General features: G+C 46.0%; 4 protein-coding genes across 6 annotated transcripts; 3 read left to right on the top strand and 1 right to left on the bottom strand.

Annotated features, from left to right (window-relative positions):
* Positions 1-28,044: 28,044 nt before the first annotated feature.
* LOC123413648 (twinkle homolog protein, chloroplastic/mitochondrial-like) lies at positions 28,045-35,427 on the top strand. Of its 2 annotated transcripts, XM_045106586.1 has the most exons (22): positions 28,045-28,440; positions 28,872-28,999; positions 29,397-29,452; positions 29,563-29,620; positions 29,701-29,844; positions 29,996-30,079; positions 30,158-30,238; positions 30,318-30,383; positions 30,497-30,610; positions 30,762-30,809; positions 30,902-30,987; positions 31,098-31,158; positions 31,613-31,658; positions 31,734-31,795; positions 32,348-32,479; positions 32,561-32,622; positions 32,872-32,955; positions 33,990-34,121; positions 34,304-34,400; positions 34,495-34,629; positions 34,729-34,796; positions 35,005-35,427. In XM_045106586.1, the coding sequence occupies exons 1-22, from the start codon at positions 28,185-28,187 to the stop codon at positions 35,099-35,101; spliced, it is 2,097 nt and encodes a 698-aa protein (XP_044962521.1). In that variant the 5' UTR covers positions 28,045-28,184; the 3' UTR covers positions 35,102-35,427. The 2 variants fall into 2 exon arrangements, with proteins under 2 accessions (XP_044962521.1, XP_044962520.1); XM_045106585.1 differs by having other exon boundaries at positions 31,613-31,795.
* Positions 35,428-36,823: 1,396 nt separating this feature from the next.
* On the top strand, positions 36,824-38,847 carry LOC123413645 (patellin-4). Its single transcript, XM_045106580.1, has 2 exons — positions 36,824-38,008; positions 38,126-38,847. The coding sequence occupies exons 1-2, from the start codon at positions 36,923-36,925 to the stop codon at positions 38,663-38,665; spliced, it is 1,626 nt and encodes a 541-aa protein (XP_044962515.1). The 5' UTR covers positions 36,824-36,922; the 3' UTR covers positions 38,666-38,847.
* A 215-nt stretch (positions 38,848-39,062) lies between these two features.
* Positions 39,063-41,374, top strand: LOC123413647 (dolichyl-diphosphooligosaccharide--protein glycosyltransferase subunit DAD1). Of its 2 annotated transcripts, none has more exons than XM_045106582.1 (6): positions 39,063-39,235; positions 39,941-40,055; positions 40,136-40,183; positions 40,742-40,829; positions 40,911-40,954; positions 41,053-41,374. In XM_045106582.1, exons 2-6 carry the CDS (start codon positions 39,975-39,977, stop codon positions 41,134-41,136), a joined length of 345 nt encoding a protein of 114 aa, XP_044962517.1. In that variant the 5' UTR covers positions 39,063-39,235; positions 39,941-39,974; the 3' UTR covers positions 41,137-41,374. The 2 variants fall into 2 exon arrangements, with proteins under 2 accessions (XP_044962517.1, XP_044962519.1); XM_045106584.1 differs by having other exon boundaries at positions 39,070-39,371.
* A 649-nt stretch (positions 41,375-42,023) lies between these two features.
* On the bottom strand, positions 42,024-45,174 carry LOC123413646 (tubulin beta-3 chain-like). Its single transcript, XM_045106581.1, has 3 exons — positions 44,582-45,174; positions 44,041-44,310; positions 42,024-43,053 (listed from the first exon to the last, which is right to left on the bottom strand). The coding sequence occupies exons 1-3, from the start codon at positions 44,973-44,975 to the stop codon at positions 42,377-42,379; spliced, it is 1,341 nt and encodes a 446-aa protein (XP_044962516.1). The 5' UTR covers positions 44,976-45,174; the 3' UTR covers positions 42,024-42,376.
* Positions 45,175-70,927: the final 25,753 nt, after the last annotated feature.

Genomic DNA, 70,927 nt, shown 5'->3' with positions numbered 1-70,927 from the left:
GTGGTTAAACACGGCAAGAGGTGAAGCGTAATTAAACTATCTATCTAGGCATTTTAAATGAGGTCGGAAATGACATATAGCACCTCCGAGACGACCTCACATGTTAATTTACAATTCTGTCCAGATCTGAACTAACACATTTAATTAGTTCTTAAACAGCAAAACAAATAGGTTCACGTGATTCTACGCGTCGTTATAAGCAATTTACACATAGAGATCATCTCCAACGGAGCTACGGATCAAAAGATACGGACACCGCAAGATATGATGGCATGAATGCAATATGTGTGCAACGACGGTCACGAGCACTTCAAAACATACAACCAGCAAGAGAAAATGAAACTACACGAGATTCTAAGCAAGTTTCATGTAGGACACGATCAAATCGGAGCTACGGTTCAACAACTACGAGCAAAACAAGAAATCACTACAATCTGCCAAAATCAGCCACATAGCATTCTCCACACCCCACAACTACGGGATACTCAACTCCGATATGCTCAAGCATGGCATGGAACGATAGAGGGCAAGAAGCACTACAACAAACAACTAACAACAACTAGCATGGCAGCAAGGAACACTAGGAAAAGAAGACACAAAATGACATCTCACACACTATTTCAGACTTAGTGAAAATTACACTTCATGAAAGTGCAGTTTTCAATCTGAAGCCATATTGACAGCAGCAAAACCTATAGCTACAGGAATCCAAATGGCATGAAAATTCACAGCATGCTAGATAATCACCAGGTCTACAACTTACTCCATTGCACCAACCTCAAAAAAGCTACAGATCACAAGATAGAAGCAAGACAAGACAGCAAGAAAATATAACAGATTTCAGACTTAGAAATATTTCGGAACCTCCAAATCAGCACTACTTCTAGCAACTTGAGAGCAAGCAAACCACACCTAAGCATGCATTTCTATTGCAACCAAAAATACCAGGGGCTAGACTAAACATCAAAGATCAACTCCCTAGTTGACAACTTAATCAAACGAAGCACGGAATAAATCCTACGAAATAAACAAAAAGGGCATCACAACAAAATATCGCGCGAACTAACTTGCTCAAAAGCTAAAACTAATTGCACAGAAAAATCCTTTCTACCCCGAAAACATATAAAATATGTGGGGTTGCACAACAAAAATAATACCACACATAAATGCGAGATAAAGAACTAAACACGGAAAATAAACTAGCGGCAAATCCCTACGCGCAAAAATACCAATGGCTACTCTAAAATACATGGAAAAGTGGTTCCTAAAATATGGACATTTCTACTACGGCATACGAGCAACCCGGTCTTGCACGGAAAATAAATGCGGGCGTCTATCCTATTGGAACAACACGTTAAACTAGGCATTTGGCACGACAAACCACGTCAAACAAATATGCAAGTTTATAATCGGATTCTACGCGCAAAACTACACCAAATACATATGTAATTCATCGTGATCCGACAAATGGTTTAAAGGTTACTGACGTTTTATTATTGTCTATTACTGGAATTTATTAATTCCAAAAATCCCTAAAAAGAAAAAATATCTACCAGGCCTAATACGAGGACGCAAGATAGCTAATGCATGTCTAGGCGGGAAATAGTCTTCGGGGAGGGGGTCTCACCAGAGGGCCTTCGAGCCGGTTGGGAGGTCGCAGCAGCGGGGAGGTGGCCGACTTGGGCCGAGGCGGAGGTGGGCCTCGGGGCGGATCGGCCGGCCTGGGCGCTGGGCGAGCGAGGCCCAGGTGCGCGATCAACGCCGGGGAGGGGTTCCCCTCGTCTCCCTCCCGTTGCCTCCTGGGAGCGAGGCCGCGAGGCCATGGCGGCGCTGCAGCGAGGTGCGGCCGGGCGGGGAGGGAACCCGTGGTGGCCGGAACGGCATGGGGCGGCGAGAAACGGGAGATGCATACCCATGGTTCTGAGATATGGTGACGCGGGAGCTTCGGCAGCCATGGCGGATCCTATCGAGAGAAAAGAGAGGGAGATCAGAGAAGAACTAGGCATGGGGAACGGAGAAATGGGGGCGCAGGTTCCGGTGGCTTCCGGCGAGCCACTCCGGCCGGGTGGTGCTGCGGCGACTGGTGGCGAGGTACATGGGCACGAGAGTTGCTGGGCTCCGGAGCAGGGAGGAGCCAGCGGCGGCGGGCCGATCCGGGCAGAACGGGGCGGCGACGGCTCGAGCCCGGGCGGGCCTGGGATGGGCTCGGTGGGCCCGCGGTGACTGGCAGAGGAGAGAGAGAGTGGGGGGCTAGGGTTTGGTGTGGATTTCGAGGAGAGATGGAGAGAGGCTGTCTAAATTAAGAGGGGGTCTATATATAGACAAATGGGGGGCTAGGTTAGCCGGAATTTCGTTCCGGATCCAACCGTGCGGTCGGATTCGGACGATTCCAAATGCAAGAACGGTTACGAGGCCGTGTAGAGTGGATATCCGGAGACGAGAGGGAGAACGGGCGGCGCGGCAACGAATTTTAAAACACCCACAGACGTCCGACGGTAGACCGAATACGGTGCCTCTACGGTCGACCGTTCGGGTACCAGACGGACTCCGATCGCGACGAAATTCGACAGGCGGCCTAGCTATAACTAATCACGAACGCATGCCAAGTTTCACCTTGATCAGAGAAAGTTTTCAACACACTTTTAAAACAGGGTTTTGACGATGCCGCGGGCGCGTGTGTGTGTGGTCGGGCTGAGAACGAACAACGACGAGAACCGGGAACTAACAACGGCTGCAAGTTTTGAAAACTGGCGGCAACGGGGTGCCGATGCAATGCTGATGATGTGCATGATGCGATGATGATGTGACAAAATAAAATAGGCACACGACAAAAACGGAAAGAAGGGGGAATCTTCTGGAACGTCGGCATCAGGCTGTCACACAATCATCAAACGAAGACCCGTAAACGGATAAGTCATCCATGAAAACCTTTACAATCTTTTCACAAAAGTCAGAGAATATAGCCACCATACATCTTTGAAAGGTGGCACGTGCATTGCATAAGCCAAAAGGCATACGTCTATAAGCAAAGGTACCGAAGGGGCAGGTGAAAGTGGTTTTCTCCTGATCAGATTGTGCAATAGGTATTTGCGAGAAACGTGAATAACCGTCTAGAAAGCATAAGTGTGTGTGTTTTGATAGCCTTTCTAGCATTTGGTCGATAAACGACAAAGGACAATGATCTTTCCTGGTTGCCTTGTTCAGTTTCCGAAAGTCTATCACCATCCTATAGCCAGTAATAATCCTTTGTGGGATTAGTTCATCCTTATCATTAGGAACGACGGTGATACCTCCCTTCTTAGGTATGCAATGTACTGGACTTACCCAATCACTATGAGCAACAGGATAAATGATTCATGCTTCCAGAAGCTTTAATATTTCTTTTCTAACGCCCTCTTTCATCTTAGGATTTAATCTCCTTTGATGATCAACAACTGGTTTAAAGTCAGGATCGGTTTTAATCTTGTGCTGACATAGAGTGGGACTAATACCCTTAAGATCATCAAGAGTATATCCAATAGCAGCACGGTGCTTCCTCAGAGTTTTTAGTAACTTCTTCTCTTCGTGCTCCGAGAGGAGAGCACTAATAATAACAGGATATATCTCCTTCTCATCAAGATAGGCATACTTAAGAGTATCAGGCAACTGTTTAAGCTCGAACACAGGATCACCCTTCGGTGGGGGAGGATCCCCAAGCAGTTCAACAGGCAAATTATTCTTGAGAATAGGATATTGTTCTAAGACAATTTTATCTATCTCATCTCTCTCCTCCATATGCATGTCATTTTCATGCTCAAGATGATATTGCTCTAAAGGATCCGTAGGAGGTACAGCAATAGAGGCAAGAGCAATGATTTCATCCCTACCAGACGACTCTTTTTCATGGGGTTGTCTTCCAAACTTGGAGAAGTTAAATTCATGAGACACACCCTCGAAACTAACAGTGACAGTCTGCTTAATGCAATCAATGTGAGCATTGACGGTTTTGAGAAAGGGTCTACCAAATATGATGGGACAAAAGCTATCTTGTGTAGTACCAAGGACGAGGAAATCAGTAGGATACTTCGTCTTACCACACAGGACTTCTACGTCTCTCACAATTCCGAGAGGGCAGATAGTGTCTCTATTAGCTAGCGTAATAGTGACATCAATGGGTTCTAGCTCAGCAGGTGCAATCTCATCTTTGATTTCATCATATAGGGAACGGGGTATTGCACTAACACTAGCTCCCATATCACATAAATCATGGTAACAGTGATCTCCTATCTTAACAGAACCAATGGGCAGGCCAACTACAGGTCTGTATTTGTCTTTCGCGTGAGGTTTAGCCATTCTAGCAGAGTCCTCACAGAATTTGATAACATGCCCGTGTATGTCTTCGGCTAAGAGATCTTTGATAATAGCAACACTAGGTTCAACTCTAATCTCCTCAGGGGGTGCAAGTGGTCTAATGTAACCCCTACGTATCACAGTTGGAGCTTTAGAATAATCCTTGATCCTAGCAGGGTATGGTGGTTTCTCAGTGTAGGCACAAGGAACAACAGGATCACTAAAAGCAATGACTTTCTCCTCAACTAGATTGGTTTTGACTATGTTTCTTTCTACAGGAGGATGATACTTAAACCACATCTCTTTGGGAAGATCAACATGAGCAGCAAAAGATTCACATAGAGAAGCTACTATCTCAGAGTCAAGTCCATACTTAGCGCTAAAATCTCTAGAAGTGTTTGTCTCAACAAAAGATTTAACGCAATCAAACTGGAAATTCATACCTGACTCCTTACCTTCCTCCAGCTCCCAATCTTCAGAGTTACATTTGATTCTTTCCAATAAATTCCACTTGTGGTCAATATCCTTCTTCATAAAAGAATCGGGACAAGAAGTGTCAAGCATGGTACGATCTTCATGAGAAAGCCGAGCATAAAAGTTTTGAGTGATAATTTCTCTCGAGAGCTCATTATTGGGGCATGAATATAGCGTTGATTTAAGCCTCCCCCAAGCTTGAGCTATGCTTTCCCTGTCACGAGGCCAAAAGTTATAAATAAAGTTCCGATCACGATGTACTAAATGCATAGGATAAAACTTTTGATGAAATTCCAATTTCAACCGATTGTAGTCCCATGATCCAGTATCATCACATAGCCTATACCATGTCAACGCCTTATCCTTCAAAGATAAAGGAAAGACTTTCTTCTTTACCTCATCCTCGGGCAAACCTGCAAGCTTAAATAAACCACAAACTTCATCTACATAGATCAGATGCAAGTCTAGATGTGAAGATCCATCTCCTGTGAAAGGATTAGCCAGCAGTTTCTCAAGCATACCCGAAGGAATTTCATAAAAGATATTTTCAGTAGGTACCTCAGGTTGAGGAACAACTCCTCATGCTTCCGTTTGCGGTGAAGATACCCCGAACAAACTCCTCAAAGGAACAGTTTCCATAGTGACAAGTGACAATAAATTTCAGCACAGTATATAGATGTTTCCTTACCAATTTCCACTTACCAAAGGCGCTTCACTCCCCGACAACGGCGCTAGAAAAGAGTCTTGATGACCCACAAGTATAGGGGATCAATCGTAGTCCTCTCGATAAGTAAGAGTGTCGAACCCAACGAGGAGCTGAAGGCTGTGATAAACGGTTTTCAGCAAGGTAATAACTGCAAGCACTGAAAGTAGCGGTAACAAGTGATGGTGTAGTGAGGTGAAACGTAGCAAGCAAAAAGTAACAAGTAACAAGTATAAGCAATGGTGCAGCAAGTGGCCCAATCCCTTTTGCAGCAAGGGACAAGCCTGAACAAAGTCTTATAGAAGGAAAAACGCTCCCGAGGACACACGGGAATTTCTGTCATGCTAGTTTCATCATGTTCATATGATTTGCGTTCGTTACTTTGATAGTTTGATATGTGGGTGGACCGGCGCTTGGGTACTGCCCTTACTTGGACAAGCATCCCACTTATGATTAACCCCTCTCGCAAGCATCCGCAACTACGAAAGAAGAATTAAGACAACATCTAACCATAGCATTAAACTAGTGGATCCAAATCAGCCCCTTACGAAGCAACGCATAGACTGGGGTTTAAGCTTCTGTCACTCCAGCAACCCATCATCTACTTACTACTCCCCAATGCCTTCCTCTAGGCCCAAATATGGTGAAGTGTTATGTAGTCGACGTTCACATAACACCACCATAGGAAAAACAACATACATCATATCAAAATACCGAACGAATATCAAATTCGCATGACTTATCCCATGTCCTCAGGAACAAAAGTAACTACTCACAAAGCATAATCATAATCATGATCAGAGGTGTAATGAATAGCATCAAGGATCTGAACATAAACTCTTCCACCAAGTAATCCAACTAGCATCAACTACAAAGAGTAATCAACACTACTAGCATCCTTACAAGTACCAATCGGAGTCGTGAGACGGAGATTGGTTACAAGAGATGAACTAGGGATTGGAGAGGAGATGGTGCTGATGAAGATGTTGATGAAGATGCCTCCCCTCCGACGAGAGGAGTGTTGGTGATGACAATGGCTACGATTTCCCCCTCCGGGAGGGAAGTTTCCCCTGCAGGATCGTCCTGCCGGAGCTCTAGATTGGATCTGCTCAAGTTCCGCCTTGTGGCGGCGGCGAAACCACGAAAAAGCTCCCGATTGATTTTTTCTGGAACAAAACCCTTCGTATAGCAAAAGAGGGGGGCTAGTGGGCCGTCAGGGAGCCCACAAGCTTGCTAGCCGCCACCAGGGGGGAGGTGGCGGTGGCAGGGCTTGTGGCGCCCTGGTAGCCCCGCTCTGGTACTTCTTTAGCCCAGTATTTTTTATATAATCCCAAAAAATTCCACGTAAATTTTCAGGTAATTTGGAGATGTGCAGAATAGTGGACTAAGAATTGCTCCTTTTCCTGTCCAGAATTCCAGCTGCCTGAATTCTCCCTCTTCAAATAAACCTTGCAAAATAAGAGAGAAAAGGCATAAATATGGTACCACAAAGTAATATAACAGCCCAAAAAGCAATAAATATCAACATGAAAGCATGATGCAAAATGGACGTATCACATACATTTCCTGTGCTTCGGTACTTCTCATTATTTGTGGGAAAATGTTTGATTGGCCGTGGGAAAGCTGGGTCACTTAGATCCCCAGATCTTGCGGTCTTGCGCGAAGCCCTTAATAACGATAAAATTTATAGCTTGGGTGCTATAGTAGCTCAACGGTTGAACACGAACCGTTCTAAGGGCATTGTCTATGGAGGTATCTATGCTACTCGTCTTGCTAGACATTTTGAGATACCTATTACACTAGAGGAGGAAGAAGAGATTCTTCTTCCCGAGAGATATATAGATTACGATAGCATGGTTCGCCATGACTTTCTTGATAGAGATATAAATAGAAGGATGATTTATAACGTGGTACTTAGTCAGGGTACTCGTGAGACTATTACTTTGCCTGCTCCTTCTTTGTTCAATCTTCATGCAGGCAGGTACATTATTATGCCCTCGGACATCTACGCATATTGGGGCCTAGCCCAACCACAGGTGCCCGTGCCCGAGCCACTAGTCGAGTACCAGACGCCAGTTTATCAATGGGAGCCAGAGGAGCTCACACAGCAGTGGCATCCTCAGTCCACTCCGGAGTACCCCAGAGCTGGTTATTTCCCTCCATGGGAGTAGACCAACTTAGGCCAAAAGCCTAAGCTTGGGGGAGTACGTGTTTCTCACCGACTTTACATTCTTGCTTATGCTTTCACTTTGTTCGTCGGTGTTCACACTTTGCCACTGTATCATCCATGCTAGTTTATTTTCTTCTTCTAGTTTTCTTTTCGTGTGTCTGTCTAGTTTGAGAAAACCCAAAAAGATTTTCTTGTTCTTCTTTTGCTTGTTGGGAGCTTTCCTGTGTAAATAGTTTTCTTTTTCTTTGCGTCAAGGTAGAAGATAATAGTTACAATGTTTAGTGGCTCTTGCATGCATACCTGTTTAGCTGTCATAGAGCCATATTACTTTGTCTTCTCCTTTGTTTTTGCGTGCATATTCCAGCTTTAGTCCAATGCATGAGCACACTTATTATTGTTCACATCGTTCGGTCGTGCAAGTGAAAGGCAATAATGACGATATATGATGAAGTGACTGAGCCTGGAAAAGCTGGTATGAGCTCGATCTATTTTGTTTTTGTAAATATGACTAGCTCATCGTGCCTGATTCAGCTTTGTTGTTGGAGAAACATGTTTGCAATGACAACTTAGAGATCATAGTTGCTTATGTCATGCTTACTTAGCTAGGAGCTTATAATGGTTTGTCTTGGATACCCACATGAATTTTGAGATGACTGTGTTGTAGTATGATAGGATGGTATCCTCCTTTGAATGATTCAAGTGGCTTGACTTGGCGCATGTTCACGCATGTAGTTGAAACAAAATCAACATAGCCTCTATGATGTTCATGTTCATGGTGATTTATGTCCTACTCATGCTTGCACTCAATGTTAGTTAATCTCAATGCATTTTGATGACTGTTGTCGCTCTCTAGTTGGTCGCTTCCCGATCTTTTGCTAGCCAATACTGCTTGTGCATCCACTCCCATAAACCCAAAGTTGTTCCATATGAGTCCACCATACCTACCTATGTGTGGTATCTACCTGTCGTTCCAAGTAAATTTGCATGTGCCACTCTCTAAATCTTCAAGAAATAATCTGTTTTGCATGCCCGAATCGCTCATGTGGTGACAGGGGGCTATCAATATCTTCCATGCTAGGCGTGTTATCCTCGATATGTGTTTATTCACTATCATTCACGAGAAAGGGGCCGGTAATTGGAATTCCCAATTCCATGCTCAAATCAAAAAGATAATTGCAAACATAACTCCCCTAGGATTGATGTTGGTATGGACGACACCCGAGGATTCAGCTAGTCGTGGAGTGTGATTGATTGGTGGTGGGGGAGTCAAAACTTTACTTTTCTGTTTGGGAACCGCCTATAACATGTGTAGCATGGAAGATGTTGAGAACTCTTAGTCATTGCGTTGACAATGAAAAGCATGCCACCCAAAATTATTATCTCTGTTTTCAAAGCTTGAGCTATGGCACCTCTACAAATCAATGCTTCCCTCTGCGAAGGCCTGTCTATTTATGTTCCTGTTGAGTCATCCTCCTCTTATAAAAGCACCAATTAGAGAGCACCTCTGTCGTTTTTATGCTTTGCTTTTAACTGTGTTGGGTATGACTGTGACTGGATCTTCTTTGCCATGAGTTACAATGTTTAGTCAGCCCTTGGTCTTTGAAGGTGCTCTGCATTTATGTTTTGTGGTCTTAGAAAGAGCTAGCGAGATACCATCTGTTCGTACTGCTTCATGTTGTTTTGATTGAAGTGTTGACATTTGAGGCTTATTATCATTTGCTCGCTAGTTGATTATGCCATTGATATGAGTTTACCGTGAGACCTAGATGTCATTTGCTTATGTGGTTTGCTTGTGATCTTGCTGAAATTCTGGTTATGAGTTAGACATAGTTGCAACAACAAGATCAAACAGAGTTCGTCAAAGTTTTTCATTTGTCTCTTTCAGTTTGTCAACTGAATTGCTTGAGGACAAGCAAGGCTTTAAGCTTGGGGGAGTTGATACGTCTCCGTCGTATCTACTTTTCCGAACTCTTTTGCCCTTGTTTTGGACTCTAACTTGCATGATTTGAATGGAACTAACCCGAACTAACATTGTTTTCAGCAGAACTGCCATGGTGTTGTTTTTGTGCAGAAATAAAAGTTCTCGGAATGACCTGAAAATTTACGGAGAATTTTTCTAGAATTAATGAAAAATACATGCGCAAAGATCCACTGGAGGAGGTGAGCCAGTGGGCCACAAGCCCACCAGGCGCGGCCACCCCCCTGGCCGCGCCTGGCACGCTTGTGGGGCCCACGAGGCTCCACCGCCTCCAATCTCAACTCCATATATTCCGTTTCGCCCGGAAAAAAATCAGGAGAAGGATTCATCGCATTTTATGATACGGAGGCGCCGCCACCTCCTGTTCTTCATCTGGAGGGCATATATGGAGTCCGTTCTGGGCTCCGGAGGGGGGAAATCGTCGCCATCGTCATCATCAGCCTTCCTCCATCGCCAATTCCATGATGCTCTTCACCGTTCGTGAGTAATCTCATCATAGGCTTGCTCGACGGTGATGAGTTGGATGAGATCTATCATGTAATCGAGTTAGTTTTGACAGGGATTGATCCCTAGTATCCACTATGTTCTGAGATTGATGTTGCTACTACTTTGCCATGCTTAATGCTTGTCACTAGGGCCCGAGTGCCATGATTTCAGATCTGAACATATTATGTTGTCGCCAATATATGTGTGTTTTAGATCCTATCTTGCAAGTTGTAGTCACCTACTATGTGTTATGACCCGGCAACCCTGGAGTGACAATAGTCGGAACCACTCCCGGAGATGACCATAGTATGAGGAGTTCATGTATTCACCAAGTGTTAATGCGTTGGTCCGGTTCTTTATTAAAAGGAGAACCTTAATATCCCGTAGTTTCCATTAGGACCCCGTTGCCACGGGAGGGATGGACAATAGATGTCATGCAAGTTCTTTTCCCTAAGCATGTATGACTACATACGGAATACATGCCTACATTAGATTGACGAACGGGAGCTAGTTACATATCTCTCCGTGTTATAGTTGTTACATGATGAATCACATCCGGCATAATCATCCATCACCGATCCAATGCCTACGAGTATTTTACTACTGGTCCTTGCTATGTTACTTTGCCGCTACTGCTGTCACTGATGTTGTTGTTACTCTGTTGCTACTGATGTTACTTTGTTGCATCTTGTTATTGTTGCTACTGCTGCTATCATACTATCTTGCTACTGATACTTTGCTGCAGACACTAAATCTTTCAGGTGTAGTTGAATTGACAACTCAACTGCTAATACTTGAGATTATTCTTTCGCTTCCCCTTGAGTCGAATCAATAAATTTGGGTTGAATACTCTACCCTCGAAAACTGTTACGATCCCCTATATTTGTCGGTTATCAAGGGGCCACCCACCCGGGAGGGGACCTAGTAGGCCTAAAGGTGGCGCACCAGCCCCTAGTGGGCTGGTGCGGCCAACCCAATAAAACCTATTTTGGCCAAGTGAAAAAAGAAAAGGAAAAAGGAAAAAAAAGGAAGGAGGAGACCAACTAGGAAGGGCGTCCTCCACCAAACCGAATTGGAGGAGGACTCTCCTCCCTAGCTCGAACGAACCTCTCCTCCTTGGAGGAGGAGGCAAGGCAGCCCTCTCACCTCTTCCTCCTATATATAGTGGAGGTTTTGAGGGCAACACACACCTGAAAAGCCACGTGTTGCCCTCTCCTCCATAGATTTTCTCCTTCGTCTAGATTAGTTCGGCATAGCTTGGCGAAGTCCTGCTGGATTATTTCACCACCACCACATCATCGTGTTGCCGGAGAACTCATCTACCTCTCCGCCCCTCTTGCTGGATCAAGAAGGCGGAGATAGTCACCAAGCCGTACGTGTGCTGAACACGGAGGTGCCGTCAGTTCGGCACTAGATCGGGATGGATCATGATGGGATCGCAGGACGGATCGTGATGATATTGCGGACGGACTGCGATTTGGATCGCAGAGATGTTTGACTACATCAACCACATTATATATGCTTCCGTGTAGCGATCTACAAGGGTATGTAGATACAATATCCCCTCTCGTAGATGGTCATCACCATGGATAGATCTTGTGTGTGTATAGGAATTTTTTTGTTTCCCATGCAACTTTACCCAACATCAAGTAATTAATAACTCCTTTATATATTCATTTTATTTGCCGGGCAGGATTTAGAAAAAGTTCACCAACAAGACTAGGGGTGAATGGAGAAAGGAGCTGCGATTTCAACAAGCTACTATAAGGAGTACTAGCTAGGTTCGTGCATCTCTTTGATTCTAGTTTCAATACCATTATCGTTCTTGATTATTATTTTGATTGAACTCTATTATTGTATAGTGCCGAAGGCAGTTAGACGGGAATAACTTATGTGGATACTATGTTTGCGAGTTCATTCGTTAGGCAACCTGCGAGACGGGTAGAATTTTTTGAAGAACTTGACGTACGTAAACAACATTCACAATTTTATTTTATTACCATCAATATTGTTGAGTTTCATATTGATCCCCTTCTTTAAATTAGATCCAACGGAAGGGGGATGAACTCCTACCAGAGAATCGCATACGAGCAATTCAAGAGGAATTGGCGGGATTCTTCCTTGATGAGGTCATATCACCAACCAGAGAATACCATCAACAAGTGATAGCGGATGTTGGTAATTAGATATTAGATATTGTGAGAGAGAGATATTGTATGTATGCATGAATGTGTACTATATATAGTAGTGTCGAATATTAGTAGCTAGGGTCGAGGCAGAGAGGTCACTTCATATTCATGACGATATTGTGTAATGGTTCTTTCGTTGCTATTAGTAGCTACCGCCGAGGCAACGCTAAACCCCTCTGAAATCCTATACCCCCCCCCCCCCCCCCAAAACCCCTCTAAAAAAACGTGTGGAGCTATTTAGTCCCGATTGGTGTTACCAACCGGGACTACTGGTCCTCCTGCCCGAGCGCTGCGCAGCGGCCATGTGGACCCCCTTTAATCTCGGTTTGCAACACGACAGGGACTAAAAGGTGGGGCCTTTAGTCCCTAAGGCTTAGTCCCGGTTGCACAACCGGGACTAAATGCCCTATGGAACCGGGACTAAATGCCCGTTTTCCACTAGTGCATGTTGCTCAGCATTAGTCTTCTCGGCATCCACCTTGCTAGCAGCAGTGGTGACCATGGTACCCTAACGTGGGTGATGATGGAAGGAGTCGTCATGATACAAATGCAAACGCTCATTACAAACATGCGCACTCACCCCTAACACAGACGCGCGCAACTTATCCCTATGTTACAAGCTTGGTATTTGAAGGAGATACTAGGGAAGCGAAGAGGAGTATATAGCTTGTTTGTGGAATGCCGGACCCACAATCTTATTAGTATTAGTGGAGATTTCAACTTAGTTAGATACTCCACTGAGAAAAGTGTAAGTGCATCTAGTGCCCTTAGTAATTTTGGTGGTTTGAAGACTTATAGGTTAAGTATCTAATGTGTTTATAAGTGTACACAGGATCTATAAGTAGCTGAGGAGTTTGAGTTATACGATGAATATCGACCCCTAAAATTGTATATCTTCGGCTCAAGAAATTGGTCTTATGCTAAAGACTTTGATCGCGAAGAAATTGCGATGAAATTGATATTCCTCATGAAGATACTGAAGATGAGGAACTCGGTGTGTCCTGAAGAAAATCAGTCCGAAGACTTTGAAGCTTGAAGATTTATTCTTTCTGTTTCATTTTCTTCACTCTTCAGTCATAGGAACACTGTACTGTTAAAGGGGGTCGAGGTAACACTACGGAATGAATTTCCTCATGATGCTCAACCCAAGCCTAATCCTACAAAAGCCTCAAGTGACAAATATGAGAGACATGAGGACTCTCACAATTGAGAGTCCCGACCATTACCGCGATTTGTGCCACCTCACCGATCTTATCCACACCAACGATCATAATATTTAAGGGTATTTATGTCAAATCATGTCGGGATGCTCCCATGCTATAAATAGTCGTCCCCACAACCATTAGTTGGTTGGCTGTTCCGCGAGAAACCGACACTTGTCATTTAGAGCAAACCAAATTCCTCAGAGTCTTCGAGAGTAAATCATCAGTGAGGAAATACCCCAAACACCAAACCACAAACCAAAAAACCAAGTGATTGAGCATCACTGAAGAATTTGTTCCTGTGTGGAACTGAAGCCTTTTACCTTTGAGGACTGTGCATCCTCCAGACGGTTAGGCGTCATGGTCTAGAGCAATCCAGCAATCAATTGTGGATCGTTCGGGTGACAGAGTTTGTGAGGGTTTGGAAGTCTGCCCTGAAGACTTAGCACGAGTGTTGGGCGAGGACCGTGTGTCCTTAGCTCAAGGAGAATACGATAGGGACTGTGTTGGGGAATGTCGCATGGGAAACAAAAAAATTCCTACGCGCACGAAGACCTATCATGGTGATGTCCATCTACGAGAGGGGATGTGTGATCTACGTACCCTTGTAGACCGTACAACAGAAGTGTTAGTGAACGCGGTTGATGTAGTGGAACGTCCTCATGTCCCTCGATCCGCCCCGCGAACCGTCCCGCGATCAGTCCCATGATCTAGTGCCGAACGGACGACACCTCCGCGTTCAGCACACGTACAGCTCGACGATGATCTCGGCCTTCTTGATCCAGCAAGAGAGACGGAGAGGTAGAAGAGTTCTCTGGCAGCGTGACGGCGCTCCGGAGGTTGGTGATGATCTTGTCTTAGCAGGGCTCCGCCCGAGCTCCGCAGAAACGCGATCTAGAGGTAAAACTGTGGAGATATGTGGTCGGGCTGCCGTGGCAAAGTTGTCTCAAATCAGCCCTAAAACCCCACTATATATAGGAGAGGGAGGGGGAGCCTTGCCTTGGGGTCCAATAACCCCCAAGGGGTCGGCCGATCCAAGGGGGGAAGGATTCCCCTCCCAAACCGAGTCCTACTTGGTTTGGAAGGTGGAGTCCTTCTTCCCTTTCCCACCTCCTCCTTTTTTTTCCACTTTGATTTTCTTCCCAATGCGCATAGGCCTCTTTTGGGCTGTCCCACCAGCCCACTAAGGGCTGGTGCAGCACTCCCAACACCTATGGGCTTCCCCGGGGTGGGTGCCCCCCCCCCCCCCCCGGTGAACTCCCGGAACCTATTCGTCATTCCTGGTACATTCCCGGTAACTCCGAAAACCTTCCGGTAATCAAATGAGGTCATCCTATATATCAATCTTCGTTTCCGGACCATTCCGGAAACCCTCGTGACGTCTGTGATCTCATAAGGGACTCCGAACAACATTCGGTAACCAACCATATAACTCAAATACGCATAAAACAATGTCGAACCTTAAGTGTGCAGACCCTGCGGGTTCGAGAACTATGTAGACATGACCCGAGAGACTCCTCGGTCAATATCCAATAGCGGGACCTGGATGCCCATATTGGATCCTACATATTCTACGAAGATCTTATCGTTTGAACCTCAGTGCCAAGGATACATATAATCCCGTATGCCATTCCCTTTGTCCTTCGGTATGTTACTTGCCCGAGATTCGATCGTCAGTATCCACATACCTATTTCAATCTCGTTTACCGGCAAGTCTCTTTACTCGTTCCGTAATACAAGATCCCGCAACTTACACTAAGTCACATTGCTTGCAAGGCTTGTGTGTGATGTTGTATTACCGAGTGGTCCCCGAGATACCTCTCCGTCACACGTAGTGACAAATCCCAGTCTCGATCCATACTAACTCAACGAACACCTTCGGAGATACCTGTAGAGCATCTTTATAGTCACCCAGTTACGTTGTGACGTTTGATACACACAAAGTATTCCTCCGGTGTTAGTGAGTTATATGATCTCATGGTCATAGGAACAAATACTTGACACGCAGAAAACAGTAGCAACAAAATGACACGATCAACATGCTACGTCTATTAATTTGGGTCTTGTCCATCACATGATTCTCCTAATGACGTGATCCAGTTATCAAGCAACAACACTTTGTTCATAATCAGAAGACACTGACTATCTTTGATCAACTGGCTAGCCAACTAGAGGCTTGCTAGGGACAGTGTTTTGTCTATGTATCCACACATGTAAATGAGTATTCATTCAATACAATTATAGCATGGATAATAAACGATTATCTTGATACAGGAATTATAATAATAACCATATTTATTATTGCCTCTAGGGCATAATTCCAACAGACTGTGTGTCCCGGGACTATGTATCCTTTGATTTCAATACCAAGCCGCTCCAAACAAGACCTACGACTATCACATCAGTTGGAACTGGGTCATCAACAACTGTCTTCACTGTGATACGGGTTCTATTTCTTCAACTCTTTCAATTCCTCAATATTGTATGTTGAAGGTTTTCATTGTCTCTGTTTGAAGAATTTGCTGAAGACTTTCTCTGAATTTCCTCAACCTCAAATTCTCACGCTAGTTAATCCTCACCTGCTTACTTTGTGCCTGCGTACTGTGCAAACTGTTTTTCATAATCCTCATCGAGAAAACTGTTGTTGTAATACTTTGCACTCCTGGTCCTTTGTTGTTTCTGCTGCAAGTTATTCATTAGTGAGGAATTTCCTCAAAAGGAATTTCCTGTTGGAATTATGCCCTAGAGGCAATGATAAATATAGTTATTATTATAATTCCTGTATCAAGATAATTGTTTATTGTCCATGCTATAATTGTATTGAATGAAGACTCATTTACATGTGTGAGTACATAGACAAAACACCGTCCCTAGCATGCCTCTAGTTGGCTAGCCAGTTGATCGATAATGGTCAGTGTCTTCTGATTATGAACAAGGTGTTGTTGCTTGATAACTGGATCACGTCATTAGGAGAATCACGTGATGGACTAGACCCAAACTAATAGACGTAGCATGTTGGTCGTGTCATTTTGTTGCTACTGTTTTCTGCGTGTCAAGTATTTATTCCTATGACCATGAGATCATATAACTCACTGACACCGAAGGAATGCTTTGTGTGTATCAAACGTCGCAACGTAACTGGGTGACTATAAAGGTGCTCTACAGGTATCTCCAAAGGTGTTAGTTGAGTTAGTATGGATCAAGACTGGGATTTGTCACTCCGTGTGACGGAGAGGTATCTCGGGGCCCACTCGGTAATACAACATCACACACAAGCCTTGCAAGCAATGTAACTTAGTGTAAGTTGCGGGATCTTGTATTACGGAACGAGTAAAGAGACTTGCCGGTAAACGAGATTGAAATAGGTATACGGATACTGACGATCGAATCTCGGGCAAGTAACGTACCGAAGGACAAAGGGAATGACATACGGGATTATATGAATCCTTGGCACTGAGGTTCAAACGATAAGATCTTCGTAGAATATGTAGGATCCAATATGGGCATCCAGGTCCCGCTATTGGATATTGACCGAGGAGTCTCTCGGGTCATGTCTACATAGTTCTCGAACCCGCAGGGTCTGCACACTTAAGGTTCGACGTTGTTTTATGCGTATTTGAGTTATATGGTTGGTTACCGAATGTTGTTCAGAGTCCTGGATGAGATCACGGACGTCACGAGGGTTTCCGGAATGGTCCGGAAACGAAGATTGATATATAGGATGACCTCATTTGATTACCGGAAGGTTTTCGGAGTTACCGGGATTGTACCGGGAATGACAAATGGGTTCCGGGAGTTCACCGGGGGGGGCAACCCACCCCGGGGAAGCCCATAGGCCTTGGGGGTGACACACCAGCCCTTAGTGGGCTGGTGGGACAGCCCAAAAGGCTCTATGCGCCAAGGAGAAGAAAATCAAGAGAGAAAGAAAAGAAAAAAGGAGGAGGTGGGAAGGAAGGGGGACTCCCTCCCACCAAACCAAGTCCAACTCGGTTTGGGGGGGAGAGTCCTCCCCCTTGGACTCGGCCGACCCCCTTGGGGCTCCTTGAGCCCCAAGGCAAGGTCCCCTCCCTCCCACCTATATATACGGAGGTTTTAGGGCTGATTTGAGACGACTTTTCCACGGCAGCCCGACCACATACCTCCACGGTTTTTCCTCTAGATCGCGTTTCTGCGGAGCTCGGACGGAGCCCTGCTGAGACAAGGTCATCACCAACCTCCGGAGCACCGTCACGCTGCCGGAGAACTCTTCTACCTCTCCGTCTCTCTTGCTGGATCAAGAAGGCCGAGATCATCGTCGAGCTGTACGTGTGCTGAACGCGGAGGTGCCGTCCGTTCGGTACTAGATCGTGGGACTGATCGTGGGATTGTTCGCGGGGCGGATCGAGGGACGTGAGGACGTTCCACTACATCAACCGCGTTCACTAACGCTTCTGCTGTACGATCTACAAGGGTACGTAGATCACTCATCCCCTCTCGTAGATGGACATCACCATGATAGGTCTTCGTGCGCGTAGGAAAATTTTTGTTTCCCATGCGACGTTCCCCATCAGTGGCATCAAGAGCCAGGTTCATGCATAGATGTCTTCTCGAGTAGAACACAAAAGTTTTTGTGGGCGGTGATGTGCGTTTTTGCTGCCCTCCTTAGTCTTTTCTTGATTCCGCAGTATTGTTGGATTGAAGCGGCTTGGACCGACATTACTCGTACGCTTACGAGAGACTGGTTTCATCGCTACGAGTAACCCCGTTGCTCAAAGATGACTGGCAAGTGTCGGTTTCTCCAACTTTAGTTGAATCGGATTTGACCAAGGAGGTCCTTGGATGAGGTTAAACAGCAACTCATATATCTCCGTTGTGGTGTTTGCGTAAGTAAGATGCGATCCTACTAGATACCCCTAGTCACCACGTAAAACATGCAACAACAAAATTAGAGGACGTCTAACTTGTTTTTGCAGGGTATGCTTGTGATGTGATATGGCCAACGATGTGATGTGATATATTGGATGTATGAGATGATCATGTTGTAATATAAATATCGACTTGCACGTCGATGGTACGGCAACCGGCAAGAGCCATAGGGTTGTCTTTATACTAACGTTTGTGCTTGCAGATGCGTTTACTATTTTGCTAGGATGTAGCTTTAGTAGTAATAGCATGAGTAGCACGACAACCCCGATGGCAACACGTTGATGGATGATCATGGTGTGGCGCCGGTGACAAGAAGATCGTGTCGGTGCTTTGGTGGTGGAGATCAAGAAGCACGTGATGATGGCCATATCATGTCACTTATGAATTGCATGTGATGTTAATCCTTTTATGCACCTTATTTTGCTTAGAACGACGGTAGCATTATGAGGTGATCTCTCACTAAAATTTCAAGACGAAATTGTGTTCTCCCCGACTGTGCACCGTTGCTACAGTTCGTCGTTTCGAGACACTACGTGATGATCGGGTGTGATAGACTCAACGTTCACATACAACGGGTGCAAAACAGTTGCGCACGCGGAACACTCGGGTTAAGCTTGACGAGCCTAGCATGTGCAGACATGGCCTCGAAACACATGAGACTGAAAGGTCGATCATGAATCATATAGATGATATGATTAGCATAGGGATGCTTACCACTGAAACTATACTCAACTCACGTGATGATCGGACTTGGGATAGTGTAAGTGGATCATGAACCACTCAAATGACTAGAGAGATGTACTTTTTGAGTGGGAGTTTAGCATATAATTTGATTAAGTTAAACTCTAATTATCTTGAACATAGTCTAAGTCCATTTTGAATATATTTGTGTTGTAGATCATGGCTCACGCGACAGTCATCCTGAATTTTAATACGTTCCTAGAGAAAGCTAGGTTGAAAGATGATGGAAGCAACTTTGTAGACTGGGCTCGTAATCTTAAGCTAATCTTACAAGCTGGGAAGAAGGATTATGTCCTTAATGTTGCGCTAGGAGATGAACCACCCGCTACGGCTGATCAGGATGTTAAGAACGCTTGGTTAGCACGTAAGGAGGACTACTCAATAGTTCAATGTGCAGTCTTGTATGGCTTAGAACCGGGACTTCAACGTCGCTTTGAGCGTCATGGAGCATTTGAGATGTTCCAGGAGTTGAAGTTTATCTTTCATAAGAACGCCCGGATCGAGAGGTATGAGACCTCCGATAAATTCTATGCTTGCAAGATGGAGGAAAACTCGTCTGTTAGTGAACATGTGATCAAAATGTCTGGGTACTCAAACCGTCTAGCTGAGCTGGGGATTGAACTCCCCAAGAGGCTATCACTGACAGAATCCTTCAATCACTGCCGCCAAGCTATAAAGGCTTTGTGTTGAACTACAACACGCAAGGGATGAACAAGTCTCCCGGCGAGTTGTTTGCGATGCTGAAAGTCGCAGAGTCTGAACTCCGTAAAGAGCATCAAGTGTTGATGGTGAATAAGACCACTAGTTTCAAGAGAAACGGCAAAGACAAGAAGGGAAATTCGAAGAAGAGCGGCAAGCCTGTTGCCAATCCACCGAAGAAACCCAAAGCTGGACCTAAGCCTGAAACGGAGTGTTACTATTGCAAGGGTATGGGTCACTGGAAGCGCAGTTGCCCCAAGTATCTGGCAGATAAGAAGGCGGGCAAAGAGAAATCAGGTATATTTGATATACATGTTATTGATGTGTACTTAACCGGCTCTCGTAGTAGTGCCTGGATATTCGATACCAGTTCTGTTGCTCATATTTGCAACTCGAAACAGGAACTGCGGAATAGACGAAGGCTGGCGAAAGATGAAGTGACGATGCGCGTAGGAAATGGTTCCAAGGTTGATGCAATCGCCGTCGGCACAGTGTCACTTCAGCTACCGTCGGGATTAGTGATGAACTTAAATCACTGTTATTTAGTGCCTGCGTTGAGCATGAACATTATATCTGGATCTTGTTTATTGCGAGACGGTTACTCTTTTAAGTCAGAGAATAATGGTTGTTCTATTTCTATGAGTAACATCTTTTATGGTCATGCACCGAATGTGAGAGGATTGTTCATATTGAATCTTGATAGCGATACGCATGTACATAACATTGGGACCAAAAGAGTTAGAGTAAACAATGATAGCACCATATTTTTGTGGCACTGCCGCTTAGGTCATATTGGTGTAAAGCGCATGAAGAAACTCCATGCTGATGGACTTTTGGAGTCACTTGACTTTGATTCACTTGACACATGCGAACCATGCCTCATGGGCAAGATGACTAAGACTCCATTCTCCGGAACAATGGAGCGTGCAAGTGACTTATTGGAAATCATACATACCGATGTGTGTGGTCCGATGAGCGTGGAGGCACGCGGCGGATATCGTTATTTTCTCACCTTCACTGACGATTTGAGTAGATATGGTTACGTCTACTTGATGAAGCACAAGTCTGAAACATTTGAAAAGTTCAAGCAATTTCAGAGTGAAGTGGAAAATCATCGTAACAAGAAGATCAAGTTCCTACGGTCTGATCGTGGGGGTGAATATCTAAGTTTCGAGTTTGGTGATCACTTAAGACAATGTGGAATTGTTTCACAGTTGACACCGCCTGGAACACCACAGTGTAATGGTGTGTCCGAACGTCGTAATCGTACTTTATTAGAGATGGTGCGATCTATGATGTCTCTTACTGATTTGCCGTTATCGTTTTGGGGTTATGCATTAGAAACAACTGCATTCACTTTAAATAGGGCACCATCAAAATCCGTTGAGACGACACCATACGAACTGTGGTATGGCAAAAGGCCAAAGTTGTCATTTCTTAAAGTTTGGGGATGTGATGCTTATGTCAAAAAGCTTCAGCCTGAAAAGCTGGAACCCAAAGCGGAAAAGTGTGTCTTCATAGGTTACCCAAAAGAGACAGTTGGGTACACCTTCTATCTCAAATCCGAGGGCAAAGTATTTGTTGCTAAGAACGGAGCTTTTCTCGAGAAGGAGTTTCTCTCGAGAGAATTGAGTGGGAGGAAGATAGAACTTGACGAGGTTGTCGAACCTCTCATCCCTCTGGATGGTGGCGCAGAGCAAGGGGAAACCTCTGTCGTTGCGATGCCGGTTGAGGAGGAAGTTAATGATGATGATCATGAAACTCCAGTTCAAGTTTCTGTTGAACCACGCAGGTCGACGAGATCACGTGCTGCTCCAGAGTGGTACGGTAATCCCGTCTTATCAATCATGTTGTTAGACAACAATGAACCTGCAAATTATGAAGAAGCAATGGTGGGCCCAGATTCCAACAAATGGCTAGAAGCCATGAAGTCCGAGATAGGATCCATGTATGAGAACAAAGTGTGGACTTTGGAGATACTACCTGAGGGCCACAAGGCTATTCAGAACAAATGGATCTTTAAGAAGAAGACGGACGCTGACGGCAATGTGACCGTTTATAAAGCTCGACTTGTGGCAAAGGGTTTTTCACAAGTTCCAGGAGTTGACTACGATGAGACTTTCTCACCCGTAGCGATGCTTAAGTCTGTCAGAATCATGTTAGCAATAGCTGCATTTTTTGATTATGAAATCTGGCAGATGGATGTCAAAACAGCGTTCCTTAGCGGTTTCCTTAAGGAAGAGTTGTATATGATACAACCCGAAGGTTTTGTCGATCCTAAGAATGCTAACAAGGTGTGCAAGCTCCAGCGATCCATTTATGGACTGGTGCAAGCATCTCGGAGTTGGAACAAACGCTTTGATGAGGTGATCAAAGCGTTTGGGTTTATACAAGTAGTTGGAGAATCTTGTATTTACAAGAAAGTGAGTGGGAGCTCTGTGGCATTTCTAATATTATATGTGGATGACATATTACTGATTGGAAACAACGTAGAGTTTTTGGAGAGCATAAAAGGTTACTTGAATAAAAGTTTCTCTATGAAGGACCTAGGAGAAGCTGCTTACATTCTAGGCATTAAGATCTATAGGGATAGATCAAAACGCCTGATAGGACTTTCACAAAGCACATACCTTGATAAAGTTTTGAAGAGGTTCAAAATGGAACAGTCCAAGAAAGGGTTCTTGCCAATTTTACAAGGTACGAGATTGAGTAAGACTCAGTGCCCAGCAACTGATGAAGATAGAGAGCATATGCCCTCCGTCCCCTATGCTTCAGCCATAGGTTCTATCATGTATGCGATGCTGTGCACTAGACCGGATGTTAGCCTGGCCATAAGTATGGCAGGTAGGTTCCAGAGTAATCCAGGAGTGGATCACTGGACAGCGGTCAAGAATATCCTGAAGTACCTGAAAAGGACTAAGGAGATGTTTCTCGTATATGGAGGTGACGAAGAGCTCGCCGTAAAAGGTTACGTCGATGCAAGCTTTGACACAGATCCAGACGACTCTAAGTCGCAAACCGGATACGTATTTATTCTTAATGGTGGTGCAGTAAGCTGGTGCAGTTCCAAGCAAAGCGTCGTAGCAGATTCTACATGTGAAGCGGAGTACATGGCTGCCTCGGAGGCAGCTAAAGAGGGTGTCTGGATGAAGCAGTTCATGACGGATCTTGGAGTGGTGCCAAGCGCACTGGATCCAATAACCTTGTTCTGTGACAACACGGGTGCCATTGCCTTAGCAAAGGAACCACGGTTTCACAAGAAGACCAGACACATCAAACGACGCTTCAACCTCATCCGTGACTACGTCGAGGAAGAGGACGTAAATATATCCAAAGTGCACATGATCTGAATGTAGCAGACCCGCTGACTAAACCTCTTCCACGGCCAAAACATGATCGACACCAGAACTGTATGGGTGTTAGATTTATTACAATGTAATTCACATGGTGATGTGAGGGCTAGATTATTGACTCTAGTGCAAGTGGGAGACTGTTGGAATTATGCCCTAGAGGCAATGATAAATATAGTTATTATTATAATTCCTGTATCAAGATAATTGTTTATTGTCCATGCTATAATTGTATTGAATGAAGACTCATTTACATGTGTGGGTACATAGACAAAACACCGTCCCTAGCATGCCTCTAGTTGGCTAGCCAGTTGATCGATGATGGTCAGTGTCTTCTGATTATGAACAAGGTGTTGTTGCTTGATAACTGGATCACGTCATTAGGAGAATCACATGATGGACTAGACCCAAACTAATAGACGTAGCATGTTGATCGTGTCATTTTGTTGCTACTGTTTTCTGCGTGTCAAGTATTTATTCCTATGACCATGAGATCATATAACTCACTGACACCGGAGGAATGCTTTGTGTGTATCAAACGTCGCAACGTAACTGGGTGACTATAAAGGTGCTCTACAGGAATCTCCAAAGGTGTTAGTTGAGTTAGTATGGATCAAGACTGGGATTTGTCACTCCGTGTGACGGAGAGGTATCTCGGGGCCCACTCGGTAATACAACATCACACACAAGCCTTGCAAGCAATGTAACTTAGTGTAAGTTGCGGGATCTTGTATTATGGAACGAGTAAAGAGACTTGCCGGTAAACGAGATTGAAATAGGTATACGGATACTGACGATCGAATCTCGGGCAAGTAACGTACCGAAGGACAAAGGGAATGACATACGGGATTATATGAATCCTTGGCACTGAGGTTCAAACGATAAGATCTTCGTAGAATATGTAGGATCCAATATGGGCATCCAGGTCCCGCTATTGGATATTGACCGAGGAGTCTCTCGGGTCATGTCTACATAATTCTCGAACCAGCAGGGTCTGCACACTTAAGGTTCGACGTTGTTTTATGCGTATTTGAGTTATATGGTTGGTTACCGAATGTTGTTCGGAGTCCCGGATGAGATCACGGACGTCACGAGGGTTTCCGGAATGGTCCGGAAACGAAGATTGATATATAGGATGACCTCATTTGATTACCGGAAGGTTTTCGGAGTTACCGGGAATGTACCGGGAATGACGAATGGGTTCCGGGAGTTCACCGGGGGGGCAACCCACCCCGGGGAAGCCCATAGGCCTTGGGGGTGACACACCAGCCCTTAGTGGGCTGGTGGGACAGCCCAAAAGGCTCTATGCGCCAAGGAGAAGAAAATCAAGAGAGAAAGAAAAAAAAAGGAGGAGGTGGGAAGGAAGGGGGACTCCCTCCCACCAAACCAAGTCCAACTCGGTTTGGGGGGGAGAGTCCTCCCCCTTGGACTCGGCCGACCCCCTTGGGGCTCCTTGAGCCCCAAGGCAAGGTCCCCTCCCTCCCACCTATATATACGGAGGTTTTAGGGCTGATTTGAGACGACTTTTCCACGGCAGCCCGACCACATACCTCCACGGTTTTTCCTCTAGATCGCGTTTCTGCGGAGCTCGGACGGAGCCCTGCTCAGACAAGGTCATCACCAACCTCCGGAGCGCCGTCACGCTGCCGGAGAACTCTTCTACCTCTCCGTCTCTCTTGCTGGATCAAGAAGGCCGAGATCATCGTCGAGCTGTACGTGTGCTGAACGCGGAGGTGCCGTCCGTTCGGTACTAGATCGTGGGACTGATCGCGGGATTGTTCGCGGGGCGGATCGAGGGACGTGAGGACGTTCCACTACATCAACCGCGTTCACTAATGCTTCTGCTGTACGATCTACAAGGGTACGTAGATCACTCATCCCCTCTCGTATATGGACATCACCATGATAGGTCTTCGTGCGCGTAGGAAATTTTTTGTTTCCCATGCGATGTTCCCCATCATTTCCTCGGCGATGAAATTCTAAAAATCTCCTATTCACCCCCCTCTAGTCGATATAACGCACCTTCAAAAAGTAATGGTAATAACAACCAAAAGTTAAGGGAAAAGTCTAAGAGCAACTTTAGCAGACCCTGTATAACTCATGAACCCGTAAAGTAACCGTCATTTTACACTTCTGCGCTAAAAAAGTGTCCCAAAGAGACTTCGTAAACGACTTTTGCCTGTAAGATTTTTTAAGGGGCATGGTAAATATCCCCATTGAACCTGTGAATATAAGGATTTCGGAGCCAACCCGAGGGTGCCCAACAACCATCAGAACCTTCATGGCTTGTTCCCAGACGTCGTCCCGTCCACCCCCGGCCGCCGCGTGTCAGTCCTCGCTGCCGCCACCCCACCAGTCCTGGCGGCAGCCCTGTCGTCCTGGGCGGATTCGGCAATGGCGCGGGGAGCTAGCTAGCTAGCTCCTGGATGGATTTGGGAACGGGAGCTAGCTAGCTAACTAACTAGCTCCTCGATGGATTCAGTGACAGAGGAGCTAGCTAGCTACGGCGATGGTCGCTTCGTGTGAGCCGTCCTGAATGCCGGCGGCTTCGTATTTGGCCTCTTCGTGCGTTCTACGCCGTTTTTAGGAGCGAATTTAGTTGACCATGGACACGGGGCGAAAGGAAGAAGATATGAGGGAAAATATAAGCGAAAATTTGATTTATAGTTGAAGTTTAAGGGGTTAGTTCGATCGCAGTTCGAATCTATCCTTATAACGCGTTTTTCGTGAACTGGAAACCGCGTTTACGGTTTCACGTTTTTAAGGGTCTGCTAGAGATGCTCTAATGCTTGGATTGATCTTTGGAGCAGAGATTAAATGGGAAATATACTCTTAACCTAAAAACATAGTTTTTGTCATATATAAAATGGGTGTTGGTGATGGTTCGACCACCAACCACCGCTCTTCTTAATCTCCTTTATATAAATCTATACTATTTTGTTAGAGGGAACACATCATTTAAAATAAATGATCCAACTATTACTGAAAAACTTCCAAAAAGGAGGAGGACAATAAATATCAATGAGAGTCAAGAGTACACATCGCCTTGTGAATATGCAAACGACATGAGCCAAGCATGATGCCGGCATAAAAGCGGAAACCACCACTTTTAACTAAAATGTAGGGTATATGTAGGATGACAATTAATTACATATGTATATTTATCTAATGAATCCAAATACTCTCCTTCCAAATACTACTACCTCCGCTCCATAATAAGTGTTGCAATTTTGATTTGGACCAGTTCAAAACTGCAACTCTTGTTTTGAATCGGCAGGAGTACTGTACTATGTTCTATTTTTCAAAAGGTACTATAACTATACTATGTTTCCAAACAAAGAAGAAGAAAAAAATCACAAGGATGTGTTTGGTTGCCTGCATTAGGCCCAACCACACCCATGTAGGAAGAAACTGGATTGTTTGGTTACCTGCATTTATTGTTGGCCGTGCATCACACAAAACTTAAAGTGTCTTTGGGCCTGGCTCTCTGGGCACGCCCAGATCGACGGTTTCTTACGAGGCAGGATGAGTTGAGCCACAACGAGAGCACATGGGTGAGCCCGTGCACGACATGAGGCTGGAGGGATGTGAGCTCTGTACGTACGTGCTTCTTCTTCTACCTTCACTAAGCTCCTCACCAATCTCCTTTTTTCCTTTTCCTTTCTAATCTACACAACGGTGCTTTGATTCGAGATAAGATCTACACGAAAAAGATGCACATCGATGTTACAGTTCCATTTTTGCGATCGATTCGAAGTTTCGGCCGTTTGAATTTTTCTTTCACCGGTAGCTTCATAACGTAGTTTTACACGACATTCATGTTGCAAGTTTTCTGTTTCGATGATACTACTGCACTGACGCCGCAATTACGCACACACTGTATTTTTTCTCCTCTACCCTCTGTCTCAGACCCCTCCTATTCACCCCTTTCGACGCTGGCATCGTTCCTCTTGACCTCCATGCCCGCATCCTACTACATCGGAGTCGTTTCTGGTGTCGGTCATCTTGGCATTCTCTTTCTCGTCCTACTGCACCAACGCTGTCATGACACGAGCACTCCATTTTTCTTCCCTTGTCCACTATCTCCGTACAGACTTTCTCTACAACGACGAGGCTAGCAACTAGTTCGATGTGCCGTCGACGGGGTCGCTCGCGCAGAATTTCGTGCACATCGTGTCGGACGTGGCGCGACGACCACTGTCCATCGCAGTCGCCATGATCCGACACGCACTGCATTTCTACTCCCCGTCCTCTGTCTCAACGCTTCTCCGCGCGGAAATTCTCTATGGTGGCGACAGTAGCAACTAGTTCGCCGCGCGCGCCGGCAGGAACGCTCGTCCGAAACTCCGTGCTCATCATGTCGCAGGCGGCGCCGTGACCACGGTCCACCGCACTCGCCATGGTCCGACACACGTTGTACTTCTCCTCCTCCGTCCTCTTCCTCAACGCTCCTCCGCACAAACTTTCTGTGCGGCAGCGATGCTAGCAACTAGATCGTCGTGACGCCGGCGGGAACGCTCGCCCGAGACTCCTTGCTCGTCGTGTCGGACGCGAGGCCGCAATCACTGTCTATCACAGTCAAGAGGCACTATATAACTCTGTGTGTTAAGTATAAGTGTTAGCTCTATAGTTACATGAACCGAATCAATGCACACAACCAAACACTATGGCTGCCAAACACGCCCTGAACCACTTGGAAAGTTTCCCAAGTCCCTGGCAGCGGGACCCATGTGTAAGCACAAGTCCGGGGAACACGCGGCCGGGCGGCCGGCGCGTAAAACCCTAAACCCCTCCCTCGCCCTCCTCCCTTCCCCTCCTATTCCTATCCAATCCAAAAATCCTCTGCTCCTCCTCTCATCGCCTCTCTTTCCTTCCTCCCCAAGACCTCCACCGATTCCCCCAGCCCATGCCCAGCGCCCCGAAACCCTAGCGCCCCCTCCCCCCAACTCCGCCTCGCCATGCCACCGCGGCCCTCCCTCCAGTCGCTCCTCCTCATGGCCGCCTCCACCTCCGCGGGCGCAGGGGGCTCGGGTCCCCTCCTCGCCGCGCGCCGCCGCTTCCCCGCCGCCTTCGCCGCCGCGGGGGGCCACCGCGTCCGCCTCCTCCAATCCTTCCCCTCCCGGACCCGCCTCCCCCGGCGGGCCGAGCTCGCCTGCTGCTTCGGGACCGCCCCCGCCGAGGCCGTGCCCGCCGCCGCCCCGCGCGCCAGGAATGGTAATGCTCGATTCGTTGGCTCCTTCTTCTTTCGGCATCACGCGCCGCCTGCAACAGGGAGCTCTTGCGCCGAGCGAGCATTGCTGGTTCAGTGCTTACTGAAATTTCAGTACCGCGTTACATTTCTTATTCTTTTGGCCTGTATGTAAGCTAGATAGCTCTCAAGCCTGCGTTCTTATATATACATGGTATCAACGGAGATCGCGCTCGAAAGAAATCTTGGTCCGTGTCTAGAAAAAGCGTTTTACTCTGTTTTACGGAACTTGAGCTCTGTCGGACTCTCGGTTGTGAATAACCTCGGACACCTGCGTTTTTGCATAGCTGCTGTTTTCTGGCGTTGAAAGTGGTTTGCTAATGCTTAGTAACAGCTGGATGTAGGATCCTTATTGTTTTTAGTTTTGTACTGATGTGCTGTCATTCTGGGATAACAGTTAGTTCCACGGAGGAGAGAAGGGCTCGTGAAGAACGATTAGGGAAGGTGGTTGAGAAGATGAAAAAGGAAGGAATAGATATGACCCAGTGGAGGCTTGGCATTTTTCAACGGACGATTTGCCCACAGGTATGCCTTTTCTGATATTAAGAATTGCTCTTCCCATTTTCTCTTCTTTTCATGATGTATGTAGTTGGGTAAGCAAGTAAGCTAAAAGGGTTATTTTGTCTGGATTGAGAACATCAAGAATTCACAGCTACAGTTTGTTTTGATCAGTTTAATTAGCTCATTTCTGTTTCACATATCACACACATTGGAAGTATGTATTAACGGGCCTGCCTTTCACAAAAAGAGCGCTCTGGAAGTAGCTGTATATTGTGATCAGTTTGATGACCAGCTTACAAACACGTTCATCTGTATATAATAGTACAGATAAATATATGTTATTTTGCTGATCCATTGTACTTTATATTTTTGATCTATCAAGCACAAAATGATTAAGTATGCTTTCCCTTCTGTTAACTAGTGTGAAGGGGGCTCAACCGAGGAACGAAGCCTCAGTGTCTTCATCCGGGAAGATGGGTGAGTTTTTATGTACAGCACACTTCCAGATTGTTAGTTGGAGTTTTTCTTAAGGTATATGTACTGTAGGCTATCTGTCATCTGATCTCTGTTCTATGCTGTTTCTTCAGTACACATGGAAACTGGACTTGTTTTAGAGCGAATTGTGGATGGAAAGGCTATACCCAGGTGGGTTTACCAACAACTTAAACAAAACTGAAATTAATATAACATCTTGATACCACTATTGTTCTGTCTTACGTCTGCAGCCTGATGGAGTTTCGAAGGCGTACAAAGCAAAGGACTCTGGAAATGAAAATGAAAGTGACCAGGAAGTCAAAGCAAATCAGCCAGTTAAGATTATCAGAAAACTTTGTGAAGAGGACCTTCGTCTCGAGCCTCTTTGTGATGAGGTAATGGAAGTATTATCAAGTAGACTTTTTTGATTGGTATATTCTTCAAATGATACCGAAACCATCTTCATAGTTCTCTTTTGCATTCTTTGTTGTATGCTGGCAAAAACTTTTGTACATGGGTATTCTGTAAGATGGTTATCTCTTGCAGCTCGTGACATACTTTTCAGAAAGAATGATATCGGCAAAAACACTTCGAAGGAACAACGTATCGCAACGTAAAAGGAATAACAAGGTATGACTGTACTTTTGATGCATTTTCGCTATGGAAAAACATGCATTGGGATACACACATATGGTATTTCGTTTGCAGATTGTTATTGCTTTCACCTATAGACGTGATAAAGTCCTTGTTGGCTGCAAATACAGGGAAGTCTCTAAGAAATTTTCACAGGTTTGTTCTGCTGTTCCTTTTTAGGTTGCATGCTTAATATATATGAATGTTGTTCATACTCATTTTTTCTTCTTAACAGGAGGCAAACACAGAGAAAATTTTGTATGGTCTGGATGATATAAAGCAAGCACGCGATATTATCATTGTATGTTCTACATTAGCCATGCGACATTTTTCTTATTTATTTTTTGTTACCAATCCATTTCAGCTTGAGTTCACGAAGTATTTACTAGCTTGTTGTCCTTTCTGACATTGTAGGTTGAGGGTGAAATTGATAAACTTTCCATGGAGGAGGCTGGCTATCGTAATTGTGTGAGTGTGCCAGATGGTGCACCAGCGAAAGTATCAAACAAACTTCCGGACAAAGATCATGTTAGAACTATTTTCTGATACTTGCTAGTTTTGTCACTACAGTTTATGTTTGCCACTGTTATTTTGTAGTATAGCTCCTTTAATGTGAGCTGATCTGTACTGGAAACCTTAACTGTGATCTAACATCTTCTTACGTTCCCTGTAAAGCTAGGATAAAAAGTATTCATATCTGTGGAACTGCAAAGAGTATCTTGACCCGGTGCGCATTTTCCTCGTTTCAAGTTATTCGCAAACTCTATTGTTAAGTTAGAAGTTTTGGTGTACTGAATATGTTTCGCTATATGGTATTAGGCATCTAGGATAATACTGGCAACAGATGCTGATCCTCCAGGGCAGGCTCTTGCTGAGGAACTTGCTCGACGTCTTGGTAAAGAAAGGTTTGTGTGCCATTGTGTTGCAATCACAAGCTTCCACAATTACTTCAATTACCTATGGCTGTGCAGGTCCTCATTTAACTCGTTTGCCACATTTAATTTGATGCAATCAGGTGTTGGAGGGTCAAATGGCCAAAGAAGAATGAGACAGAATTTTGCAAAGATGCTAACGAGGTTTTTTATGGCATGCATATGCAACTTTGACTAATAAATAATATTGCTATAATTCTTTTGCTTGTTTTTCATGCTGAAAGGTTTCTGATGTTAAAGTACGACCAGGGTCTAAGAGGTGTAAAATTGTCCTGCTCCTAACGTGACTCTCTAGCGATAAGCTTATGCTAACTGGTATCGAGAGTCATGTGTTAACTTTCTCATCCTAGATTGTAGTATTAACATATTATGATGCTTTCTGAAAGTAATCTACTTGTTGTTCTTAATTAAAGCATGTAAGGTTTTGTGTGTGCAATTAATCTACATTCTGAAGAACCATCTGAAATATATACCACATTTGAGTTCAGTTCCTATTATCTTTAGCTCTTTTTTATGAAACTAGACAACTTTGTTTTTTAACTTTGGGTGTTCTTACACATCCTGTGGTTGATCCTTGTAACTCCCTTTTCAACTACAGGTACTTATGTTCTTAGGACCACAAGCATTGAAAGAAGTTATAGAAGGTGCAGAACTGTATCCTATAAGAGGTCTATTCAACTTCAAAGATTTCTTCCCTGAGATCGATAGTTATTATCTAGGAATTCATGGGGATGAGCTTGGAATTCCTACTGGTTGGACATGTATGGATGCGCTCTACAAGGTATATATTAGTTGTGTTTTTTATTTATTTTTCGTCCTATTTTGATCGGTTTGAGCTGGGTTCATCCCTTGCCAAGTTAAAGAGTTCCTTTGTTGTCTTTTGCACATAGAAGCTTGTTTTTTGACCGCAATGGCTGTTGACATATGCCATGAAATCAGATCATTTAACCAATTTCAGTGAACTTCATACTGTGTAGTCATGTATTATGGCTCCTTGATACTTGTTAAAAACAACTAGGTGATTTTCTTCCTGCCAAGAGTTCCCTTTCTTTTCTTTATTTGCACATAGAATGTCGTTTTCTGACTGCAATAGCTATTGATATGTGGCATGAAACCAGATTATTTAACCAATTTTGGGAATAGCTGTTGACATGTGGCATGTAGCCAATGTTTTCTGACTTGTTGATCTAGCTGAAAGCAATTATAATATTCCAGCATCAGTGGCTAGCGTGCCCAAAAAGATGGCCTGAACTGTAGCACATTGGAAGCTATAGTTGCAGACTTCAATGCATTACCCACAATTTCTCATATGATTTTGTTTATTTGCCTGCAGGTTGTTCCTGGGGAGTTGACCATAGTAACAGGAGTACCAAATTCCGGCAAAAGTGAGTGGATCGATGCATTACTGTGTAATATAAACAATAAGTGTGGGTGGAAATTTGTACTATGCTCGATGGAAAACAAGGCAAGCCATTGTTTACTATCAATGCTATCTAGCCTTTCATTTCATTCGACACCTCGAAATAACGATGATTTTGGTGTTTAGGTTAGAGACCATGCCCGGAAACTATTGGAGAAGCACATTAAGAAACCTTTCTTTGATGCTAGGTAAGGATAAGAGTCTGCAAGTGTATCTCTGTTTTATCTGATCTCATATGTGATACCTAGAATAAGCAACTGCCTTTTAAAGAACAATTCTTTTTGAGGAAGAGTAAGCTCACGTGCTATCAACTGTGAAGTCAACAGAAGATACTTTGGAATAGATTCCACTCTGAACTTGGCTATTTATTCTTACTGTTTTGAATGTTCTGTGATTACATCTAGTTGGTTTAGCAATCCTTGTTTTGGTTTCTACAGATATGGGGGCTCTGTGGAACGGATGAGTCAAGATGAATTTGAGGAAGGCAAAGAATGGTTGAATGAGTCATTCCATCTGATTAGGTATATACTAAGTTCAGTTACATTGTTATAAATAGTGGTAAAGTCGTCAGGGTTTTCAAAGACGATTTGGATCTTCCCATGAAACCCACCTTACGCAAATTTTAGAACTGGAGCTGCTATCTTGTGGTGTGTGCATGTAACCAGATTGAAGGCGAGCAACCACCCCACCTTGCAGCATTGTTTCAGAAAGCACCCTTGAAAGTGTTTTAAGTTTTAATCAATACTGGTTTTTACATTTTTAAAATAAAATTATATATTTGTGATATGAACTACACTAAACACAGAACTAAATGATTACTTGTATAAACTTACCATACATTGTATCATATGTTTGTTCCATATGTGGACGTTGGTAAGGGTCTGGTCGATACTAGCTTGAAATTCCAAATGATAGTAGGAACTAAGCAACAAAGAGCGGTGGCATAAATAGCAAAAAGAAGCATGTAAGCACTATAATCCAAATGTATTATATGGAAAGGAGCAACACATTATAGTTATCATTCTCCCATTCCATTTCTAGAAAAATATAAGCCTAGTCTGTCTAAGTAATTTCTCAATATGAACTTTGGAATTTAAATATTTTTTAGCTTCAAATTTTCTACTTATCTCTCTTTTTTTACCAAAATTGATCTCGCTTTCATTGGAGTCAAACCCTGTCGCTTGGGTTTTGTGCTGCCTATATAGCTTGTTGAGGAAGCGAAATAAAAAACAAAATTATTTCCTTGTGGCCGCTTGAAAGGTCTCCATAGCACTTCCAAGGTCTGCTAAACTGCTAAACTGCTAAGATATGGTCACAACACTTATATCTTCATTGATCTACGGCTACATTGGTAGCTGCCACTATTAGCAATGTTTATTTTCAGTCATCAAGACCGCTCTATTTAGAAACGTGTGGTAGCATCAGTATGTGTCTTGGCTTCTCTTCATGCGCACTTTACTCGGAAGGAATAGTAGTTGTATTTCTCTTGGATGATGTGCCTGTATGAAATGGCGGTTCACGGTAAGTTGATGTTGAATATGTGTTGCTTAATCAGGTGTGAAGATGATTGCCTTCCATCCATCGATTGGGTTCTTAATCTTGCTAAAGCTGCAGTTCTAAGACATGGAGTACGTGGTCTTGTGATTGATCCTTATAATGAGCTTGACCATCAGCGCCCTCCAAATCAGTAAGCATTACTTAAATCTCTCATGAGCATGACTTTGCCGTTTACTAATAGCGGTTCCATACATTCTTTGTAAAAGATAGGTAGCGTTTTTGCAAGTATGTCAACTATAACTATGCTATTACCCAGCTACATGTTTTCCTTTTGTTTTTGGTGAGTTAACTCTTTTGCTATGTTGTTAACAGAACTGAGACAGAATATGTCAGCCAGATCCTTACGAAGATTAAGCGTTTTGCTCAACATCATTCATGTCACGTATGGTTTGTTGCGCACCCTAGGCAGGTAATCAAATTTTACATAATCCCATGTTGATCTTTTCAACACAATTGCACTCTATACAATGGGGCCTCATTTGGTGTTAATGTTTTATAAAAAGCTTCACAACTGGAATGGCGCACCGCCTAATATGTACGACATCAGTGGAAGTGCACATTTCATAAACAAATGTGATAATGGTATCGTCATACACCGAAACAGGGATCCAGATGCTGGCCCTGTTGATGTCGTGCAGGTTGATTTTTTGCACCTTTGTAACCTATTTTGCTTCGTTTTGATGCCGGTGCATGACCCATTCCTTGTCTGTTTTTCCGGGTTGGATGGGGAATCATAGGTCTGTATGAAGAAGGTGCGGAATAAAGTGATTGGGCAAATAGGGGATGCTTTCTTGACATATGACCGGTATGCTCATCACAAAAACTTAATTGTCTCCATCATTTCCTGAATTGAGATCTCCTGATGATCATTCAGAACCATTTCAACATATTAAGTGCCTTTGAAAATCAGAGTCATTTATGGTTTATGTAACCCGCCAAAGACATATTTACCTTGTATTCGGACTGCACAGCAAGCTAAATATCCAAAATGATAATCCTATTCGCTCCCACAGGGTTACTGGTGAATACAAGGAAGCAGATAAGGAGATCGTGGCAAAGGTGGTGAAGCAGCAGCAGGTGCTTCAGAAATCGACAAGTTACAAACGCTGATTCCCTTTACTCGGGCTGGCGCGGTTGCGATGGTATGGCCGCTTTTGTGGATGGCGCAAGCCGATGTTTGCCGTATGATGGGCACAAACTGGCTAACTTCCATCATTCATGAATTTTGGGCTGATTCCTGGTGGGGAAGATGGCTAAGATGACGGCCACATGGCATTTGCTGGGACGTGGTGTATAGTAAGCAGGATGATGATATTGTAATTAATTGTTATTCTTGTAGTATGCCCTTCCGACGGTTGTAGCAGTTGGGAGGTCCACGACAAACATTTATCCTTGGCATTGGTAGTATGCATCAGCAGAAGCCCATGATTTGCTCACCGGAAGTCCATAATTTGATCCTGTACCACCCCCATCGACCATGTGGTGGCCAAATCTACTTGGGGCAGGATTTGGGCGGTTGGTCCCATGCTGCGCTGGACCCGACGAATGCTTCCAAAATCTCTGATGATTGGACCATTAACCAGCATTTTCTTTTCTTTCCCGCTTAACTTTGCGTCGTTCAATCGTGCCTGTGTCCTGTTGCCGTTGGCTGGCTCTTCGTTTAACAGGTAGCAACTGGCCTTGCTAGGTGTTTCTGATGGGCAACCAGCTGGACCGAAAGCAAGGCTGTTTCTGCTTGATTGGCAACGGCAACGGCAACGGCTGTCAGCTTTTGCTCAACAGTCGGCTGCTTTCCTTTGCTCTTTGCTGCGCTGTGCTGTACACGGTACAGCCTACTCTCTCTTTCTTTTTTTTTTGGCAAACGTTGGTAACTGCAGCTGTATGGGCCAACCGAAGGTGTACTTGCCCTTCACCAAAACTATTACTCTCTCTGTCTCAACTTTGTACTAGTTCTAGTATAAAATTATACTAAGCTTAAGACACTTATTTTGAGACGGAGAGAGTATATTTTTTTTAAAAAGTGTGCGCGTCTGTTCGTCGGTATCAAAACCACCGCTTCTTTTATTTCCCAAGCTTTCAAAAGGCATATCTTAGGCCACTACAGTATGAAACATATGATTTGGCCTAGAACAAGGACGCCTGCTTCGTAGGCCAACCCAGACGTACGGGGTGCACCTGTTCCTTTGCCCTTTTTTTCCCCTTTCTTTTGAAGTGGGCGCTAGTCCGTGCTACAAATTGAAACCACCACCCCTTTTGCATGCATTTCTCCAGCTTGCAATTAGCTGCGACGCCATAAACAATGCGCCACTAAATGCAATGATACATTATTTATTTTCATAATTGTTGTGCGAACAGTATGACGACGTGGCCTAGAACAAGAACGAGAGCGAGAGCGCCCCTGCTGTCAGGTCAAAATCCGAGCTGGCAGTCACCCAGTCAGATTTATTTATTAGTACTTATTTAACACCAACAACAAAAGCGTATCAATCAATCAAACAACAAACAACAGCCTAGCATCTCTTTTTTTCTAAAAGAAAAAAAAAACAGGCTAGCATAGCATGGCTGGCCTCTCTACTGGCTGCCTGTAAGCTGTAACCAGCACTGCCGCGCCAAAAAAAACAAAAAACAAAAAGCGGTTAGCAACGCAAGGTAGCCGTTGGCATGGGCCGGCCCGCCGCAGAAGGAAAAAAGGAAAAGCGAAGGCGGACGACCCAACGGCTCCCCCCCGTCCCATCTGGCGCCACCCCATTGGCCCCCGCCCCGTAGCCGTTGCGAGGCTGCAGGTGCCCGCTATATAGCGCTCCCTTCTTCCTCCCCGCTCCACACACCACCTGCCACCAGCCCACCTTCTCTTCTGACACCGCACGGGAATCTCCGGCCATCTTTGCTTATTTGCGAGGTTCCTTGTTGAGTGAGTGAGTGATCGGCGGCATGGGCGTGGAGGTCGTCTCCGGCGGGGCTGTCGAGGCGGTGGCGGCGGCGCCGGCTAAGGTCGAGGTGGAGGCGGGCGCGGCTGCTGTGGTGGCCAAGAACATGTCGTTCAGGGAGGAGAGCAATCGCCTGGGCGATCTCAAGGACCACGAGAGGAAGGCGCTCGCTGAGCTCCGCGCCATGGTCGAGGAGGCCGTGGTGGACGGCAAGCTGTTTGACTTGGAGGACGGGAGTGGCAAGGTGAAGGTGAAGGTGGAGGCCAAGAAGAAGGAGGGGAAGAAGAAGAAGAAGGCCGTGGAGAAGAAGCCGGTGGCTGCGGCTGAGGAGAAGGAGGAGGAGGCGGTCGCTGAGGAGAAGAAGGAAGAGGCGGAGGAGGCTAAGAAGGAGGATGTGTCCGCGCCGGCCGTGGAGAAGAAAGAGGAGGAAGCCAAGGAGGAGGAGGCCGTGGTGGAAGAGGAGAAGAAGGAGGAGGCCGTGGCGGAAGAGGAGAAGAAGGAGGAGACCGCCGCCGCGGAAGAGGAGGGCGAGAAGGCGGTGGCCGTGGTCGTCGACAAGGACGTGGCGCTGTGGGGCGTGCCGCTGCTGCCGAGCAAGGGCGACGAGGCGACGGACGTGGTGCTCCTCAAGTTCCTCCGCGCGCGGGACTTCAAGGCGGGGGCCGCCTTCGAGATGCTCCGCCGCACGCTCCGGTGGCGCCGGGAGTGGAAGAGCCTGGCGGCCACCGCCGCCGACGGCGACGACGAGGACGACGCTCTCCCGGAGGGCGCGTGCTACCTGGACGGCGCGGACCGCGAGGGCCACCCGGTGTGCTACAACGCGCTGGGCGTGTTCGCAGACGAGGCCGTGTACAAGAGCGCGCTGGGCACCGACGGCGGCAAGAAGCCGGCCCGGTTCCTCCGGTGGCGGGTGCGCGCCATGGAGCGCCACGTCGCCGAGCTCGACTTCACCCCCGGCGGCGTCGCTTCGCTGCTGCAGGTGACGGACCTCCGCGGCTCCCCCGGCCCCGCCAAGAAGGACCTCCGCGTCGCCATGAAGCAGGTGCTCGACCTCTTCCAGGACAATTACCCGGAGCTCGTCGCCCGGAACGTGAGTACCAGTACCACCACCCGAATCATGCCTTCAAATTTTAACCGAATTCGAAATTTTTAACTGAATTTGCTTCGAGATCTGACTGGAATTTTGCGTGGCGCTGGTGTGCCGCAGATCCTGATCAACGTGCCGTTCTCCTACTACGCCTTCAGCGCCGTCTTCTTCCCGTTCCTGACGCAGAGGACCAAGAGCAAGCTGGTGGTGGCGCGGCCCTCCAAGGTCACCGAGACGCTGCTCAAGTACATCCCGATCGAGGCCATCCCGGTGAAGTACGGCGGGCTGAAGCGCGACGGCGAGGACGCCGAGTTCTCCGGCGAGCACGACGCCGAGATCGCCGAGGTGGTCGTGAAGGCGGGCGCCACCGAGGCCATCGAGATCGAGGCGGCCGAGGGCGACACCACGCTGACCTGGGACCTGACGGTGCTGGGGTGGGAGGTGAGGTACACGGAGGAGTTCGTGCCGGCCGACGAGGGCGCGTACACCATCGTGGTGAGCAAGGGCAGGAAGGTGGGCGCCGGGGAGGAGGCGGTGCGCAACTCGTTCCGCGCGGCGGAGGCCGGCAAGGTGGTGATCACGGTGGAGAACGCGACCCGCGGGAGGAAGCGGGTGCTCTTCCGGCACAAGGCCAAGAGCGCCCTCGCCAAGAAGTGCTGAAGATTTGGGGGCAGATTCTTTGGAAGCTGAGATCTTTGTGTGTGTGTGGATTCTACATTCATTCCATTCTTTTGTGCAAGAGAGCAGTCACTAGTGGTACATCGTGTCGTGTTTGGCGGGCACCATTGTTTTGCCGTGGAATTATTATTATTTATGTGAGAAATATAAGGCGATTTTTTTTACCCGTCTGCAGTTTCTACCCTAGTTCCCAGTGAAATCACACATTTTTACCTTTTTTTTAGAGGTTTCACGCATTTTTTTTTCCTTTTTTAAACGCAAATCATACGTACATTTTTACCCCTTTTTTTAGGGATACGTTTTTTTTTTTAGTATCTTTGAGGGATACGTACAACCTGACTCCCTACAACATTGTTTGGTGGGCTCGGCCCACTAACGAGCAGTCCAGTGCGCGCAAGCCGACTGTACAGCCCAACTTCTTCCACCCCAATCTTCTTCATCTCCGTCTAGTCGCAGCAGCGCCGCCGGCGGAGGGAGGGCCCCCGATCCGATCCCCACCTGCGAGTTCCTTACGTTACGCGCCGCCGGAAGCCCGTCTTCACACTGCTTGAGGTGAGTGACGCTTCCCCTCGGGATCTCCCGCGCCTCCTCCTCTCCCGTCTCTCCCTCCAGATCCCAGCTTGTTCTCCTTCAGAAGCTGCTCTTGCAGTTGCAGGCTGCACCACTGCTGACCGTCCTAGATCCAAATGTCAGTTGAGATTTCTACTTTGATGCTACTGGTGCCTTGAGAATTCTAGATTGTCAGGCTGTTTTGAATCTATTATGTTCTTCTTTTTTTTTTTTGCTTCGTGACCAGTGTGAGGATGGAAGTTCTTTACCAAACACCGCGTATAATGTAATCAAATGCCGTCACCAGTTGGAAAACCAAACCAAACAAGGAGAAGAAGAAGAATCATTGAACCCTAACTTGGTTAACCAACACGTCCCTCGGTTCTTCTTGTTTGATTTCTCCCGAGTTTTTAATTTGGTCATATCACACGAACTATACAGATTACCAGTTACCGGTTTGGGTTGGCACGCACCAAATTTAGGGATTGATTGAAGTTACATTTCCAAGTGACCAAACAAATTTCGACTTCAGCCCCTCTTTTTTCGTTCACACTAACGGTGTAAATCCATTGACCATTTGCATTACCATTCTGGAAACAAACATGTCCAAATTCCCAACGCATGCCTGTGAGCTGCTAGGTTGTCATCTAGCCTTGTTACCGTGCAAGAGAATCTGACTGTGAATTGTTTTTGTTTCTTACTGGTTAGCTCCAAGCGTTCTGAGTGCGCAAGGTTCGCGAGGATGCCGAAGGCTGCGGGGGATGCCAAGCTCCTGATCCAGTCCCTGAACAAGGCCTATGCCGCCACGCCCACAAATCTCAAGGCAATTGCCATTCTCTCGTGTTACCGCCTGTGGCCACTGTCGAATATCTGATTGATGATCCTATTCTCATATTTCTGCAGATCATTGACCTGTACGTGGTTTTTGCCGTGGTGACTGCCCTTCTTCAGGTAATTTTTTATGCTTTACGTTTTGTTGAGGATATATGATTTAGGATGAACAAGTTGAAATCTTACTTGAACAATTTCCATCTTCAAGAAAACAAGGATGCAGAGAGGGTTGTCACATTCTGAAATATCTTGCTCTAGTATAGCGTGAGGATTTAGAAAGGGTGATATCATGTTTACTTATTATTCCACAGTTCTCAATTTTGTACAGGAGCAGGGTATCAGGTTGCAAGAATCTGCTGTACCCAGTACATAGCCATCTGGCAACCAAATTCGTGTAGGTCTAAAATGGCATGGATTGCTAAGCAATTGTATGCCCCTTGATGTTCGATTTGACAGATGAAAGTGTTAGCCGTTGTTTTCAAGGTGATATGCGTGATGTAGTGTGTACTGGCCAGATTATAAGGATCGGTGCAAGTTCCCTTTAAGCACGTTCGTTTGTTGATTATCTTTACCCTTGTCTTCAGTTTATAAGCCATAAGTCTTATCTTCACCTATATAGTTACAAAAAGGCCGAGCCGTTTGAAAACTATTGAAATGCTCCCTTATGTGGCAAACCAGGTTGTTTACATGGGAATAGTTGGGTCATTTCCCTTCAACTCTTTCCTCTCTGGTGTCCTGTCATGCATAGGAACTGCGGTGCTTGCTGGTAAGAATTTCTTAACCCCCTCTCGATCCTGGTTACCCTTCCATTGGCTGCATGATATGTAAATGTCTACGTTTTTTGCAGTGTGCCTCCGTATTCAAGTCAACAAGGACAACAAGGAATTCAAGGTAAGTCCACGTTCACTGTTAGCGTTTTATCTGCTGCGATGGTTTGTTCTTTAGATTTCCAGCATAACGTTGGTTGTACGTCAAAACATTATCTGCAGGATCTTGCTCCAGAAAGGGCCTTTGCAGATTTCGTCCTGTGCAGTCTGGTGCTCCACCTGGTGATCATGAACTTCCTCGGATAAGCCACCGTCCTACGGGCTTTCGAGATTTTGTAGTGTCCTGATGTTTGAGGCTGTCATCATGTTAGATGTTCATGTGGTGTCACACAACTGTCTCTGTAATCCGAGAGTTTCTCTGTGAGCTATAATAATTTTTTGGATTTAGTATTAGCAATGTATGAAAATGAGAACTCAATTTCTTTTGAGGAGGTGAAACTGGCAAGATCACTTCAATATTGATTGCCCGGACCATTCTTCTTTACTATCCAAGACCATTGTATGTGCAATCCGAGACCATTGTTCTTTACTATCCAAGACCATTGTATGTGTAATCCGAGACCATTGTTCTTTACTATCCAAGCTGTTAAGGAAAATATTGATTGCCCGGATGGCCACGATGCCTTCAAGCTCCAAATTTGAGGTTGCAAACATTGGCACCTACTACTACTAGTGAGTTTCATTCGTGTTGAAGAGTGAAATTGTGTGTGGTACTGGATATCCAAGTTCTCCATTCAATCCAAGATATTACTTCAGTTTTACTACACCAAATTTTGATATCCAAACACAACGCTTCATAAGAAGGTTATTTTATACCATGCATCAGTTCTACTTTTGAAATGCCCTTACATTTTACAGAATTCCGAAATGCATAAAGCAACACAGATGCCACTTTCCTAGAATACCAAAACAGCATTGTGAATCAAGTTTGCCAATCCAAAAGAGCAGGAACTTCATATAGAAAACAAAAGCCTACTAAACAATAACAGCATCTCACTCCCAAGCACCAACCAAAGCATAATTGACTCGTCAGTTGAACTTTCAGCCTACAGGCAATTTGATTCCAATATTGAATGAACTCGCCTGTAGGTTGTAAGTTCACTCGACCAAAGCATGATTGACTCCAGTTCAAATGCATTCCAAGGTGAGAAAATTTTGTTTGGCAACTTGGATGACAGAAGCATGTTTGGCAACTTGGCCTAAAAATACTGGACACAAAATAGAGATTTGAGACTAGTAGCACTACTGAATAACACACCAAGCAGTCATCAGTCAAACCTTACACCAATGCTCATCACGACATGAGCAGACCACCACCACAAGTCCACATAACGAAAAAATAAGTCTGACAAGGCAACACGACCGACGTTTAGAACGGGTAAAAGAATAGCATCTAGCTATCACCACCTGACAGCACCACGAGCACTCCACCAACTTAGCGAGCGATATAAGGCATATCAATGGGAAGAACGGGAGGAGACGCGCCTCAGACGGCCTCCTCGTCCTCCTGCTCATCCTCATAGTCCTCTTCCTCCTCGACTGTCGCGTCCTGGTACTGCTGGTACTCGGCCACCAAGTCATTCATGTTGCTCTCGGCCTCGGTGAACTCCATCTCGTCCATGCCCTCGCCTGTGTACCAGTGCAAGAAGGCCTTCCTCCTGAACATGGCGGTGAACTGCTCGCTCACGCGGCGGAACATCTCCTGGATCGACGTGGAGTTGCCGACGAACGTGGACGACATCTTCAGGCCCGTGGGCGGGATGTCACACACGCTTGACTTGACATTGTTGGGGATCCACTCCACGAAGTAGGATGAATTCTTGTTCTGGACGTTCAGCATCTGCTCATCCACTTCCTTGGTACTCATCTTCCCACGGAACATGGCCGAGGCAGTGAGGTAGCGGCCATGCCTTGGGTCAGCGGCGCACATCATGTTCTTTGAGTCCCACATCTGCTGGGTTAGCTCAGGCACAGTGAGAGCACGGTACATCTGTGAACCCCGCGAGGTCAGCGGAGCAAATCCAACCATGAAGAAGTGCAGCCGTGGAAATGGGATCAGGTTCACAGCAAGCTTCCGGAGGTCAGAATTGAGCTGACCCGGGAAACGAAGGCAGCAGGTAACACCACTCATGGTTGCAGAGATAAGGTGGTTCAGATCACCAACTGTAAATAATAACAAAGAAAGATAAGAACCAAGTGAACAAATTTATGAGCAAAACCAGAACAAATTAACTAACGTAGTATGGTACAAATATTCATCTTTTCAGTCCAACAGTTATGAGTTAAAAGGCTCCACGTAACATGTGCAATCAAATACTTATTCTAGTAATACCACCTACTCCCTCCGTTCCTAAATATAGGTCTTTTTAGAGATTCCATCAAGGGACTACATACGGAGCAAAATGAATGAATCTATACTTTAATGTATGTCTATATACATTCGTATGTAGTTTTCTAGTGAAAACTCTAAAAAAGACTTATATTTAGAAACGGAGGGAGTACAAGACTAGCATAAGCAACAGCTGATGAAATAACTATCCTTCATGGTGTTAAAGGTAACGAGCTCAGTGTTTACATGTAGATAATCAATGGCATAAAACAATCCATACAAAAAAACTGATAATGGTGTAGTACTGTAGTATATTAATAATATTTATCTTCACTTCACCAGTCATGAGCTTACATGGACAATGAAATACTGATTCAAGTAATACCACCTACAAGACTAGCACAAGCAACTACTGAAGAAAGAAATATCCTTCATGGTGTTAAAAGTACATACAACCAGTGGCGTACATATATAGTATGCCAGAAGATCCATCCACAACAAACAAGTAATGGTATGTGCAACTGTATACTCAATAAAAGATACAATGTTTGCAAATTGCATTTACTGCACTGAACAATAGGCTATATTCGCACTGTAATTCAAAGACAGAGACATGAAAATAAAAAAAACAATTGTAGGGTGCTGCACAATTTCAAACAACAGATGAATTTAAGACTTGCTGATCATCATGTGAAAGCAACAGGTATGTGACACTAAACATGACTAAAGAGATACAACAGACCACCAGAATGACAATTGCTGACTTCTGGCACATGACAAAGAAAGGCAGAAATGGACCTGGAGAACGTTTTAGCACTTACAGGTGGGAGTGGTAAGCTTCAAAGTGCGGAAGCAGATGTCGTAGAGAGCCTCATTGTCAAGAACCATGCACTCATCCGCGTTCTCAACAAGCTGGTGCACAGAGAGGGTAGCATTGTATGGTTCAACGACCGTATCAGACACCTTGGGCGACGGGAACACAGAGAATGTCATCATCATGCGGTCCGGGTACTCCTCCCTGATCTTGGAGATGAGCAGGGTACCCATTCCGGATCCAGTTCCTCCTCCCAGCGAGTGGCAGACCTGAAATCCTGCAATGAAGAAGAGAGGGATAATTACTCACGCATCTAAATCAGCGGTCAATGCACCAGTAAGCGCACAAAGTACAAATTCAGGGAGAAATTAGCCGCCCGAATTCCTAAATGGTCTTGTAAATCGGACAAAACTACGGCAAACATTTCAGATCTACGAGTTCACGGCGCAGAGAACGCGGAATAAAGCCTAGATCTACAGGCTAGATGCATCTAGGCGGAGAGGGGGCGAGCCCTCGGTCAGATCCGGCGTGGGGGAGGGAGCACGTACCCTGGAGGCAGTCGCAGTTCTCGGCTTCCTTGCGGACAACGTCGAGGACGGAGTCGATGAGCTCTGCGCCCTCGGTGTAGTGGCCCTTGGCCCAGTTGTTGCCGGCGCCGGACTGGCCGAAGACGAAGTTGTCTGGGCGGAAGATCTGGCCGTAGGGCCCGGAGCGCAGCGAGTCCATGGTGCCGGGCTCGAGGTCCATGAGCACGGCGCGGGGCACGTAGCGGCCGCCGCTGGCCTCGTTGTAGTAGACGTTGATGCGCTCGAGCTGGAGGTCGGAGTCGCCCGCGTACTTGCCGGTCTGGTCGATGCCGTGCTCGTCGCAGATCACCTCCCAGAACTTGGCCCCGATCTGGTTGCCGCACTGGCCGCCCTGGATGTGGAGGATCTCCCTCATGGCGGCGGCGCGAGGGGGGGCGGCGGCGGGGCTAGGGTTAGGGTTCCGGCGAGGGGGGGTGGGGGTTTAGGAACGGAGATGGGGGAGCGGTCGAGTGGGGGTGGCGGCTGGGGGAGTCTTTATCTGGGGAAGCGGTGTGAGGAGGCTCCCAGCGTGGGCGCGTTTCGAAATTTGCTCGTCTACTCGTGACAACCGCGTCGTCTGTTTGAAACCTTGGATTTCTTTTCAGTTTTATTATGTTTGAAAAGAAACATAGAGCATAATACGAGAAATTACATCGACGTCCCCGGACCATCAAATGAACGCTGTCATTGTTGGAACCAGCGGCCTCATATCGAAGCTGGTTTGACTTATCAAGGACGCTTCACGCATTTGCCCTTAGAGCATCTTCACCCGCGCCCCCAAAACGTTCTTTCAACCGCCTTTTTTATCGTTGGCGTTAAAAAAAGTCGTCCAGTCGCGTCTCAGAACGTCGTTTTGCATCGGATTTGGTCAAAATTAGCTCCGGCGATCCCAGGCCAAAATCAGCCCTTAGGGAGGCGCATGGGGGCGACCGGGGCTATTTTTGCATGCACAAACTCCACCGGTCAGCCTCTTTCCCCTCTCTTTCTGCTAGGCCCACCATGTACATCATCTTCGTCCGTCCACCCGTGACGGCTAGGGTTTCTCTGGCGATTCCAGAGGCGTCTCGTCCCCGTCCCCGCAAGCCCGCCGCCGCGATTCCAGGAACTCCTCGATCTCGCCTGGTTTCCCTCCTCGCCGGTCTCGAGTGGGGGATTTCTCCCTCCCGCAGGCCTCCCAGGTGCGCTCGCTCGCTCGTTCTCCGCCCGCTCGCTCGCCTGCTCGCGAGCCGCTTCGCTCGCTCGTCCTCCGCCCCGCTTGCTCGGTTCACACGCTCGCTGGCTGCTCGCTCACCGCACGCTCACTTGCTCGCTCATCGCCCGCACATCCCCCACATCGCTCCCCCACCCCCACCCAAATCAGGCGTGCCGCCTGCGGAGTCTTCCTGGAGATGGCCCGTGGATCCCCCCTCCTTGTCGTCCTTGCGTGTGGGGCGTCCTCACTTGGGTCTTCCAGGGGTTCCCGGCAAACAATCCTCCATACCCACCATAAGCCTTCCCGGTGTGGCTAGGGCACCGGGTCGTAAGGCACCTTTCCTAGGTCGGTAGTCCAAGGAGGTTGAAGTCAGGAAGCAATGGAAGGCGTGGAAGGAATGCTCAAAAAATTGAATCTGTCTGAAACGGAGAAGAAGGGGGTGAAGATAGGATGGAGGAGGGTGCAGCAACAGGGACAACAGCAAGGGGGTGGCGAAGGCAGTGAGGAAGCTCATGTCGGACAAGCCAGGGTACGTGGCGGGTATGGATGTTGCGCTGACGAGGGCCTGGTGCCCATTGAGCAGGCTAGAGGTAAAGGAGATGGGGGGAACATATTTTTTGTTTCTGTTTCAGCAGGAGGCATGGAAGAGAAAAGCGGTGGAGAATGGGTCGTGGACTTTTGGAAAGGATTTACTAGTGATGGAAGATTTTGATCCAGCCAAATCTATTGATGAGTATACATTTGAGAAGGTGCCAATATGGGTCAGGATCTTCAATGTGCCTTTGGGAATGATGTGCAAGGAGCTGGCAGAGAATATAGCGGAGCAAATCAGAGAATTGGTGGAGGTTGACACGGGAGAAGATGGGACTGCCTTAGGGCAATATCTTCGGATGAAGGTCCGGATTAGGGTGGTTGATCCACTTATGAGGGGATTATACCTAGATGAAGAAGAGGATATAGATGGAGATGCAATAGTAAAAGAAAGGAGAGGGAAGGAGGATGAAGGGAGGAAAATGTGCTACTTCCAGTATGAATTCCTACCGGACTTCTTCTACACATGTGGTAGGATGGGACACACTGACCGAGAATGCAGAAGGAAGCTGAAAAAAGGGGAAGTTGCGGAGTATGGGAGATGGCTGAGATATGTTCCGGAGGCAAGTCATGGATATGAGGAGAGGAGAAGAGGAGAGGCTGACTATGGGGGGAGTCCTTCCTGAAGGAGGATGGGTTAGACAAGCAGCGGAAGTAAACATGGCAGTGATGCTCCCTCTTGGAAGAAATCGTCAGGGAAATAAGAGGAGAAAAACACGCAGGATAAAGGAGCAAAGGTGGAGGAGGTGACAAGCCCTCTACAAATCAGGGGTGTGTCGAAGGAAGACCAAGGCGGTGATCTGGGTGGCAGGAGCAGAAAACAGCTGACCTACACTACAGAAGATCCCAGGAGACAAATCCCAACCTCAAGGAAAAGGGGAGGGGAGGGATAATAGAGGGGATGATGAGAAGGCCGAACCATGAGGAGTACACGGTGGCACCGCAGAAACGCAATGGGGGACATCGCATATCAATGAGATAGAGCATGATAAGGCTAAAAAGGAGGATGTCTCTAACGTGGAAGAGGAAAGTAGGGGAAGGGTATAAGGGCTTCAGGAGGAGGGAAAGGAAACAGGAGGGTGATAGCACATAGCTAGGGGTGCACGTGGGTGGCAAGAGGTGTGGAGCTCCGCCAGATGTTGAGATGAAGGAAGGGGTGTCACCGAAGAAGAAGAGACCAGAGGGAAACAATAGAGAAGAAAATGTTATAGCGGGGCTGTCGGAACAGCCGTGCAACACCCAATGAAGCTCATCACTTGGAATTGCTGGGGTTTGGGGGAATGGCCCGGCAATTTGAAGTCTTCTGGATCTCCGGAAGAAGGAGGACCCCGACGTACTATTCCTATCAGAGACAAAGATGGTACGCGCACAGATGGAGTGGCTGCGATGGAAGACGGGAATGACTAACATGTTTGTTAAGGACAACGAAGGGCAGAGTGGCGGCTTGGCTTTGTTTTGGAAGAAGGAGATCAATCTGAGGCTGATTGGGTTCATATCCCGCTACCACATTGACATGGAGATCACTGAACCAGATGGATTTGTGTGGCGGTTGACCGGGATCTGTGGAGAACCGAGGGCAGAAGAGAAGGAAAACACTTGGCGTTTGCTGCGTATCCTGAAGCATCAAAATGACAAACCATGGCTGTGTATGGGCGACTTCAATGAAATTCTATAGAACTGGGAGAAGGAAGGAGGTCCCCCTAGAGCACAAATCTGTATGGACCGCTTTAAATCTGCTTTAGAAGTTAGTGACCTGAAGGACTTGGGGTTTGTGGGGTGATGCTTTCACTTGGCGCAATAACAACCATGTAGCGGCTAACTACACTAAGGAGAGGTTGGACCGTGCAGTGGCCAGGCCTGCTTGGTGCGACCGATCCCCAGCTTCCTGGGTGGTCAACGGGGATCCACGCCACTCGGATCACCGACCGATCATCGTGGAGACCGAAGGGGCTGCAAGGTTGATGTTGTGTCCAACTCACGGGTTTATACCTCGTTTCAAAGCAAACTGGCTGAAAGAAGAGGGGTGCAGGGAGGTGATACGAAACGCTTTGAACTTGGGCATGCAGGCAGAAAGGAAGGATGTGGCTGTTGGGGAACGTCGCATGGGAAACAAAAATTTTCCTACGCGCACGAAGACCTATCATGGTGATGTCCATCTACGAGAGGGGATGAGTGATCTACGTACCCTTGTAGATCGTACAGCAGAAGCGTTAGAGAACGCGGTTGATGTAGTGGAACGTCCTCACGTCCCTCAATCCGCCCCGCGAACAATCCCGCGATCAGTCCCACGATCTAGTACCGAACGGACGACACCTCCGCGTTCAGCACACGTACAGCTCGACGATGATCTCGGCCTTCTTGATCCAGCAAGAGAGACGGAGAGGTAGAAGAGTTCTCCGGCAGCGTGACGGCGCTCCGGAGGTTGGTGATGACCTTGTCTCAGCAGGGCTCCGCCCGAGCTCCGCAGAAACGCGATCTAGAGGAAAAACCGTGGAGGTATGTGGTCGGGCTGCCGTGGAAAAGTCGTCCCAAATCAGCCCTAAAACCTCCGTATATATAGGTGGCAGGGAGGGGACCTTGCCTTGGGCCCCAAGGGGGTCGGCCGAGCCAAGGGGGAGGACTCTCCCCCCCCAAACCGAGTTGGACTTGGTTTGGTGGGAGGGAGTCCCCCTTCCTTCCCACTTCCTCCTTTTTTTTCTTTCTCTCTTGATTTTCTTCTTCTTGACGCATAGACCCTTTTGGGCTGTCCCACCAGCCCACTAAGGGCTGGTGTGCCACCCTCAAGGCCTATGGGCTTCCCCGGGGTGGGTTGCCCCCCCCCCCCCCCCGGTGAACTCCCGGAACCCATTCGTCATTCCCGGTACATTCCCGGTAACTCCGAAAACCTTCCGGTAATCAAATGAGGTCATCCTATATATCAATCTTCGTTTCCGGACCATTCCGGAAACCCTCGTGACGTCCGTGATCTCATCCGGGACTCCGAACAACATTCAGTAACCAACCATATAACTCAAATACGCATAAAACAACGTCGAACCTTAAGTGTGCAGACCCTGCGGGTTCGAGAACTATGTAGACATGACCCGAGAGACTCCTCGGTCAATATCCAATAGCGGGACCTATATGCCCATATTGGATCCTACATATTCTACGAAGATCTTATCGTTTGAACCTCAGTGCCAAGGATTCATATAATCCCGTATGTCATTCCCTTTGTCCTTCGGTATGTTACTTGCCCGAGATTCGATCGTCAGTATCCGCATACCTATTTCAATCTCGTTTACCGGCAAGTCTCTTTACTCGTTCCGTAATACAAGATCCCGCAACTTACACTAAGTTACATTGCTTGCAAGGCTTGTGTGTGATGTTGTATTACCGAGTGGGCCCCGAGATACCTCTCCGTCACACGGAGTGACAAATCCCAGTCTTGATCCATACTAACTCAACTAACACCTTCGGAGATACCTGTAGAGCATCTTTATAGTCACCCAGTTACGTTGCGACGTTTGATACACATAAAGTATTCCTCCGGTGTCAGTGAGTTATATGATCTCATGGTCATAGGAATAAATACTTGACACGCAGAAAACAGTAGCAACAAAATGACACGATCAACATGCTACGTCTATTAGTTTGGGTCTAGTCCATCACGTGATTCTCCCAATGACGTGATCCAGTTATCAAACAACAACACCTTGTTCATAATCAGAAGACACTGACTATCATTGATCAACTGGCTAGCCAACTAGAGGCATGCTAGGGACGGTGTTTTGTCTATGTATCCACACATGTAAATGAGTCTTCATTCAATACAATTATAGCATGGATAATAAACTATTATCTTGATACAGGAATTATAATAATAACTATATTTATTATTGCCTCTAGGGCATAATTCCAACAGTCTCCCACTTGCACTAGAGTCAATAATCTAGCCCTCACATCACCATGTGAATTACATTGTAATAAATCTAACACCCATACAGTTCTGGTGTTGATCATGCTTTGGCCGTGGAAGAGGTTTAGTCAGCGGGTCTGCTACATTCAGATCCGTGTGCACTTTGCATATATTCACGTCCTCTCCCTCGACGTAGTCGCGGATGAGGTTGAAGCGTCGTTTGATGTGTCTGGTCTTCTTGTGAAACCGTGGTTCCTTTGCTAAGGCAATGGCACCAGTGTTGTCACAGAACAAGGTTATTGGATTCAGTGCGCTTGGCACCACTCCAAGATCCGTCATGAACTGTTTCATCCAGACACCCTCCTTAGCCGCCTCCGAGGCAACCATGTACTCCGCTTCACATGTAGAATCCGCTACGACGCTTTGCTTGGAACTGCACCAGCTTACTGCACCCCCATTAAGAATAAATATGTATCCGGTTTGCGACTTAGAGTCGTCCGGATCTGTGTCAAAGCTTGCATCGATGTAACCTTTTACGACGAGCTCTTCATCACCTCCATACACGAGAAACATCTCCTTAGTCCTTTTCAGGTACTTCAGGATATTCTTGACCGCTGTCCAGTGATCCACTCCTGGATTACTCTGGAACCTACCTGCCATACTTATGGCCAGGCTAACATCCGGTCTAGTGCACAACATCGCATACATGATAGAACCTATGGCTGAAGCATAGGGGACGGAGCGCATATGCTCTCTATCTTCATCAGTTGTTGGGCACTGAGTCTTACTCAATCTCGTACCTTGTAACACTGGCAAGAACCCTTTCTTGGACTGTTCCATTTTGAACCTCTTCAAAACTTTATCAAGGTATGTGCTTTGTGAAAGTCCTATCAGGCGTTTTGATCTATCCCTATAGATCTTAATGCCTAGAATGTAAGCAGCTTCTCCTAGGTCCTTCATAGAGAAACTTTTATTCAAGTAACCTTTTATGCTCTCCAAAAGCTCTAAGTTGTTTCCAATCAGTAATATGTCATCCACATATAATATTAGAAACGCCACAGAGCTCCCACTCACTTTCTTGTAAATACAAGATTCTCCAACCACTTGTATAAACCCAAATGCCTTGATCACCTCATCAAAGCGTTTGTTCCAACTCCGAGATGCTTGCACCAGTCCATAAATGGATCGCTGTAGCTTGCACACCTTGTTAGCATTCTTAGGATCGACAAAACCTTCGGGTTGCATCATATACAACTCTTCCTTAAGGAAACCGTTAAGGAACGTCGTTTTGACATCCATCTGCCAGATTTCATAATCGAAAAATGCAGCTATTGCTAACATGATTCTGACGGACTTAAGCATCGCTACGGGTGAGAATGTCTCATCGTAGTCAATTCCTTGAACTTGTGAAAAACCCTTTGCCACAAGTCGAGCTTTATAAACGGTCACATTACCGTCAGCGTCCGTCTTCCTCTTAAAGATCCATTTGTTCTGAATAGCCTTGCGGCCCTCAGGTAGTACCTCCAAAGTCCACACTTTGTTCTCATACATGGATCCTATCTCGGATTTCATGGCTTCTAGCCATTTGTTGGAATCTGGGCCCACCATTGCTTCTTCATAATTCGCAGGTTCATTGTTGTCTAACAACATGATTGCCAAGACGGGATTACCGTACCACTCTGGAGTAGCACGTGGTCTCGTCGACCTGCGTGGTTCGACAGAAACTTGAACTGGAGTTTCATGATCATCATCATCAACTTCCTCCTCAACCGGCGTCGCAACGACAGGGGTTTCCCCTTGCCCTGCGCCACCATCCAGAGGGATGAGAGGTTCGACAACCTCGTCAAGTTCTATCTTCCTCCCACTCAATTCTCTCGAGAGAAACTCCTTCTCGAGAAAAGCTCCGTTTTTAGCAACAAACACTTTGCCCTCGGATTTGAGATAGAAGGTGTACCCAACTGTCTCTTTTGGGTAACCTATGAAGACGCACCTTTCCGCTTTGGGTTCCAGCTTTTCAGGCTGAAGCTTTTTGACATAAGCATCACATCCCCAAACTTTAAGAAACGACAACTTTGGCCTCTTGCCATACCACAGTTTGTATGGTGTTGTCTCAACGGACTTAGATGGTGCCCTATTTAAAGTGAATGCAGCTGTTTCTAATGCATAGCCCCAAAATGATAACGGCAAATCAGTAAGAGACACCATAGATCGCACCATCTCTAATAAAGTACGATTACGACGTTCGGACACACCATTACGCTGTGGTGTTCCAGGCGGTGTTAATTGTGAAACAATTCCACATTGTCTTAAGTGAGCACCAAACTCGAAACTCAGATATTCACCCCCACGATCAGACCGTAGGAACTTGATCTTCTTGTTACGATGATTTTCGACTTCACTCTGAAATTGCTTGAACATTTCAAATGTCTCAGACTTGTGCTTCATCAAGTAGACGTAACCATATCTACTTAAATCGTCAGTGAAGGTGAGAAAATAACGATATCCGCCGCGTGCCTCCACGCTCATCGGACCACACACATCGGTATGTATGATTTCCAACAAGTCACTTGCACGCTCCATTGTTCCTGAGAACGGAGTTTTAGTCATCTTGCCCATGAGGCATGGTTCGCACGTGTCAAGTGAATCAAAGTCAAGTGACTCCAAAAGTCCATCAGCATGGAGTTTCTTCATGCGCTTTATACCAATATGACCTAAGCGGCAGTGCCATAAAAATATGGCGCTATCATTGTTAACTCTAACCCTTTTGGTCTCAATGTTATGTATATGCGTATCATTATCAAGATTCAATATGAACAATCCTCTCACATTCGGTGCATGACCATAAAAGATGTTACTCATAGAAATAGAACAACCATTATTCTCTGACTTAAATGAGTAACCGTCTCGCAATAAACAAGATCCAGATATAATGTTCATGCTCAACGCAGGCACTAAATAACAATGATTTAAGTTCATCACTAATCCTGACGGTAACTGAAGTGACACTGTGCCGACGGCGATTGCATCAACCTTGGAACCATTTCCTACGCGCATCGTCACTTCATCTTTCGCCAGCCTTCGCCTATTCCGCAGTTCCTGTTTCGAGTTGCAAATATGAGCAACAGAACCGGTATCGAATACCCAGGCACTACTACGAGAGCCGGTTAAGTACACATCAATAACATGTATATCAAATATACCTGATTTTTCTTTGCCCGCCTTCTTATCTGCCAGATACTTGGGGCAATTGCGCTTCCAGTGACCCATACCCTTGCAATAGAAACACTCCGTTTCAGGCTTAGGTCCAGCTTTGTCGGATTGGCAACAAGTTTGCCGCTCTTATTCGAATTGCCCTTCTTGCCTTTGTCGTTTCTCTTGAAACTAGTGGTCTTGCTCACCATCAACACTTGATGCTCTTTACGGAGTTCAGACTCTGCGAGTTTCAGCATCGCAAACAACTCGCCGGGAGACTTGTTCATCCCTTGCATGTTGTAGTTCAACACAAAGCCTTTATAGCTTGGCGGCAGTGATTGAAGGATTCTGTCAGTGATATCCTCTTGCGGGAGTTCAATCCCTAGCTCAGCTAGACGGTTTGAGTACCCAGATATTTTGAGCACATGTTCACTGACAGACGAGTTTTCCTCCATCTTGCAAGCATAGAATTTATCGGAGGTCTCATACCTCTCGATCCGGGCGTTCTTCTGAAAGATAAACTTCAACTCCTGGAACATCTCAAATGCTCCATGACGCTCAAAGCGACGTTGAAGTCCCGGTTCTAAGCCATACAAGACTGCACATTGAACTATTGAGTAGTCCTCCTTACGCGCTAACCAAGCGTTCTTAACATCCTGATCAGCCGTAGCGGGTGGTTCATCTCCTAACGCAGCATTAAGGACATAATCCTTCTTCCCAGCTTGTAAGACTAGCTTAAGATTACGAGCCCAGTCTACAAAGTTGCTTCCATCATCTTTCAACTTAGCTTTCTCTAAAAACGTATTAAAATTCAGGATGACAGTCGCGTGAGCCATGATCTACAACACAAATATATTCAAAGTGGACTTAGACTATGTTCAAGATAATTAGAGTTTAACTTAATCAAATTATTCGCCAAACTCCCACACAAAAAGTACATCTCTCTGGTCATTTGAGTGGTTCATGATCCACTTACACTAGCTCAAGTCCGATCATCACGTGAGTTGAGTATAGTTTCAGTGGTAAGCATCCCTATGCTAATCATATCAACTATATGATTCATGATCGACCTTTCGGTCTCATGTGTTCCGAGGCCATGTCTGCACATGCTAGGCTCGTCAAGCTTAACCCGAGTGTTCCGCGTGCGCAACTGTTTTGCACCCGTTGTATGTGAACGTTGAGTCTATCACACCCGATCATCACGTGGTGTCTCGAAACGACGAACTGTAGCAACGGTGCACAGTCGGGGAGAACACAATTTCGTCTTGAAATTTTAGTGAGAGATCACCTCATAATGCTACCGTCGTTCTAAGCAAAATAAGGTGCATAAAAGGATTAACATCACATGCAATTCATAAGTGACATGATATGGCCATCATCACGTGCTTCTTGATCTCCATCACCAAAGCACCGGCACGATCTTCTTGTCACCGGCGCCACGCCATGATCTCCATCAACGTGTTGCCACCGGGTTTGTCGTGCTACTCATGCTATTACTACTAAAGCTACATCCTAGCAAAATAGTAAACGCATCTGCAAGCACAAACGTTAGTATAAAGACAACCCTATGGCTCCTGCCGGTTGCCGTACCATCGACGTGCAAGTCGATATTTCTATTACAACATGATCATCTCATACATCCAATATATCACATCACATCATTGGCCATATCACATCACAAGCATACCCTGCAAAAACAAGTTAGACGTCCTCTAATTTTGTTGTTGCATGTTTTATGTGGTGACCATGGGTATCTAGTAGGATCGCATCTTACTTACGCAAACACCACAACGGAGATATATGAGTTGCTATTTAACCTCATCCAAGGACCTCCTCGGTCAAATCCGATTCAACTAAAGTTGGAGAAACTGACACTTGCCAGTCATCTTTGAGCAACGGAGTTACTCGTAACGATGAAACCAGTCTCTCGTAAGCGTACGAGTAATGTCGGTCCAAGCCGCTTCAATCCAACAATACCGCGGAATCAAGAAAATACTAAGGAGGGCAGCAAAACGCACATCACCGCCCACAAAACCTTTTGTGTTCTACTCGAGAAGACATCTACGCATGAACCTAGCTCATGATGCCACTGTAGGGGAACGTCGCATGGGAAACAAAAAAATTCCTACGCGCACGAAGACCTATCATGGTGATGTCCATCTACGAGAGGGGATGAGTGATCTACGTACCCTTGTAGATCGTACAGCAGAAGCGTTAGAGAACGCGGTTGATGTAGTGGAACGTCCTCACGTCCCTCGATCCGCCCCGCGAACAATCCCGCGATCAGTCCCACGATCTAGTACCGAACGGACGGCACCTCCGCGTTCAGCACATGTACAGCTCGACGATGATCTCGGCCTTCTTGATCCATCAAGAGAGACGGAGAGGTAGAAGAGTTATCCGGTAGCGTGACGGCGCTCCGGAGGTTGGTGATGACCTTGTCTCAGCAGGGCTCCGCCCGAGCTCCGCAGAAACGCGATCTAGAGGAAAAACCGTGGAGGTATGTGGTCGGGCTGCCGTGGAAAAGTCGTCCCAAATCAGCCCTAAAACCTCCGTATATATAGGTGGGAGGGAGGGGACCTTGCCTTGGGGCTCAAGGAGCCCCAAGGGGGTGGGCCGAGCCAAGGGGGATGACTCTCCCCCCCCAAACCGAGTTGGACTTGGTTTGGTGGGAGGGAGTCCCCCTTCCTTCCCACTTCCTCCTTTTTTTTTCTTTCTCTCTTGATTTTCTTCTTCTTGGCGCATAGACCCTTTTGGGCTGTCCCACCAGCCCACTAAGGGCTGGTGTGCCACCCTCAAGGCCTATGGGCTTCCCCGGGGTGGGTTGCCCCCCCCGGTGAACTCCCGGAACCCATTCGTCATTCCCGGTACATTCCCGGTAACTCCGAAAACCTTCCGGTAATCAAATGAGGTCATCCTATATATCAATCTTCGTTTCCGGACCATTCCGGAAACCCTTGTGACGTCCGTGATTTCATGCGGGACTCCGAACAACATTCGGTAACCAACCATATAACTCAAATACGCATAAAACAACGTTGAACCTTAAGTGTGCAGACCCTGCGGGTTCGAGAACTATGTAGACATGACCCGAGAGACTCCTCGGTCAATATCCAATAGCGGGACCTGGATGCCCATATTGGATCCATATATTCTACGAAGATCTTATCGTTTGAATCTTAGTGCCAAGGATTCATATAATCCAGTATGTCATTCCCTTTGTCCTTCGGTATGTTACTTGCCCGAGATTCGATCGTCAGTATCCGCATACCTATTTCAATCTCGTTTACCGGCAAGTCTCTTTACTCGTTCCGTAATACAAGATCCCGCAACTTACACTAAGTTACATTGCTTGCAAGGCTTGTGTGTGATGTTGTATTACCGAGTGGGCCCCGAGATACCTCTCCGTCACACGGAGTGACAAATCCCAGTCTTGATCCATACTAACTCAACTAACACCTTCGGAGATACCTGTAGAGCATCTTTATAGTCACCCAGTTACGTTGCGACGTTTGATACACACAAAGTATTCCTCCGGTGTCAGTGAGTTATATGATCTCATGGTCATAGGAATAAATACTTGACACGCAGAAAACAGTAGCAACAAAATGACACGATCAACATGCTACGTCTATTAGTTTGGGTCTAGTCCATCACGTGATTCTCCCAATGACGTGATCCAGTTATCAAACAACAACACCTTGTTCATAATCAGAAGACACTGACTATCATTGATCAACTGGCTAGCCAACCAGAGGCATGCTAGGGACGGTGTTTTGTCTATGTATCCACACATGTAAATGAGTCTTCATTCAATACAATTATAGCATGGATAATAAACTATTATCTTGATACAGGAATTATAATAATAACTATATTTATTATTGCCTCTAGGGCATAATTCCAACAGTGGCAGGGGCGGTGAGAGGATTTCTCGAGGAGTTGAAAGACTGGAGTAGGAACATACTGGGTGATCTTGAGAAAAGAATCGACAAGATAAAGAAGGAATTGGAGAGATGCAGAAGAGGGAGCATTAACCCCGCTATGGTGGGAAGAGAGGGGGTACTAAAGTTTAAGCTCAAGAGGCTGGAAGAACAGAGGGAAACATATTGGAAACAAATAGCACATGTGTTATGGATGAAAGGGGGAGACCGGAATACTAGATTCTTCCATGCAGCGACGTCTGAGAGAAGGAAAAGGAACCATATTAAAAAGATGTGAAAGGAGGATGGTACTATGGTGGAGAAGGAGACTTTGAAGGAGGCGGTGACTGACTACTTTTTGAACCTTTTTACTTCACATACAGGTACCCGGATTGGAGAACTACTGAGCCGAGTTGAACCTCGGGTTACGCCACAAATGAATGAATCCTTAAATCTGCCATTCTCTAGGAAGGAGGTCCTTGATGCTCTGGAGAGTATCGGTGACCTTAAAGCACCGGGGCCAGATGGTATGCCAGCTATCTTTTACAAAAATGTTGGGACATCGTAGGGGAGAAGGTCGTGGGAGAAGTGCTGACTGTGCTCAATGGGGGCCCAATGCCGGAGGGATGGAATGATACTTGTGTTGTTTTGATCCCGAAAGTGAAGAACCCAGAGGGTATGAAGGATCTTAGACCCATCAGTCTCTGCAATGTGGTGTACAAGCTGGTGTCTAAAGTACTTGCCCATAGGCTGGAACAAATCCTCCCTGATATTATATCCCCCAACCAGAGTGCATTTGTTTCGGGTAGGCTGATAACGGATAATATCATGTTGGCTTATGAATGCACACACTATATGTAGAACAGAAGAAGAGGAAAAGATGGGTATGCATCGGTCAAACTGGACATGAATAAGGCCTATGATAGAGTCGAATGGGGATTCCTGGAAAGGATGATGCAGAACTTGGGTTTTGAAGAGGCCTAGATAAAGAAAATAATGTTGTGTGTCTCCTCCGTTGCATATCGGTTTAAGGTGAATGGGGAGTGTACTTGTGACAGCCCGATGCCGACGTTCCAGAAGATTCCCCCTTCTATTCCGTTTCCGTCGTGTGTTATTTTTATTTGTCGCATCTTGCGCATCATGGCATCATGCATGGCATCATGTCAACTGTGTTCTTTGTCTGTGTTGCTTGTTGCTCCTTGTTGTTGGAGTGTTAGTGCATTGTGAGTGTGGCATTGTATTGTAGGTGTGATGAGAGTGGGTGCAACAAGAGCCACTTCAAAACCCTTGTTGCACCATGGACATAAAACCCTTCTCTCCTCTCTTATTTTATTTCATGGTTGCATTAAAGTTTCAGTTTTGACCCAACAAAAAGGTTCATCTTCTTTTAAAAATCCTTTTATTAAGTGTGGAGGCAACCCCTTGGGTTTTCCTTTATTTCTCCTTTTGTTTATTTTCAAATAGAGTCTCATTTTATTTTTTAAAAAGGGTTTTATTTTTATTCTTCAAAAAAATGCCCAGTCTATTTTTTTTTATAGTTGGAGCATGTTTTAAGGAGCCCAAAAGTATTTTGTTTTAGTTAAAAATTCCTTTTATTTTGGTTGTGGTATATTTTTTAAACCGGCTTTTGTTATTTATTTTTCTTCGGGAGAGAGAGAAGCCTAGCCAACCTGCCCGAGCCGGCCCAAGGCCCACCGCGGCAAGGCCCAACCCCAACGACAGGAGGCGTTGCTCGATCCCCTTCTCCCTCCTCGGGCCCTGATACGTCTCCATCGTATCTACTTTTCCAAACTCTTTGCCCTTGTTTTGGACTCTAATTTGCATGATTTGAATGGAACTAACCCGGACTGATGTTGTTTTTAGCAGAATTGCCATGGTGTTGTTTTTGTGTAGAAATGAAAGTTCTCGGAATGTCCTAAAAATTTACAGAGAATTTTTCTGGAAAATATGAAAAATACCTGCGCAAAGATCCACCAGAGGGGGTGGGCCAGTGGGCCACAAGCCCTGTTGCCGCGGCCACCCCCTGGTCGCGGCAACCAAGCTTGTGGGGCCCACGTGGCTCTGCCGCCCCCAATCTCAGCTCTATAAATTCACTTTCGCCCAGAAAAAAAATCAGAAGAGAAGATTTCATCGCGTTTGTGATACGGAGGCGCCGCCACATCCTGTTCTTCATCTGGAGGACAGATATGGAGTCCGTTTTGGGCTCCGGAGAGGGGAAATCGTCGCCATCGTCATCATCAACCTTCTTCTCTCTCCAATTCCATGAAGCTCTTCATCGTTCGTGATTAATCTATTCGTAGGCTCGTTGGGCGGTGATGAGTAGGATGAGATCTATCATGTAATCGAGTTAGTTTTGACGGGGATTGATCCCTAGTATCCACTATGTTCTGAGATTGATGTTGGTACTGCTTTGCCATGCTTAATGCTTGTCACTAGGGCCCGAGTGCCATGATTTCAGATATGAACTTATTATGTTGTCACCAATATATGTGTGTTTTAGATCCGATCTTGCAAGTTGTAGTTACCTACTATGTGTTATGACCCGGCAACCCCGGAGTGACAATAACCGGAGCCACTCCCGGTGATGATCATAGTTTGAGGAGTTCATGTGTTCACCAAGTGCTAATGCGTTGTTCCGGTTCTTTATTAAAAGGAGAACCTTAATATCCCGTAGTATCCTTTTGGACCCCGCTGCCACGGGAGGGATGGACAATAGATGTCATGCAAGTTCTTTTCCCTAAGCACGTATGACTACACACGGAATGCATGCCTACATCACATTGACGAACGGGAGCTAGCCACATATCTCTCCGTGTTATAACTGTTGCATGATGAATATCATCCAAACGAATCACCAACCCATTGCCTACGAGTTTGTCCCAGTGCTGTTGTTACTTGTTTTGCTCTGCTGCTGTTACTACTGTTGCTACTTGCTACTGCTGTTACTACTGTCGCTACTTGCTACTGCTGTTACTACTGTCGCTTGCTACTGTTGCTACTTGCTACTGCTGTCACTACTGCTGTTCCTTGCCACTGCTATTACTCATTACGCTGCTGCTACAATTTTGATTCGCTGGCCGCTGACGGGAACAGACAATTTCCATCAACGGGCAACTTCTAGCGCCATTGATACGGCAGTTAGGAATAGTCTGCCGTCAACAGATCGTTTCTGACACCGTTGTTATCATACTACTTTGTTGCTGACTCTTTGCTTGCACATACTAATCTTTCAGGTGTGGTTGAATCTGATAAATTCAGCTGCTAATACTCGAGAGTATCCTCTCACCTCCTCTTGGCGAATCAACAAATTTGGGTCGAATACTCTACCCTCGAAAACTGCTGCGATCCCACGCGCTGGTAGGCCGTCAACAACATTCTTCTAGTTTCATTGCCGGGGAGTGCTAGCAGCATTCTTTTGGTGCCGTTTCAGGGGAAGGTCTGTTGTCATGGAGTCAGCATTTTTCTAGCGCCGTTGCCGGGGAGGTATTGCTATATTCTCTGAGTCACTTGGGATTTATATCTGCTGATCACTATGAAGAATCTGAAGGATCCAAAAACCAAAGTCTTGCCCTCAACTACGAGGGGAGGTAAGGAACTGCCATCTAGCTCTGCACTTGATTCACCTTCAGTTATGAGTAAGTTTGCGACATCACCTCCTGCTAGAAATCTTGATATGTCACCTGTGCTTGATGATGCTTATGATGCTACTGCTAGAGATGTTATGCTTGATACTATGCCTGATACTGCTAGAAATACTATGCATGATACTGCTAGAGATGTTGTGCCTGATATTGCTTGAGATGCTATGCCTGATATTGCTAGAGATGCTATGCCTGATACTGCTTTGCCTGATGATGCTAGAGATGCTATTTTGCCTGATGATGCTATGCTTGATACTGCTAGAGATACTACTTTGCCTGATGTTCCACTAGGGGTATTCCTTGATGCTCATATTGCTAGAGTTACTGCCAATGCTCGTGATGCTTCTGAAACTGCCGATACTATTGAGATAGAACCTGCTTTTGCTCCTGCTAGATCTAGCTCTCCTAGATATGAATTGCCTGATATACCTGAGGGTTACGTTATGGAGGGAGAGATAGCTAAGGATTTTCTTGTGTGTAAGGATGCCTATGACGCTGAGAAATTACTTCTCAAGTGGAAGGAAAAATCTCTGAAAGCTAGGATGAAATACGACCCGAAGTTTGCCACTTCACCTATCTTTATCACCGATAAGGATTATGAATTCTCTGTCGATCCTGAGATAATATCTCTAGTCGAATCTGATCCTTTCCACGGTTATGAGCCTGAAACGGTCGTAGCCCATCTTACCAAACTACACGATATAGCCACCCTTTTCACTAGTGAGGAGAAGATCTGCCACTACTATATCCTTAAGTTGTTTCCTTTCTCTCTAAAGGATGACACTAAAGCCTGGTTCACTTCTCTTGATCCTCGATGTGTGAGTAGTCCCCAGGATATGATCTATTACTTCTGTGAGAAATATTTCCCTACCCATAAGAAGCAAGCTGCCTTGCAGGAAATATACAACTTTTCCTAACTCTAAGAAGAGAGTTTCCCACAAGCTTGGGGGAGGCTCGTCAAGCTACAGAATGCTTTGCCTGATCACCCTCTTAAGAAGAATGAGATACTTGATATCTTCTATAACGGACTTACCGATGCTTCTAAAGACCACCTAGATAGTTGTGCCGGTTGTGTTTTTAGGGAACGAACTGTAGAACAAGCTGAGACTCTACTGAATAACATCTTGATCAACGATAATGCTTGGACTATTCCTGAACCACCTCCTAAGATAACTCCGAAAAAATAGGTATTCTATTCCTCAGTCCCGAAGATATGCAAGAGGCCAAGAAATCTATGCAAGAGAAAGCCATTAGATCTGAAGATGTCAAAAATCTGCCACCTATCGAAGAGATCCATGGTCTCGATAACCCGATACAAGTGGTAGAAGTAAATTCTCTGCGTAGGTTTGATGAGAGTGATATTCCTTTTGATAAACCTGCTAGCCTATGCTTTGATGAATTTGACAACTTTGTTGCTAAACAACAGAGTTTCAATGATTATGTTAGTAGACATTTGGAACAAAGTACTCGTATGCTTAGTCATTTAAGTGCTTGTGTAGACAGAAATGTCAATGATCTGAAGCTTCTGAGTAAACATGCCTCTATGATTACTACTCAGGTAGAACAAGTACTTAAAGCTGAGAATGGCCTGCTCAATGAACTAAGTGACAACTCTGTCAGAGTCATTACTAGAGGAGGCAAAATGACTCAGGAACCTTTGTATCCTGAAGGTCATCCTAAGAGAATTGATCAAGATTCTCAAGGAATTATTGCAGATGCATCCAGTCATCCTAAGGAGAAGAAGAAGGATGATAGAAACCTGCATGTTAGTTCACCAAATACTGTCACACCTGAAGAACCAAATGGTATTTCTGCGTCTGATGCAGAAACACAATCTGGTGATGAACATGAACCGGGTGACAATATGGACAACGATGTTCATAATGATGCTCAACCTAGCAATGATAAGGATGTGGAGATTGAACCTACGGTTAATCCTGATAACCCACAACCTAAGAGGTACGATAAGAATGACTTCACTGCTAGGAAGCATGGTAAAGAAAGAGAGCCATGGGTTCAGAGACCTATGCCCTTTCCTCCTAAGCCATCCAAGAAAAAGGATGATGAGGATTTTGAGCGCTTTATTGAAATGATAAGACCCGTCTTTTTGCAGATGCGGTTAGTTGATATGCTCAAAATGTCTCCATATGCCAAGTACATGAAAGATATCATGACCAATAAACGGAAGATACCAGATCTTGAGATCTCCACCATGCTCGCGAATTATACTTTCAAAGGTGGAACCCCTAAGAAACTTGGTGATCCCGGAGTGCCCACTATACCTTGCACCCTTAAAGGAAACTACATAAGAACTGCCTTATGTGACCTTGGAGCCAGAGTTAGTGTTATGCCTCTCTCTCTTTATCGTAGGCTTGAACTGGATAAGTTGACACCCACTGAAATTTCTCTGCAAATGGCAAACAAATCAACTGCTTTCCCTGTTGGCATTTGCGAGGATGTGCGTGTTGTGGTTGCTAACACCACTATCTTAACAGACTTTGTTATCTTGGATATTCCCGGGGACGATGCCTTGGCGGTCATCCTCGGAAGACCCTTTTTAAACACTTCAGGGGCTGTTATAGATTGCAACAAAGGCAATGTCAGTTTCCATGTCAACGGTAATGAGCATACAATGCATTTTCCGAAGAAACGATATCAAGTACATTGCATCAATGCTATCGAAAAAACTTCATCGATTCTTATTGGGAGCTTTGAATGCCCTATTCCTCGTGTCAAGATGAAGTATGAATTGCTTGTTGGGGAGATTCATATCCCCATTGAGGTGACTTAGTGGCTATTCAAAAAAATTCTCCGTTCTCTTTTGCGATTCGAGAAAGTTTTGTCATGAGGATTTGATCAACCCCATTGACGGATTTCTTTCGATGACCATGAAATGGATGAATCAAAGAGTCACATACCTCTGTTTTAAGCTTTCACTTTCTTTTGCTTAGAAGAAAAATGATAGGTTTAGTTTAGTTTTTCCTGTTTTCTGTTTTAGCGTCCCGGAGAAAAATACCTCGAAAATAAAAGTTCTCCGATGGTCCTGAAAATCTAGTATGATTTTTTCTGGAATATTTGAAAAATACTGGGACACAGAGCTGGCCTCGGGGCCACCCAAGTGGGCCACAAGCCCTGTCACCGCGGGCTACCCCCCTGGCCGCGGGGAGCAAGCTTGTGGGGCCCACAGGGGCCCCCTCCACTCATTCCAGCCCCCATCCTCTTCTTCTTCCTCCAGAAAAAATTGTTTCGCAGCTCAAACCCGTGTTCTTCCTCATTTGGCTGTGATTTTCGATCTCCTTGCTCAAAGCATCATTCTCCAAACCGTTTTGGGGAAATTGCTCCTTGGTAAGTGACTCCTCCATTGGTCCAATTAGGTTTTGCTCTAGTGCTTTATCCTTCGCGTATTCTTGCTACCTTGGTGACCTTGTTCTTGAGCTTGAAATGTTGATTTTAGCTAGCCCCAAGTAGTTTTAGCGCGTGATACGGTCTCTAGGCACTAGTAGGGGTAGTTTCTACAAGGTGTGGTTGGTCTTTATTCACTTTTCTCTTGAAATTCAAAATTTCAGCAAAGAGAAATTATGTTCAGGAGGAAGTTTCATGGTGGTTCCTCAAGTAAGAAGGGTCCCCGTCTTTCTTTTCGGGAGCCCGATCCTTATCAACTAAGGGACGCACCGGTACAACCATGTGAATGGCCTTCCGATGAGTTCATGATCGAAGCAGGCTTCAAGGATGAGTTTGATACACTTGTTCGCAACGCCGGGTTAGAAGAGTTCCTCTCAGATAAATGTGAACAGTATGCTATGCTCACTGCCTCTTTCGTGACTCATCCATACTGTTTGACTTGTATGGTAAATCCTATGCCATGGATTTGGAGGATTTCAATAGGATTTGCAAAATACTCGATGGGGGTAATCTTAAAGATCCTGCTAAATCTTCGATTAGAGATTTTTTTTCTCTAGTATATCTGTTGGAGAAACTAGAGACATCACACAAGCTACCATATGAAGCATTCATTTCCCTGCCTTGCACTACTTTGCCCTCTTTATAGGTAGGTGCATTAACGGTAAGGTTGAACATTGTCACATATGCGCTTCCGACCTTAGTATCCTTAAGAGCGCAGTTACGAGTGACAAAATCTTCAACATGGGAGCTATTATAGCAAGGAGGCTGAATAAAAACGCCATTGAGGGAGATTTCTTTGGCGGCATCTATGCCACTCGCATAGCAAATTTTCTTGGAGTACCCATCCGCGCACGAGATCCCCCGCTCCATACAACTTTCCTTGACCGCGTCGCTTTGACACGCTACCAGTTTCTTGAGAGGGACGATGGATCTCTCCTATACCGATTGATATTTAACCGGCAGCGTGTTTTCCATATTACCCTTCTGAAAAGGATCGAGATGGACCTAGAGGGGGGGGGGGTGAATAGGTACAAATCCAAATTTTAACAGTTACTTAGCAATTTTAGGCTAAAGTGCGGAATATAAGTGTAAGCCTAATAATTGCTATGACAAAGAGTAAGCTATTAGGAGTGAAGCAAGGCAAGCAGTAAACAATAAGCAAATACAAGTATGTAATAAGGATTAACACAAGTAGAGAGTTAGGGTTAGGAATAACCGAAACTCCGAGAGAGACAAGGATGTATCCCGATGTTCACTTCCTTGGAGGGAAGCTACGTCACCGTTAGAGGGGCGGATGTTACCACGAAGGCACACCAACGCCACGAAGGCTCACCCTATTCTCCCTTTGAGATAACTCCACGAAGGCGTTTCTCAACCACTAGTGGTAAGCCTTGAGGTGGCTTCCAAACCTTCACAAACTTTCCCGGGGATATCACAATGGTTTGATTCCTCTCCGAAGACTCCTACCGCCTAGGAGTCTCCAACCTCCAAGAGTAACAAGATCACGGGGATTGCTCAAATCACAAATCACTTTGGTGGGAATGAGGAGAGGGAGACGATCTATCTTTTGATTGGAACAACACTCAAAAGGACTCACAAATTCTCTTGGGATCTAGGATTTGGTGTAGACAAGAGTGAGTGAGAGGAAAGGTGTTCTTGGATGTGTCTTAGCTGTGTTGAACACCCTTTCACGAGGTGGGAGAAGAGTATTTATAGTGTGGAGTGAAATCCAGCCGTTGGAGGTGCAATAAGTCACACAGGGTCCGGACGTCCGACACTTGTCGGAAGTCCGGGCGTCCGTGAGGGGTCGGACGTCCGACAGGGGTCGGACGTCCGAGACCTGTAGGCATGCCTGAAACTCTTCTGAATTCATCAGCGGCCGGACGTCCGAGAGGAGACGGTCGTTCGAGGCCTGTAGATGTGCCTGAACGTATTTGAATTCATCAGCATACGGACGTCCGGAGTGGCCCGGAAGTCCGTGTTATACAGCACAATTTCTACTGGTGGTGGCTTCCGGATTTCCGATGGGTGTCGTACATCCGGTGCTCGGACGTCCGGAGGGAGCCGGATTTCCGAGATATAGTGCACACAAACTACTGGTGTTGACCTCCGGATTTCCGGAGCTTGGCCGGACGACCGACCCTCGGACGTCCGGAGGGAGCCGGATTTCCGAGATATAAGCCTAACAAACTACTGGTGTCTGGCTGCAGATTTCCGAAGCCAGCCGGACGTCCGGAGGGAGCCGGATGTCCGAGGAGATTTGACATATGTTGAATTGTAGAGAGTGGACAGTATGTGGTGTTTGATATGGTTGTAGAGATGTGGTATGAGCAAGTTTATCGCAAAGCCTGTGATCCCCTCTTAATAGTGCGGGATCCCTATACTCAATATTAGTAAACTCAAAAGACTATTCTACATCATCTCTTCTTAATCCCGAGTCTTCTCGAAATATAACTCACCAATCTTTTCAGGCAACCTTTGGCACATAAATCTTAATCTACTAAAGTACTTGCCGTCCTGAGATACACTCAACAAATAGGATTAGTTTCCTATGTATGTGTTGTCATTAACACCAAAAGACAATTAGGGGCATAGCATGCACTTTCAATCTCCCCCTTTTTGGTAGTTGATGACAACATATACATAGGTCTCAAAAATGTTAACCATACATTATAGTCTAGGAGATATTTAGTACGGAGCTCCCCCTTAGGATATGCATGATAAAGAAATCGAAGCTCCAAATGGATCGACATGGAAGAATAATAGATCATCATAGAAATAAAGGAGCAAGACATAATAGTCTATGATGATATCATAGCAAATCACAACCATTCATAAGTAGCCATACATGAGTTTTATCCATTACATTAAATCTCCACAGACTAAAAAATGACGAGAATAATTTTTTTAATTACGATACATTACTCCCCCTTTGGCACCAAGTACCAAAAAGGGAGCCATCAATAACACCAACCAAACTCAGAGCTCATCACCATCATCATCAGCATCATCAGCCAAACCACTGCCCCCAGCCTCGTCAAAGAACTCAGACCACTCAGGACCAGAAGGGAAGCCAAAGTCAATGGAAGGAGCAGCAGGAGGGGCCTCATCATCACTCACAGTAAGATCGCCCGAGGCTCTGAGACGAGCCTTGAGGGCATTCTGAGAGGAAACTAAGCGGGAAACCACATCATGGGTTTGACCACACTGAAAGGAGACAACCTTCATCAAAGCAGAGTGAGCTTTGCCAAGGAATTTGGCAATGCGACCGAGAGAAGCGGAGCTAGATGAAGGGGTGGCGGCCCGTGCAGCAGTGCGGCGAGTGGTAGTAGAGGAAGAAGGGGCATGCTTGGGAGCAAAATCATTTGCCATGTGAGCGGGAATGGACCACTTGCGATGGATGTGAGTGGTAGCCACAGAGAAATCAGCAACGTGGTTAATAAGTGCCTGGATGAAAGGAGCATGAGGAAAGGCTCGCTTGTACTGAAAGCTAGCAAGCCGAATCTCATGCCATAGGAAATGGGGCACATTGATTTTGGTCTTGGGGTTCTCGAACAAGTGGTACATGTTGTCGATACAATAGCCACTGCAAGAACCCTTATCACCCATCTTGGGATAGATAGTGCGGATGACACACTGAAAGATAATGAAGTAAGGTGAGCACCAGATGGATACCTGGTTAAGGTCCTTCTGGTGCTCATCCTCATCAAGCTCACGTAGTGGTTTGAGGAGGTGTCCACACACGTCAATAGTCTTAGGCGCATGGTTAGGATCATCCTTATGTATTTTATAACCGGAATGGGGAAAACCCAGAGCGGCAACAAAAGTAGCATAAGTGGCTTTGAAACGAACGTCAGAGGTCATCCAGGTGACAGTGTTGTCGGAGCCAAAGTGACATGTGGCATAGTATTGGTGGATGGCAGCAGCATTATAGTCGCAATGAAAAGCAAACGGGGCGGCAAACCCCGAAGACTCAATAAGCTCAATGGCACCCGGATATTTCGCCGGGTGCTTGCGAATATGCTCAATATCAATGTAAAGATGATTAGATAAGCCCTTAGGAACTATGACGGTGGAAAAGATGTCCGCCTGGACGTTTGTGCAAAAACGTGAATCCGTAGAATCACTGTCGACCTCGTATTAATTTACGTCGCTGCGGAAAGTAAGATAGGAAGCTGCCCCAAGTGTGGTAAAGTTTGTGATATTACGACCTAACGTGGCAGGAGGCTCTAAGGAGATGCGGCGAGCTTCACCTTCAGGCTGGGCAGGAGGCGGTTGTGGCATGTAGGACGCCCTGCGAGACCCGAGCTTGGACCTTCGAGTGACGGGTTGAGGAAGTTCCTCGGCGGCAAGCTCCTCCTCGAAGTCGGGGTCAGCATCATCAGACGGTGATGGAGACAGCGACCACCGGGGCGGAGAACGCCGGGCAGCCCGTTTGAAGGGACGGTGTGGCTCATCCGATTCCGACCCCGTGTTCATAGGGATGCGAGAGGATGAGCCGGCCACGGTCTTCCGAGCGGTGTGCTTGGTCTTGCCCATGGAGCCCTACGCGGATGAAGAATCCCCAAATGAGGAACGAACAAGGAGAGACATGGGAGAAATCATATCCAACGCGAGAAAAGACGGAGGAGCAACCTGAGATGGATCCCATGAAGGGTATGGACGGAGGAGTAGGGGATCCGCGGAGGAGATCGGTTCGATCTCGAGGAGGGCGGCGCTGGGGAGGAGCTCCTCGAGCTGCTCCCAGGGCTGGCGGCGGCGGCTGGGGGGAAATGGGGCGCAGGGGATTAGGGAAAAAGGCCCAGCCCCGCGCCCAGCTTTATATAAGGGCCCCGAGGCGTCAGACGTCCGAGAGGCGTCGGACGTCCGGCGGTCGGACGTCCGAGGGGTGTCGGACGTCCGGAGGATGTTCTCGCGCCGGACGTCCGAGAGATAGAGGAGGGGAGTGTTTTGATGATGATGACTTGCATGGTATATATATATATATATATATATATATATATAAGACAAACTATGAGCACTGTTTTCCTAGAAGCATTACATGCATTAAATGATCTGTGCGTACGTTGTAAGCTTAAAAACACATAGAGTTACTACGCACTCCCCCTAAATATATGCGCACATCAAGACACAACCATAATGTGAGTGTATGTATGTGTGCAAGATTTCAAGATATATTGTCAAGCTCCAAGATACCAAGTTCACGCCTAAGTTGACAGAACCTAGCTACGCTAAGTGGCTTGGTGAAAATGTGGGCTAACTGCATGTCGGTACCCACATGGGTAATATCAATGTCACCCTTTTGCACATGGTCTCTCTAGAAATGATACCTAATATCAATATGTTTTGTGCGAGGGTGATCAATGGGGTTTACGGAGATCTTTATGGCACTTTCATTATCACAGAGAAGAGGAACGTGTCGATACATGATACCATAATCCTTCAGTGTTTGCCTCATCCATAGCAATTGAGTAGCACAGCTTGCGGCTGCAATATATTCGGCCTCGGCCGTGGAGAGAGAAACACAATTCTGCTTCTTCGAGGACCAACTTACCAACGAGCGTCCAAGAAACTGACATGCACCGGAAGTGGATTTCCGTCCCACTTTATCACCGGCCCAATCTGCATCAGAATACCCAATAAGATCAAACTTTGCATCCTTAGGGTACCATAAGCCTAACTTTGGGGTGTGAACAAGTTATCTAAGAATGTGCTTAACCGCCGTGTGATGGCTTTCCATAGGGGAAGCTTGAAATCTAGCACATATTCCTACACTTAACATGATGTACGGTCTAGATGCGCAAAGGTAAAGCAGCAAACCAATCATGGAGCGATAAGTAGATGGGTCAAAAGGAATACCGTTTGAGTCTTCATTTAGAACTACATCGGTGGCCATGGGTGTCTTCATTGGTTTAGCATTTGTCATATCAAATTTCTCAAGAATGTCCTTGAGATACTTAGTTTGAGACAAGAAAATCCCTTCTTGAAATTGTTGTATTTGAAAACCAAGAAAGAACTTCAAGTCCGTGTTGAGTGACATCTCAAAGGTCTTGGTCATGGAGGCCGCAAACTTGTTGCACAAATGGATGTTAGAACCAAAAATGATGTCATCTACATAGATTTGGCATATGATCAAATCACCATTTTCCCTCTTAGTAAAAAGAGTGGGATCGATCACCCCCACCACAAAGCCATCATCGAGTAGGAACTTCTTAAGATGATCGTACCAAGCACGGGGTGCTTGTTTAAGACCATAAAGTGCCTTGTGAAGTTTATATACATGGTCTTTGTGATGAGGGTCAACAAACCCAGGTGGTTGTGATACATATACCTCTTCTTGTAGAGGACCGTTAAGAAAAGCACTTTTCACATCCATTTGATGCAAGATAAAACCATTGAAAGCAGCATAGGCCAATAAAATGCGAATGGACTCAAGACGAGCAACAGGGGCGAAAGTTTCACCAAAGTCCAAACCTTCAACTTGGGAGT

Source organism: Hordeum vulgare, chromosome 7H (genome assembly GCF_904849725.1).
Source record: "Hordeum vulgare subsp. vulgare chromosome 7H, MorexV3_pseudomolecules_assembly, whole genome shotgun sequence".
Classification (NCBI taxonomy): Eukaryota; Viridiplantae; Streptophyta; class Magnoliopsida; order Poales; family Poaceae; genus Hordeum; species Hordeum vulgare.
Note: the sequence above shows the minus strand (reverse complement) of the source record. Positions and strands in the feature narration are given on the sequence as shown.

Bases quoted from the DNA above. Each gene is read 5' to 3' on its own strand.
- LOC123413648 (XM_045106585.1), top strand. From the start codon at position 28,185: ATGCCACCGCGGCCCTCCCTCCAGTCGCTCCTCCTCATGGCCGCCTCC. The intron at 29,000-29,396 runs GTATGCCTTTTC...TCTGTTAACTAG, and splicing joins AACGGACGATTTGCCCACAG to TGTGAAGGGGGCTCAACCGA. The intron at 29,453-29,562 runs GTGAGTTTTTAT...CTGTTTCTTCAG, and splicing joins GTCTTCATCCGGGAAGATGG to TACACATGGAAACTGGACTT.
- LOC123413645 (XM_045106580.1), top strand. From the start codon at position 36,923: ATGGGCGTGGAGGTCGTCTCCGGCGGGGCTGTCGAGGCGGTGGCGGCG. The intron at 38,009-38,125 runs GTGAGTACCAGT...GGTGTGCCGCAG, and splicing joins CGGAGCTCGTCGCCCGGAAC to ATCCTGATCAACGTGCCGTT.
- LOC123413647 (XM_045106582.1), top strand. From the start codon at position 39,975: ATGCCGAAGGCTGCGGGGGATGCCAAGCTCCTGATCCAGTCCCTGAAC. The intron at 40,830-40,910 runs GTAAGAATTTCT...CGTTTTTTGCAG, and splicing joins AGGAACTGCGGTGCTTGCTG to TGTGCCTCCGTATTCAAGTC. The intron at 40,955-41,052 runs GTAAGTCCACGT...CATTATCTGCAG, and splicing joins AGGACAACAAGGAATTCAAG to GATCTTGCTCCAGAAAGGGC.
- LOC123413646 (XM_045106581.1), bottom strand. From the start codon at position 44,975: ATGAGGGAGATCCTCCACATCCAGGGCGGCCAGTGCGGCAACCAGATC. The intron at 44,311-44,581 runs GTACGTGCTCCC...TCTTCATTGCAG, and splicing joins GAACTGCGACTGCCTCCAGG to GATTTCAGGTCTGCCACTCG. The intron at 43,054-44,040 runs GTAAGTGCTAAA...TATTATTTACAG, and splicing joins GAAGCTTACCACTCCCACCT to TTGGTGATCTGAACCACCTT.